This window comes from Phycodurus eques, chromosome 10 (assembly GCF_024500275.1).
Source record: "Phycodurus eques isolate BA_2022a chromosome 10, UOR_Pequ_1.1, whole genome shotgun sequence".
NCBI classification, from domain to species: Eukaryota; Metazoa; Chordata; class Actinopteri; order Syngnathiformes; family Syngnathidae; genus Phycodurus; species Phycodurus eques.
In genome coordinates, this window is record NC_084534.1 from 18,696,169 (window position 1) to 18,766,791 (window position 70,623).

General features: G+C 41.5%; 4 protein-coding genes across 10 annotated transcripts; 2 read left to right on the plus strand and 2 right to left on the minus strand.

Annotated features, from left to right (window-relative positions):
• The first annotated feature begins 2,198 nt into the window (after positions 1–2,198).
• Positions 2,199–28,276, plus strand: mmel1 (membrane metallo-endopeptidase-like 1). 3 transcript variants are annotated; one of them, XM_061688948.1, is made up of 24 exons: positions 2,199–2,255; positions 7,275–7,448; positions 9,193–9,240; positions 10,869–10,928; positions 11,028–11,189; positions 11,977–12,057; positions 12,329–12,424; positions 14,647–14,765; positions 15,789–15,854; positions 16,073–16,207; positions 17,865–17,954; positions 19,162–19,298; positions 19,375–19,468; positions 19,546–19,674; positions 19,931–20,029; positions 22,401–22,484; positions 22,572–22,675; positions 22,771–22,829; positions 22,892–23,011; positions 24,425–24,558; positions 24,633–24,698; positions 24,791–24,886; positions 25,033–25,109; positions 26,637–28,276. In XM_061688948.1, the coding sequence occupies exons 2-24, from the start codon at positions 7,292–7,294 to the stop codon at positions 26,734–26,736; spliced, it is 2,313 nt and encodes a 770-aa protein (XP_061544932.1). In that variant the 5' UTR covers positions 2,199–2,255; positions 7,275–7,291; the 3' UTR covers positions 26,737–28,276. The 3 variants fall into 3 exon arrangements, with proteins under 3 accessions (XP_061544932.1, XP_061544933.1, XP_061544935.1); XM_061688949.1 differs by lacking the exon at positions 15,789–15,854; XM_061688951.1 differs by lacking the exons at positions 24,425–24,558; positions 25,033–25,109; positions 26,637–28,276 and having other exon boundaries at positions 24,791–24,876.
• A 1,491-nt stretch (positions 28,277–29,767) lies between these two features.
• Positions 29,768–44,525, minus strand: prxl2b (peroxiredoxin like 2B). 2 transcript variants are annotated; one of them, XM_061688596.1, is made up of 7 exons: positions 44,397–44,525; positions 40,744–40,948; positions 39,464–39,515; positions 38,235–38,298; positions 38,066–38,141; positions 33,919–34,037; positions 29,768–29,995 (listed from the first exon to the last, which is right to left on the minus strand). In XM_061688596.1, the coding sequence occupies exons 1-7, from the start codon at positions 44,457–44,459 to the stop codon at positions 29,969–29,971; spliced, it is 606 nt and encodes a 201-aa protein (XP_061544580.1). In that variant the 5' UTR covers positions 44,460–44,525; the 3' UTR covers positions 29,768–29,968. The 2 variants fall into 2 exon arrangements, with proteins under 2 accessions (XP_061544580.1, XP_061544581.1); XM_061688597.1 differs by lacking the exon at positions 29,768–29,995 and adding an exon at positions 30,005–32,772.
• A 942-nt stretch (positions 44,526–45,467) lies between these two features.
• On the plus strand, positions 45,468–59,334 carry slc45a1 (solute carrier family 45 member 1). 4 transcript variants are annotated; one of them, XM_061688594.1, is made up of 10 exons: positions 45,468–45,609; positions 47,578–48,021; positions 49,268–49,360; positions 49,590–49,814; positions 51,006–51,841; positions 52,660–52,813; positions 54,213–54,389; positions 54,475–54,680; positions 56,345–56,570; positions 58,992–59,334. In XM_061688594.1, the coding sequence occupies exons 2-10, from the start codon at positions 47,598–47,600 to the stop codon at positions 59,018–59,020; spliced, it is 2,370 nt and encodes a 789-aa protein (XP_061544578.1). In that variant the 5' UTR covers positions 45,468–45,609; positions 47,578–47,597; the 3' UTR covers positions 59,021–59,334. The 4 variants fall into 4 exon arrangements, with proteins under 4 accessions (XP_061544578.1, XP_061544576.1, XP_061544579.1 ...); XM_061688592.1 differs by having other exon boundaries at positions 56,345–59,334; XM_061688593.1 differs by having other exon boundaries at positions 45,599–45,609; positions 47,551–48,021; positions 56,345–59,334.
• Positions 59,335–63,625: 4,291 nt separating this feature from the next.
• si:ch211-222l21.1 (prothymosin alpha-A) lies at positions 63,626–66,878 on the minus strand. Its single transcript, XM_061687842.1, has 5 exons — positions 66,680–66,878; positions 66,045–66,131; positions 65,645–65,711; positions 65,437–65,516; positions 63,626–64,486 (listed from the first exon to the last, which is right to left on the minus strand). Exons 1-5 carry the CDS (start codon positions 66,728–66,730, stop codon positions 64,415–64,417), a joined length of 357 nt encoding a protein of 118 aa, XP_061543826.1. The 5' UTR covers positions 66,731–66,878; the 3' UTR covers positions 63,626–64,414.
• Positions 66,879–70,623: the final 3,745 nt, after the last annotated feature.

Sequence of the window (70,623 nt, forward strand, 5' to 3'; positions counted from 1 at the left end):
CAGTAATGCCATCCATCCATTTTCTTCCACTTATCCGAGGTAGAGTCGCTGGGGCAATAATTAAATAGAATTAAAAAGAAAGAAACAGTTTTTGTCACACTGTCTCCTTCAATTGTGCTGCTCATCCTGGTATGCACGCTCTGCCCACCGGGGGGCAGTATAAAGCAGACACACCGATATACATGTGATACACGTAGACTCAGCTCCTCAATCTGCTTCGCAGTACGGCAGTAATATTGGTCATTCTTTGCAGAGAATAAAGAATATATGCCTGTGAGTGTTGTTATATTATCTGTCTACATGTGTTGTAGTGTTGTTCAGATATCTGTTGATTAAAGGGTAACAACACCGCCACATGCTGATTGTTAGCCTGTGTGCCTTTTGAGTTTCCCGTTGTATGTTAGCATTCAGGTAGCGGAGGCTATGTGGTTGCTTTAAGTACAAAATGTTTTCTTTGTTTTACGTTTAGTTTGACAGTAACATTCAGCTGAGGGCGGCAATAGACAGATTGGAGCCTCTTTTTTGAAGAATATTTACTCATTATATTTACCAAACTGCTGCTTGTTGTGAAATTAGTTGAGTCACCTGCCATCATACAGCGCTTATGTCTCAAGTTTGCACTCACAAGTCAAAGCAAGAAAGAGTTAGGTCACTCGTATCTCATGGAACCACTTTCGTGCTTTAGCTTGACTTCGTTTGCCATTGCACCTGCATGTAAGTATAAGTGAATGTTATTTCTCTTTTTTTTTTTTTTTTTTTTTTTTTTTTACTCAAAATATAAATGTTCTCACATAACTCTTAACATCACATTTTTCTTCATATGCCATACGTCTTATTTTAAAAGCGATAAAAATACAATTTAAAAGATCCAAAAGTACATACACAGTATATTTTTAAACAGTCTATTAGACAGCTTTAATGTGTTGCCTAAGTAATCACAGGGGGAAAAGACAGATCATTTAATTGGTCATTTCACCTCATAATAATTCCAGATAAATGATATATGTACTGTATATATTATTCATGATTGAAAGTGAAAGGCAAACAAAGGGCTGGACACACTGAATATTTGAGGTGAAGCTTTCCCTTTGCTCAATGAAATCTGTTCATCAAATATGAAGTCAATTGCAATTGCTGCAGGCCATCACTCATCATGCAGTCACATCTCACCAATCCATATAATTCCGCATATTAATGTATGATATAAACCCTCTGAAGGTCGTTTCTCATCTGGTCTTGTCCGAGTAAGCGCTTACTCTCGATCATCAGCTCATTAGAGCATTTTATCAGGTCCCATCATGGCAGTCACAGGGGAAGATAAAATGATGACGTGCCAAATTTGAGAAACATCTCTCAGTATGATGCAGTGCAGTTGGACACCACTGCCAACCACCACCACAACTGTCTATTAAAACTAAGCATTATCTTTATAAGGGCAGAGTATTTGATACAACTCTTGTATTGTATCTCATTACACTGTGCCGGTATACAGTCCCTAATGCCGTGACCGGTGTGTAAAAATCAATGTCGAAGGCGAGACAAGGTCAGTTTATTTATAAAGCTTATTTTATAGACACAGAAAGTGTAAATTCTATAAATACAAGAATAAAACACGATTAAAAAAAGTAAACTACTATGAATAGTAAACTACTATGAATACATTAAAAGAAACTACAGTAGTTTAAAAACATTTTTTTTTCTTGTAACGCAGAAAGAATGTGCGATGTAGAAATTCATATTTTCAAAATACTTTTTTTTACATTGTCCGTAAAAAACGTATGTACATTTGAAAATATATTTTGAAATTGTTGACAAAAAGATGACATTTAAAAATAAAAACAATTCAATGTTATGATTCAAATAAATAAACACAAAAAAAATCGCATTTGAAATCACCACGAAACACACACACACACACACACACACACTCATACATTCCCAGCATTCCTCTTATCAGTAACGCACCGTCTTCCCTCCCTCTCTCTTTTTCTCTCTCTCTCTCTGTGTCTGTCGCCTCCCTCGTCCCCCCGAGCGGCATACAGGCTCACAAGTGCATCTTCCCCTCGAACAAACTGCAGCACGGACTCATTTCTCCACGCACCAGCTCTGAGTGAATGCTCACTCAGCAGGGGTGTCTTGAGATATTAGCGCGCTGTGTGTGTGTGTGTGTGTGTGTGTGTGTGTGTGGTGGTGGCGGTGGTGGTGGTGGGGGTAGAGGGGAGCAGCTCACCCACCTCCACCTTTCCCGTTCAAAGGTAAGATGCCGTTCTTCGTTGCCGGGGCGACCTCTAAGAATGATGATGATGATGATGATGGTGGAGGAGTCACTTTAGAGAGGTTGTGAAAAGTATGCATTAAGTGTTAATAGTTGAACACAATTATTTACATTAGTGGAACTTTCTGAGATTTATGACCCCACTGACTAATACCAAGTGGCGGGCTTACTTCATGTGTAGCAGAAGGTGCAACTTTTGGCCTTTAAATGCCTAAATGGTATTAAAAAAATGTCTGTTCTGCTAAGATAACCACTTTGACATAAAAAGGTCCTTGTGCACACTTTTCCTTATTTGGAGTTTACAATAATCCCCAAATTTGAACCTAAAAGTGCATTTATACATGTTGAATGTGTTTATAGCTCAAAATCACACAAGAAAGTGGCAAAAGTTGTATTCAATACATGCATATGCCATTTCTTGAATGTATTTAGAATAATATGTTACCTTATAAGTCACCAGGATGATGAAAAAATATAACAAATGTGTCCATTAACATCAGGGTTAAGAATAATTTTGGAAATGTACGAACAGTATGGAAGTAAATGTAACTAAGTGTATATGTGTATGCATGAATGTAAATATTTTTCATTAACAGTTTTTTATCACTTTCTTGTGTCGGTTCTAGCCATTCAGCTCGTAAAAATGCGCTTTAACTCCAAATCTGAATGATGTACTGTATAAATCAGGTTGTTTTATCGTACAGTGTAACCAAAAAAAAAGAGTAATATTTTGTAATATTTATGTATTGTGTAATAATTGTATTGTGTAAAAATTATGTTGATGATTGAAACAATCGGGCGCAGTGTATATAAAATGGTGCAATACCTAGTCTACATCTGTAATCGATAAAATAGATAACAAAATAACTGAAATTTAAAGCAATTGATCATTTTGTTATAAATGCTTCTTATTTTTTGATACATTTTTTGTCAATAAAAATTATGTCTGACAGCTATTTGAAATTGAGAAAACGAATGAAAAAGGTGAATTATTATATATTCTGGGTATTTGTGAGTTAAATGTTTACGGGCTTTCTATAACAGCTCCTCTTCCACGACGGGTTGGATCAAAGTAAAGCTATTCATGAAAATGTATGTGTTTCAAATTTATAGTATTTCAAAAACACATTTTAAAAATAAAAAATTAGATTCAAAATATGTATGGTATTTTGAAATATTCTTGAAGAGAACAAATTAGTCAAGGTACCACTGCAGTGTTTTGGTCGAAGCGCATGGAATGCCGATAAAAGAATACAAATGTGCTAGTCACAGTTCCTACTGCTTGATCCACGGGGTCCATTTTGAGTTTATGAACAGTGCGCCATGAACTAGTTTGCTGAGAGGCCCAAGAAAACGTTCTCACGTGGCACAAGAAGGCACACTCAATTACTGTTGTACTTACTATTTTTGTTTTATATTGCTGACCTTAAAAGTTTTTATCCATACAAACATTGACTGTATTTATGACTTTATTACTGTGCTAGCGTATGTTCCAATTTGCGTACAAATTTGGGTTACATTGTAATGTAGCTTTGTCATAAATAGAAGACCCCCTATATTGTAATTGGCACTCTTCCATTTGCAGAAGGCCACTTTAACCCCTGGAGCTGTTACTCCCACGATTGCTCAAATACCCATAGTTTGAAAATGTCTCAGCAAAAAGCATATTGTCTTTTCACGCTTCACTTTGCTAGACAAGATGGTTATGTTTTCCAGGAAGAGTCTATGAGCTCTGGAGAAACACAAACATATGATCTTGCTTGTTCACAGCTGAGGACAAGTGCTGCAAGGTTCAATTATCTTCTTCAGGAGGGCTAGCAGTCCTGAACTCAAACCAGTAAAATACAATAGTCCTTAAGAAACCGAGTTAAATAATTCTTTAGAAAGATGTTTACGGATAATTGGAATGATAACAGTTGACAGTTCCGAAGTTTGCTACAAAATAGTTGTTTGACATTGAGTTGTTATTTATAGTACCTGTGTACCTTTACATTTACACAGCACATGTACACCATTTATTTATACAAATATGGTATGATATTTCTAAACACGAACGATGCTTAAACATCGAATATTGTCATCTTTGGTGGATCTGTGGTGATCAAAGTTTCTACAGGGGCATTGTCAGGGTCCCCTTCGCCATTCAGCCAAGCCGGGAGGAAGTGCTTTGAACTGCTTTGCCGAATGCAGAAATAAGTTGTGCGTATACTGGATTAAATTCGTAATATAGGAATAACATAAAATAATAGTAAAAGTGCATGTACATGTACTTTATGATTTCTATGCAGAAGGTGAATTAAAGTCTTTTAAATGAAGGTGCTGGGCACTAAATACATATTACAGTGTTATAATATGTTACACAAGGCCTTGATTTAATGCTTTTATAACAGCAGACAGACACGTCTCTCTAACAAGCTCTATGATTAGATGTTGCGGGGGCTGGGGGGTTTGGGGGGCGGTCTATGGGCCGATGCGATATCCATCCATCCATCCATCCATTTTCTACCGCTTATCCGAGGTCGGGTCACGGGCCAGTAGCTTTAGCAGGGACGCCCAGACTTCCTTCTCCCCAGCCACTTCATCCAGCTCTTCCGGGGGGATCCCGAGGCGTTCCCAAGCCAGCCAAAGGACGTAGTCTCTCCAGCGTGTCCTGGGTCGTGTCCTGGGTCTCCTCCCGGTGGGACGTGCCCGGAACACCTCACCGGGGAGGCGTCCGGGAGGCATCCGAATCAGATGCCCCAGCCACCTCATCTGGCTTCTCTCAATGTGGAGGAGCAGCGGCTCTACTCTGTGATCCTCCCGGATGACCGAGCTTCTCATCCTCTCTCTAAGTGAGAGCCCGGACACCCTGCGCAGGAAACTCATTTCGGCTGCTTCTATCCGGGATCTTGTTCTTTCGGTCACGACCCACAGCTCGTGGTCAATCTCATCCACCCCTGGGGCCTTGCCACCGAGGAGCTTTTTAACCATAGGAGAGCCCGCCTCAGAGAACCCAGACTCTGCTTCCTCATGGGAAGGCGTGTCAGTGGAATTGAGGAGGTCTTCGAAGTATTCTCCCCACCGGCTCACAACGTCCCGAGTTGAGGTCAGCAGCGCCCCATCCCCACTATACACAGTGTTAATGGTGCACTGCTTCCACCTCCCCAGACGCCGGCTGGTGGACCAGAATTTCCTCAAAGCCGTCCGGAAGTCTCCATGGCCTCATCGAACTCCTCCCAATGCCTGAGTTTTTGCTTCCGTGACCACCAAAGCTGCATTCCGCTTGGCCAGCCAGTACCCATCACCTGCCTCAGGAGTCCCACAGGCCCATAAAGGCCCGATAGGACTCCTTCTTCAGCTTGACGGCATCCCTCACCGTTGGTGGGATTGCCGCCACGACAGGCACCAACCACTTTACGGCCACAGCTCCGGTCGGCCGCTTCAGCAATGGAGGCACGGAACAGGGTCCACTCGGACTGCGTTTCCTCCGGAACATGAGCAAAGTTCTGTCGGAGGTGGGAGTTGAAACTCCTTCTGACGCCTTCGAGCCCCACCTCCACGCCTGGCTCCAGAGGGGGGTCCGGTGAGCCGCGTCCGGGAAAGCGAAACCTGAGTCCATTGTGTGTCGTCATCATAAGGGGTCTTTGTGATATGACGCTGTGATTTTCTGTCAGGCTAAATGATAGGGGGACTGTGATGGAGAAACAGGTGGCGCACAATACAACAGAGGCAGCGGCACGCTGCTGATTGGCATTGTCCTTTCGTCCGCCAAAGCCACACACGCTCCCTTGCAATATTGACTTGACGCACATGTAATTATGGTGTATGCAAATGAGCTCTCTTGAAACAGGCTTATGGCTCAAAACGTGTGTGTGTGTGTGTGTGTGTGTGTGTGTGTGTGTAAAAGAGAGTTTTAATGGCAAATTTACCCTTCGCCAAAACATTCAACTCTACGCCCAAACTATTCAAAGCATATGGAGAGCAGCGATAAGCTTGTAATGTTCTACATCGGGAGCATTTTTCTCACTCCAGTGGAAGAGAGGAATTACAACGCATATACTAACTCCCATATGAAATAATATGAGGTGAATTTATTTGTTCTGTTCATCATAATAAGACCTTAATTAACTGACCAGGCAACGCTTTAAGAAGTGAAATTTTAGCTTTCCTAAGTGAAAAAAGAAGTAACCCACAGGCAATAATCAAACTAAAACTGCAAAACTACTCCCCCTTTAAAAGCACCAGGCAGACATGTAATGGGAAAAGGAATGAGAAAGTGTTTGCTGTACAGTAGTGGTCTCCAACCACCGGGCCGTTTGTTCCCCCCCCCCCCCCCCCCCCCCCACCCCCAACCATCATCACAATATTCAAGTTGTGATGATACCTGAAAAGAACTCTTAATATTTCACGACTGTCATAATCCAATGAAGTTATAACAATTTTACAAAGAAAAAAATCTAATCAATCTTACAAAGAGAAACTACAGAGTACTTCAATACAGTCATATAAATAGGACAAAAACTCCTAATTTTCTCATAATCAAGTTAAGAAAATCTGAATGGTTAGAGAAAAACTGGTGTAATAATATGATTAAAATGCATAATCATAATACATGTTACAGTTGTATGGAAATGAACATGTTTAATGAAGTGTAATTAAGCCAAAGGGCTCTCTCTCTCTCTCTCTCTCTCTCTCTCGCTCTCTCTCTTTCTCTCACACACACACACACACTTTAGTACATTGGTGTGCAATCTATCTCTCCGTGTAGCTCACACTACATTCTCTCTCCCCGCTGAGCACAACAGCTGCTGCTGCAGCAGGCGGGCCATCTGTCTTTCTTTAGCGGAACTTACGTTCAGCTTCTTAATAGCACAATCACTTGCAATTTTCACTTTCCGCGTAAATGAAGTATAATTAGTGAACCTCACCAAAACTTGCCCCCAATCTCATATTTTGAAAACTCACAAGTCGGGGCAGTTGTAAATCGAGGTACCACTGTATAGTTTCTTTTTCTCCACAGAGGCTGCAGTCAGGAGAATGGGCAAATCGGAAAGTCAAATGGACATCATGGAGAAATCGAGTAAACCTGGAAAACGTGGTTGGACGGGGGCAGAAATTGGTCTGTCTGTGCTCCTGCTGCTGGTCAGCTGCGCCTTGGCCGGCCTGGTGGTCCTCTACACATCTGCACTGAAAGGTACCAATCATGCGTCATGTCAGTGTACATCGTGAAAACAGTGAATGTGCAGCTCAGCAGCGTTTGCATTTCAAGAAAAAGTCAATGCTACAAAACTGCAGTTCTCGCTCCCACACTTGTTGCTTGGCATAATTTGTGGGCCTCACTCCACCATGGCCCCGCTGGCCAATGGGGAGGGGGGAAAGAATAAACAATAAATGACAAGCATTAGTTGTTTTACGTAATAGCGTGTCACATAGCTCATTACCTCGAAATGCAGTAATATTTCAGTAAACGGCAACCTTAAATCTGGTGACTCTGTGAACTCAGCTAACTGCTGTGTGATTGGTTACATCGATGTCACATGGTTTACAGGCACCATGTTGTTACCCAGCGCCTCCATTTCCCACATAGGCATGAATTAGCTGTGATGGCTTTGCAAAGTTTTGGTCATTTTTTAAAGTAGATTTTTGGCTGTGGGCTGTTCCACTCGTTCCGGACGAGGTGTATGGATGCATCGTTTCCCCCCAAAAAACCCAGAAGGACTAAGTATTTTTTTTTAAAAGAAAAATAAAGTGACTATTTCTTTTTTTTTTTAAATGTGAGGCTACTTATTTCTTTATGGTAAGTAGTAGCTAGTCACGGTCAAATGTTGTGCACATTCAATAGTTTTAGATTGTTTTATTGTGTTAATAATTACTCGTACTGGACGTACTACAGTGTTGGCTGTGATGACGTGTCAATAAAGTTGATTCAAACCAAGTACGGCACACAAAAGTTCCTTGAAGTGTTTGTTGTTTATTAATATTGGTACGGATAATCTGACAGTTTGTGAATGCAATCATAAGGTGTATGCTGGTACTGTACTACTTTCATCTGTCAGATAGACACATGAATGAAAAAAACAATCATTTATACTGTTGAAATTGCAATCGTTTTTTTTATAAGAAATTTCAGATTGCTTATATGATATGCAACAAGATAATAAATGTGAATATTTTCCAAATGTGCCTATAATAATTTGCACCAAAACAATGGGAAACATTTGGAATAGTTATTTATCGCTTATTAAGCCATGAATATACTGGTCCGGCCAGCATATTGAAGTGCAACAGTTTTGCAAAGAGGAATGGTCCAAAATAAATCCATGTTTTGCACGTCTGATGTGCAACTACAAGGAAATGTTTGGCTAAGGTTTTTGCTGCCAAAGGAGAGTCAACTATTATTAAACCCAAGGGTTCACATACTTTTTTCTCCCTGTCCTGTGAATGTTTGTGTGCGCTATAAAAATATGAAACCATAATTGTTTGTGTGGTATTAGTTTAAGCGGACTGTTTGTTGTTGTGATTTACATGAAGATCAGACTACATTTGACGACCGATTTTTGCAGACATTTAAGAAATCCCAAAAGGTTCACATAAGTTTACTGTGTTGAGGTACATTTTTAATTTAACTTTTGAGTGCAATATGTTTTAACTGAATCATTGTTTAAGTACAGTTTTTTATTTTTCTATATTCAAGCACAGTGGTAGTACTGTACATAATGTACATAATAATATCAAATAAACTAATAAACTAGTAATGTATTTTTCGAGCGTATTTTATTGTTGGTCATTATGGTGGTACATGGAGAGCCAATTGGTACTTTGTATAAAAAGTTTGAAAACAACTGGTAGAAAGCTACGATGCCGATTATGTGTACCCTAACTTTGAGAGTTTTATGTGAATTTCTCAAAAATCTATTGTTTATTTTGCCACCTTTCAGGACAATCTCAGCCCTCGACCGTGTCGCTGAGCTCAGCGGACTTGGGAGGTGAGCGACTCTGTCAGCCTAGACAGTGAGCACGGACGGCGCAGTGAGAGGGATAAATGGTGTCACAGGGAAGCGCCGCCTCACTTAATACTCGAAAGTCTCTTTGCTGCCAAGTCAGCAGCATGGCACAAAAGTCAGTGCTGACACACCAGAGTCCACTGTGCGACCAATCCATCCCAAATGCTTTACACAAGCGGTCTACATATTTACTCAGTGTACCTGTTGTCAAACGGCATTAAAAAACGAACTCAAATGCACCACACCAGTCGCCGACTATCCAAATAGAACTACTTTGTTCACAAAACGAGATCAATACTTGCTGAACACTGCATAGAAACCTACAAAAATAAAACCAGTAAAAGGGCATAGCAGTCATCTGTTTGACGACTGGTGATCATCTCAAGACACTGAAACACTGACAGGAAAAGTATTTCTACTTTAAAGGAAACATATTGTGCCGCACCCCACCCCAACCCCTCCACACAGACAGACAGACACACACACACACACACACACACTTCACATGATAGGTGACGATACAGAGCCACTTTCAGGCAAAAACTGTCTGAAAACATGATCATCTAGAGGTACTATTAAGCAGTAACAGTGCCCCTGTCAAAAGTCAAAGCCAAAAAGGTAAGCATAGCTGCAATGAGTTTTGTTGGATGCACAGCTCGTCATTACCGAACAGCTTTAGCTTCCGATAAGAGGCATATACTTGACTGCTTGGTGAAGTTGTCGGCATGGTGGTGGCGGGGGTCGCGGGGGGACGCTGTTCGTGTTTGGTGATGTGTCCACGTGCCGCATACACGCAGTGTACAGTGGTGTGAAAAAGTGTTTGCTCCTCCTCATCTTAGCAGAATTGTTGAAATTCAGCCACATTGGAGGGCTTTCGAGCATGAACTGCATTAAACTACACTTGTCAATTTGTGTGGGGCATCTGCATTTGTGGCACATTCAATTAAATTCAATTGTATTTATATAGCGCCAAACCACAACAGCCAACACATCGCCAAACACAAATAACCCCCACCCCTACTTCGCCAACTTGGTTGAGTTTAAGTATGTGCCAGTGATCAGGAGCCAATTCTAATCCATTCTAGCACTGCAGCTCTGCTTACCTTTTGGCTTTTGACATAAGAGCGCTTCTCTGTACTCCGGTGGCCCAACTCCAGATGTTGCTTGACAATAGTGAGTCATGGTGGCGAAAGTCGGAATTATGTAAATTTTCCCCGCTGTGATGCCACAATTGGGCAAAATTCAGAACAGTTCACGCACAGACATTTTTGGAACCAGGCAGCTTAGAAATACTTGGTTTAATTTCACACTTGATCGGTAGGCAGGCACTCCAGGCCCCAAATAATTGTAAACAAGCCATTAAAAAGTCCATTTTACTTGATCTGCCCCTTTTAAATGAGAATCTTACCACTGTCCTTTCAGAAAAAGTGCTGCAAAAAGCCAAAGAAAAAGCATAACACACACACACACACGCACACATCGATCCTTTGACAACACCTCCAAGTGGAAACTTTTGTTATAAGCCAAAATGGTACAAGGTTTGAGGTGTTTGACCTTCCAAGGTGCCACAGTAGCAAGTGCATTTTATTTTTCATTTTTTTTGTATGTAGGTCAGCTGTTTCGCTCCAACCTCAACAGTGTGTGCACAACTGCAGACTGTGTCACAGCAGGTAAGGCCTTCAAGAATTAAAAAAACGTTGTAAAAATAAGTCTCATTCCGACATTCATTCATTCATTCATTCCCCACCCCGTCATCTCTTCCCCTAAAGCGTCGCGGCTCCTGCAGAACATGGATGCATCCGCGAAGCCCTGTGATAACTTCTACCAGTACGCCTGCGGGGGTTGGCTCGAGCGCCATGTCATCCCTGAGACCAGCTCGCGTCATAGCGTCTTTGACATTCTCAGGGACAAGCTGGAGATTGTGCTCAAAGGTCAGTATGGTTGCCCTTCTGGTTAGAGGAGAGATTGCCAAACTACGGGGTAGCATGATGGTCCCACAGGAGTGAGATTAAAGGAAAAGACGGCTTTTTTAAGAGCTGTGAGGAGAAAGGAAGTGTGTCAACTCATGATAAAATAGGATTAAATGTTTGGGAAAGCCTTTAAACCTGAAAATAAATTAGATAAAAATTTTAGAAATTATCTAATTTAATGTCAGGTATTTAAAACATATCAATCAATAAATATTTGTAAATATGGACACACGTACTGTAGGTAGGCCATTTTCTCTCCAAATGAAGTCAAGCGTGACATTTTTAATAAAAATTAATAACTTTAAAAAATCATATTGAATCACTAGTCTGTATTATATTAAAAATGTCAATTAGATACTTTTTATATTTTAAATGATGTGGGTTTACTCCGGTTTCCTCTCACATTCCAAAAACATGCATGGTAGGTTAATTGAAGAAAAATACTCAATATGGTAAATAGAAAAATGTAAATATTTTTAAATGAAACAAATCACACTGAATCAATGCACTGTATTAAATAAAAACAAATCCTTTACATGAGATTAAATAGAAAACTATTACAAAAAGGTGTTTATTTTTTAAATGAAACAAATCACTGCTTTGTATTAAATATTTGCAGTTATAAAAATGTAACATTTGGATTTTTTGTTACATTAATCTAACAAATTGCTGCTCTGAATTATATATAATGTTTGCCACTTACCACTCATACAAAGCCTGTGGCTATGTGTTTTCTCCTGCTTTTCAGGCGCTCTCGAGACAGAGAGAGAAGAAGACAGAGATGCCATCAAGAAGGCCAAAGTCCTTTACACTTCCTGCTTGAATGAAAGTAAGTTCACCAGTTGGCCACATCTTAAAGTTGACAATTAAAAAAAAAAAGATTTTATTCCACAATGTCGCCAGATGCTAATATGCACTTTCTCAGGTCAAAAACCTCCGTAATATTTGTATCGTTGAACTAATCCCTACTATGATTACTGAACCTTGAACGAGATCTGACTCCTATACGGGTAATGTTTATAAAGAAAAAATGTTGGTTACAGCTCTTGCATTGGAACTGCGCAGATGTTCCTAATTTTGTGAATGCTTTACTTATTTAGGCCTCATCGAGCAGCGTGACTCTCAGCCCCTACTGAGGCTCATCGACATTATCGGCGACTGGCCTGTGGCTTCTGATGACTGGAACGCCACCTCTGGTAAAAATAAATAAATATCCTGCACCCCCAAAAATTCAATTCTTCCACTTTGCGATTAAGAATTAATTTGTTGCAGAGGAAGCGTAATTGAAAAATATTTTTGGGGTGAATAATAATAGAGCACTTTTAAAGGGCATGCAAAGACTTTACAAATAGTAAAATACAGAGATAAAAACAAGACCACAAACATGATCAACTTGCACATAAAAAGCTATTTGGAAAGATGGAGTGATTTGAGCAGACATATAGGGCAGTGGTCGCCAGCCTTTTTTCCCCCGCCACAGACCGGTCCAGGCTAGTAAATATGTTAAAAATTGTCAAAAAATTGTTGAGGGGGGGTGCTAACGGACATTTGCCATTGCGGACCGTTTGTGTGCGTGGGGGGGGAGGTATATTTATGTTTCCGGAGGGGGAGGGGCGGGTACCAAATGGGACCACTGATGTAGGGTTTTTTGGGAGCAAGTTCCAGAGGGAGGAGCAGGTTCAACGCCTTGTGGTGGAGGGGAGGTTGGCATCAGAAGAGCGGTGACTTTGGGAGGGGCTGTGGTGGTGGAAGAAGTCAGAGTGGTAGGATGGGACCTGATTATGGAGAACTTTGTGATTGAGTAGAAGGACTTCGAAAAGTCTGTGTTGTGGAATGGGGAGCCAGTGGAGTTTCCGGAGGACAGGGCAGATGTGGTCACGGGAGCGGGTGCGAGTGAGCAAGTGGGCAGCTGAGTTCTGGATATACGGACGTTCATTGAGAAATTTGGTGGATGAGCCAAAGAGGATGCTGTTAGAGTTGTAGAGTATAGTTGTGATGAAAGCATAGATCAGGGTTTCAGCCGTAGAGAAGGAAAGGCAAGGGCGGAGACGGGCAATGTTCTTGAGGTGAAAGAATGCCGTTTTTGTGATTGTGTTGATGTGACTCTTGAAGGTGAGGTTTGTGTCAAAGATGACTGATCTTAGGGGAGGGAACCAGGGCAGTGTAGCCAATAGCGAGACACATGGGAGTTTGATGAGACATTAGGAACCAGTGATTGACATTAAGAAACTTGGTTTGCATCCAGGATCTGTTGTCAGTGAGGCAGTCGGTTAGAGTGGAGTCAGTAGAGGATGTGATTGATTTGGTGGAGATGTAAATCTGGATGTCATCAGCATAGATAGCGGTGAAAATTGAGGCCATGATGAGGAATGATGGTTTGATCAGGTGCTTTATCAAATAAAATAAAATAGTTTGATGAATTGAAAACATTTCAGATTGAATGATTGCTCAGTCCATCCGTCCATTTTGGGTACCGCTGATCCTCATCAGGGTCGCGGGCGTGCTGGAGCGTATCCCAGCTGTCTTTGGGCGAGAGGCGGGGAACACCCTGCACGGGTTGTCATTCCCACTCACATTCACACCTACGGGCAATTTTGAGTCTTCAATCAACCTACCATGCATGTTTTTGGGATGCGGGAGGAAACCAGAGTACCCAGAGAGAAAGCCACACAGGCACGGGGAGAACATGCAAACTCCACACCCGGGTCCTCAGAACTGTGAGGCAGATGTGCTAACCAGTCCTTCACTGTGCTGCTCTGTATTAAATGTAAATGTAAAGAATGTTTTTTAAACAAATCCCATTGAATTGTAATCAAAATATTAAAAACTATTTTAAAACTTAAAGGTCACATATTTTGGCTATTTAGACCCCCACAGAGTGACTCTCTAACATGGACTTAGTATAAAAGTGTCAATTTCATTTCAATTAACATCTTGGTTTTGTCATACAAGTGTCCAGAAAAGGCCCCTCTGACAGTTACTTCTGTTTGACCCAGTTTTGTATCCGCTTTGACCCAGTTTTGTATCCGCTTTGTCCATATTTGGCTAAGACTGCCCTGCTGTGGTTCGCACCCCTATTCCCCTTGTCCGTTCTGTTCCTCTGTCTGTCCCCTAAAACCCTTTTCTGTCCGGCTGCATTTTCAATAAACATGAGAATAATTTAAAAATCAAAATATAAGCAGAGGGAGCATTTCAAACTCCCCTGTTGCACAGCAAAACAGTTTCAGCGCAAAAGGCATACAGACGCACCATTCTGCATGGCCAAGTAGCTGAATAGGACAGGTTAAAAAAAAAAATGAATAAAAACCTGCTAAATGTTCTTTTTAATTTCTGATGCTTCCACGGTTGAAATCCTCAATATTTAATGAGTGCTACATGGATTATGTTCATATGGAGAACATGTTTTATTTTGCTGCAGAGGAAGAATGGAGTCTCGAGGACACTCTGGCCACAATGACGGCTCGCTTTCACAAGAAGGCTCTCCTGGACATGTACGTGTGGACCGACGACCGGGATTCTAAGCGCCATATTGTTTACGTAAGATCGACATCTCTTAATGATTAACAGACTGTTTACTACACATCCACAGAGGAAACAAATTTGGTCGCTGAATTATTACAATTTCATCACTATACCCACAAATATAACTTGGCCAAAAGTAAACAGATCAACTGTTTAAAGGAGGCATCTTTTTTTTCTTCATAAAACATCTCTGACATTCTGTCAAATATATACAAAGAATAGAGAAAACACTCTGGTGGAAATCAGTCGGTTTTGGGTGTGGTCCTTACTAATGTAAATGCAGTCTTGCTTTTGTTACCGTGGTGATAACAAAATATATGCCTGGTAGTTTAATTTCACACTTGGCGGGTGGGCACTCCTGAGACAAAACTATCTGCATAAAAACAAAAAGTAATTGGCCTTTTTGAGGGACAAGCCACAGAGAGACAGATAGAGCAGTAGCGCCACTCATGAAGAAGTGTTGGTGTTTCGAGGCCTGTCATGTTTTTTTCTTTTTTGCTGTCACTAATTAATTGGTTTAAGTACCAGTCCAAATGTAAATATAAGGAAATAATTTTTTGGGATACATCATTACGATAAAATATTTTTTTTAAATTGAATTAGTAGAGCTGGCACGGTGGAGGACTGGTTAGCACATTTGCTTCACACTTCTGAGGACCTGGGTTCAAATTCGGCCTCGCCTGTGTGGAGTTTGCATGTTCTCCCCTTGCCTGTGTGGGTTTTCTCCGGGGACACCAGTTTCCTCCTATATTCCAAAAATATTCATAGTAGATTTTCTCAAGACTCTAAATTGCCCATAGGTGTGAATGTTTTTTTTTTAATATATGTGCACTGCGATTGCCTGGCGACCAGTTCAGGATGTACCCCGCCTCTCGCCCAAAGATAGCTGGGATTGGCTCCAGCACGGCCGCGACCCTTGCGAGGATAAGCGATACAGAAAATGGATGGATGGATGAATTAGTTGAAAATATGTACATTATCTGTAATAGTATGTTATGATCTTACAGTACCTTATTTATGATCTTGTATATTGTTTAGATTGACCAGCCAGGACTTGGCATGCCATCACGAGATTATTATTTTAACGATGGAAACTACAAAAAGGTGATCAATTTGACAAGTATTTTTTTATTTTTTAAATAAATGTGTAATACTGTATACAATGTATGTAATAATTGCTGTTTCTTGTGTGAAAAACAGATATATAGCTTACTGATAACACTGTACAGTCATTACTGTGAATAAAATAAAACTCAGTTCAACATACGAACACACAGTACTCCATCATCCTTAACGAATATAATGAAGTAATGTCATCATAGGTACGAGAGGCCTACCTCCACTTCATGGTCTCCATCGCCAAGATGACCCGGGAAGACAGGAACTTGACGCAGGACGATGAGTGTGTGTGGCAGGAAATGATGCAAGTGTTGGACCTGGAAACAGACGTCGCCAACGTGAGTGTGACGATAAACGAAAAAAAGGGAGGCACTCTAATAGAGCTAAAAGTGCGAAAGAAATGAATTGAGGCGTGTGTTAATAATACGTCATAGAATTTCCAGATTCCTTGGTTTATGAGGGTCACCACATAAAATATTTCGAGGTTACAAGGTAAGAACAGCTGCTCACGCGGCACAAGAAAATACGCTCTGTTACCTTACTACTTACTGTTTTTCATTTGGTTGTTTTATATTTATCTAAGCAGTTATTTTTCACACAAATATTAACTGTAATTATGACTCCACTAGTGCATTAGTGATAGGCTACAGCACTTTCCCACTTACGTGCAAAATTGTGTTGCGTCGCCACCATAGGAACGGAACCCTTGTCTACCTCCCAGTGGTCAAGAGTATCCCGAAAAATTAGATGATATATTTAGCATTTTATAAAGTATTTCTTAACGCTTTTTTATTAACATTTCTAATTTTGCTTTTCAAAGTCTGTAAAACTCTGTTGCTAGCTCGGTAACCAACATGTTTCTGTTATGCTACAAGTTATTATCTGTGGTATCAGCAAGCTTAGCCAGCTAAGCTAATGAGTTTTATGACTTCTTTTTTTTGTTTTGTTTTCTTTAGTGACAGAGCCTATCTCAGCTATCTTTGGGCAAGAGGCGGCGTACACCCTCAACTGGTCACCAGCCAATCGGCGGGCACATATAAACAAACAATCATTCAGACTCACATTCACGCCTATGGGCAATTTAGTCTTCAAATAATCTACCATGAATGTTTTTGGCATATGGAAGGAAACCGGACTACCCGGAGAAAACCCACGCAGGCACGGGGAGAATATGCAAACTCCACACAGGCGAGACCAGATTTGAGAACTGTGAGGCAGATGTGCTAACCAGTCGGCCACCGTGCCGTTTCTTTTGTAACACAGAAATGTTTTTCGTATAATTTTTTTCTCTCAAAGCATGAACTTCCATGAACTTCCACAGAAATAATAGAAATACATATCCTCTTTTACAGTTCATAAGAAAATATTGCTTTGCTCTTGACAAAAAAAAGTGTGCCTTCAGTCAAAACATGTAAACACGATCCTTAATAAATTAACATTTTAAAAATGATAAACAATTTAACATCATAAAATAAATCATCATAGTGCTTGGCTGAGCTGGACCATATTTCTTTTGTCAAAGAGTAACACACAACCCTATTCAGCTCTCTCATAGTCTTCTCATGTGGAGAGGCAGGTGACCTCGGCAGAATATTTACAGTTTTCAAGCACATATCTGAGGTCAAAGGTTTACGGCATGTGGATAAATGACTGCAACATACTGTAAATGGGCATCATGTCTTTGACAACGTTCAGGACAATTAAGCCAGTGGGTTCCTTTCTTGTCATTCAAAAAACGTTTCTAAAAAAAATAATAATAATAATAATAAAAATAAAAATAAAAAAGCTACTCATTTTGTCCTTTTTCTGAAAAGATTGTTGCGAGTGCCAGAAAAAGTTGCTAAAAATCACAGTGTATCTGCTATTGTTAAGTAGCTCCTCTCTTTTCTTAGTTACAGTATGTTTGTGGAAGCAGACCATGTCTTTGGTGATGCGCTTAGTGCCACTCATCTTGCACTATTTGTACAATGACGCAGATGATTTTCTTCCTTCCAGGCCACATTGCCAGCTGAGGAGCGCCAGGACGTCACCGTACTTTACAACAAGATGACGCTGAACGAGCTGCAGAGCACATTCGGCTTTAACGTGAGTGAGGACTTAGTGTCTGGTTCCAGAGATAACAAACACAATGACAAGAAACAGTTGATTACAATGCACCAGTCAGATAAAAGAAAGTAATTAACACGAATGTGGCAATGGGAATTTACGAGAGTGGCCTGCTATATGAGATTAGATAATAATGTCTTTGTGTTGAGACTTGGTGAAGCAGCCTGTGGCTCATTTTCCAACTATTGTTTTGTAACTTACAAGAATTAGATGTTATGGTCATAAAGCAGTGTGACAGCAGCTGATGTGTTATTCCGACGACCTTATATACAAGATTAATTTCATTTGTTTTTGTTAATTGCTCTATGCAACCCCTCTATTCACAATTTATCATAGCCCATCTGTCTAGGAGACTGTACCTGCTTCAGATTGGGGGTAATTTGGATTTATATCCCTTGTAGGAGTTCATCAAAGTACGAGCTCCAGAATTCGTCCAAAATGGCTGCTTCAAACCAAAAACTGGCCATTTTCTGTTCAATTTCAGGCACGGGTCCTTGAGACTTTTTCGTGCATCATGAAATGAAAGACATGTCCACCTAATTTTGTGTTGATCGGTGAAACAGGTGTCGAGGGCTAGTTTTTCAAAATTTCTAGGGTCCCTTGAACCCTCTTTTTCATGATGAGTCCTCAAAAGGATCATTTGACGCTTGATGTTCTGCCAACTTTACTTGGCGTAGACACAAAGGCTTGGCAATTTGCTGTTGCCCATCTGTCAAGGATACCCGTTTCTTATTGGTGCTCATTCGGGCGAATTCCCTAGGAGGAATTTGTCAAGTACAAACACTGGACCCAGCCAAAATGGCTGCTTCAAACCTCAATGCAAGACATCCTGATCAGTTTTATGTGCATATGATAGACCCTTCCACCAACTTTCATGTCTATTAAGTGTTGGGGCATTTCTTTCTAACTTTCCAACAGACTACTGGGTGAATGTAGGGATTTTGTGATTAGGACGCCTAAAAAAACATACATTTTCACTGGAATATACATGCTGGCAAATATTTGTGAGTTTTTGTGCATGTTCAGGCTGCTAGTAGGCAATATATTCATCAAAATAATACAAAATAAACAACAATTTCAAACCTGGTGGCCTTCAGACACTTAGAAGAAAACTATTTGTGTTTTGCAGCATTTTATAACAGTAATAGAGAATATAAGAAAAAAATGGATAATATTTGTTTTGCAGGGTTTTAATTGGACACGGTTTATCCGAGGTGTGCTATCCAGCGTGTCCCTCGACGTGGAGCTGGAAGAGGAAGTGGTGGTATACGGCTCACCCTACCTGGACAAGATGAACGAAGTCCTCTCCAGACACAGTGTTCGGTCAGCATAAGATACACATGCAAAGAAAAAAGAAATAAAATGAAATGATAGCACAAATATATGGACATATGTGCAGAACAATGCAGAACTACCTCACCTGGCAGCTGGTCATTGAGCGAGTTAACAGCTTGAGTCGTCGTTTCAAAGATGCCCGAGCCCGTTACAGGAAGGTAAACTCCACCGCAACAACAAGGTTGTTTAAGGAATTAAAAGATTCCTACTGGGTTAACGTTCGTGTGCATCTCAGACTCTGTATGGGACCACGGTGGAAGATGCCTGGTGGCGAGAATGTGTTCGTTACGTCCAGAGCAGCATGGAGAATGCTGTCGGTGCGCTGTACGTACGTGAAACTTTTGCTGGAGAAAGCAAACGAATGGTGAGGAACATCTCACTCTCTCGCATGATATCCTATAAAATTTACATTGTAGACAACAGATAGAAACGGTTTGGATAAAAACAGCTGTAGAGGAGTTGCCACGATCCATCAATCCATTTCTATACAGTTTATCCTGTTCAGGGTCACGGGACTTTCCCAGCTGACTTCGGGCAAAAGATGGACAACACCCTGGACTGGTCATCAGTCAATCACAGAGTGTGTTACCATAATCATCCTTGTTTCTTCATGTACACAGGTCAGCGATCTCATCGGGAAGATCCAGACAGCGTTTGTAGAAACACTGGAGGAGCTAAGCTGGATGGATGCACGCTCCAAGGAGAAGGCCAGAGAGAAGGTAGTCTTACATCCATCCATCCATGCATTATCCTGCGCTCAACCGAGTCTTGGTCGTGGGGGGGCAGTCTAAGCAGGGAGGCCTAGTCTACCCTCTATCTTAAGCTTCATTGGGAGGACCTAAAGGCAATCCCAGGCCAGCTGGGAGACAGTCCTTCCAGCATCTTCTACGTCTGCCCTGAGCTGTCCTCCTGGTTGGATATTCCCTGGAAAGCCACCAAGAGTTATCTGTGATAAAAGTCAAAGCTAACTCAGCTGGCTTCTCTCCATATGGAGGAACAGCCTCTGTACTCTGAGTCTATCCCGGATGACCAGGTCATATTCACAACCTTGTGTGTTCAATAAAAAAAAAGCTTGGAATGAAGGGTGGGTGGGAACGTAGAGATTTGCCTCAGGAACAAACAATACCCAAGTAGATGCACCCTGTGCGACAACAGGGAGGTGGGTGGGTGGGGGTTGGTGGAGATTTTGTTTTGTTTCGTGTGCTGCCCCACACAGAATGCCGCCCTGGGCAGCTGCCCATATCGCCCATATGAGAAACCGCCACTGAGTGCAGCAATATAGCCCAACAATGCGCGACTGATATCATCGAAATACAGATTGGTCGCATACACACATCTGCACTCTGCCCTAACACCACAAAACACATTTTGCACATGCAGTTTTTTTCATGTGTCCCATCATTAACGTAGACACATTAGATACTGTATGTGTTACTTGAAATATACAGTGGGTACGGAAAGTATTCAGACACCTTTCAATTTTTCACTCTGTTATATTGCAGCCATTTGCTAAAATCATATACGTTCTTTTCCCCCCCTCATTAATGTACACACAGCACCACATATTGACAGAAAAAAAACAGAATTGTTGAAATTTTGGCAGATTTATTAAAAAAGAAAAACTGAAATATCACACAGCCATAAGTATTCAGACCCTTTGCTCAGTATTTAGTAGAAGCACCCTTTTGAGCTAATACAGCCAAGAGTTTTTTTGGGAATGATGCAATGAGTTTTTCACACCTGGATTATGGGATCCTCTGCCATTCCTCCTTGCAGATCCTCTCCAGTTCCGTCAGGTTGGATGGTGAACGTTGGTGCACAGCCATTTTCAGGTCTCTCCAGAGATCCTCAATTGGGTTTAAGTCCGGTTGAGGCATTCAAGAACAGTCACTGAGTTGTTCTGAAGCCACTCCTTCGTTATTTTAGCTGTGTGCTTTGGGTCATTGTCTTGTTGGAAGGTGAACCTTCGGGCCAGTCTGAGGTCCTGAATACTCTGGAGAAGGTTTTTGTCCAGGATATCCCTGTACTTGGCCACATTCATCTTTCCTTCGATTGCAAGCAGTTGTCCTGTCCCTGCAGCTGAAAAACACCCCCACAGCATGATGCTGCCACCGCCATGCTTCACTGTTGGGACTGTATTGGACAGGTGATGAGCAGTGCCTAGTTTTCTCCACACATACCGCTTAGAATTAAGGCCAAAAAGTTCTATCTTGGTCTCATCAGACCAGAGAATCTTATTTCTCACCATCTTGGAGTCCTTCAGGTATTTTTTTAGCAGACTTCATGCGGGCTTTCATGTGTCTTACACTGAGGAGAGGCTTCCGTCTGGCCACTCTGCCATAAAGCCCCAACTGGTGGAGATCTTCGGGTTCTTCTTTACCTCGCTCAGCAAGGCTCTTCTCCCCCGATTGCTCAGTTTGGCCGCACGGCCAGCTCAAGGAAGGCTTCTGGTCGTCCCAAACGTCTTCCATTTAAGGATTATGGAGGCCGCTGTGCTCTTAGGAGCCTTAAGTGAAGCAGAATGTTTTTTGTAACCTTGGCCAGATCTGTGCCTTGACACAATTCTGTCTCTGAGCTCTTCAGGCAGTTCCTTTGACCTCATGATTCTCATTTGCTCTGACATACACTGTGAGCTGTAAGGTCTTATATCGACAGGTGTGTGGCTTTCCTCATCAAGTCCAACCAGTATAATCAAACACAACTGGACTCCAATAAGGTGTAGAACCATCTCAAGGATGATCAGAAGAAATGAACAGCACTCGAGTTAAATATATGAGTGTCACAGCAAAGGGTCTGAATACTTGATGTGTGTTATTGTTACTGTGTGATATTTCAGTTTTTCTTTTTGAATAAAGCTGCAAACATTTCAACAATTCCGTTTTTTTCTGTCAATATGGGGTGCTGTGTTAATGAGGGAAAAAGGACAATTTTAAGGCGGTCTGAATACTTTTCGGACCCACTGTATATACATGGAAATAGAAAATTGTATTTGAACACTTGCAAGTAGAGTATTTATGATAGTAACTGACTGTCTCCGCATGAATGCAGATGTTCAAAATTGTCACCCTAACTGTGGTGTATCTCCTGCAGGCCATGGCCATCAAAGAGCATATTGGCTATCCAGATCACATTCTGCAGAACAGTAACCAGAAATTGGACCAAGAGTATGCTCATGTAAGAATAAAGATTATTTGTTTTAGTTTAGAGAATTACAAAAAAAAATACACACATCCAGTCATTTGGACTGCTTCGTCCATTCAGTTGAATTTTAGCGAGGAACACTACTTCGAGAACATCCTGGAGAATCTCAAGTTCGAGGCCCACAAGAGTCTGAAGAAGCTCAGAGAGCCAGTGGATCCTAACTTGTAAGTTGATACTCGATGAATGATTAAGGCTCAAGTATTTTGTGCTGAGGAATGCTTGATAACAGAATTATAAACATTCCTGGTTTGCTCCTCAGGTGGATCATTGGTGCTGCTGTGGTGAATGCTTTTTACTCTCCCAACAGAAACCAGATTGGTAAGATCTTTAATGACGATGCCTTAGAATAGCCTCTTCAGTTACTTTTATTGTGTTTCCAGTGTTTCCAGCAGGCATCCTGCAGCCACCTTTCTTCAGTAAACATCAACAGCAGGCTCTGAACTTTGGTGGAATCGGAATGGTCATCGGCCATGAGATCACACATGGATTTGATGACAACGGTAAGAATTAGTAAATGGTGGCTACTTTGAATGTAAATGGTGGCTACTTTGAATGCAGAACTCGTAAGACGAATTGCCACACACAGCCCCTCTGCGTAGCTTGATGCGCTCAAGGCAAAAAATAGTTGCTGCGCGTCGAAAGCCACGGAGATCATCTCTCGTGATTGGTCCATTTTAGTCACATGCTATGATGACGTACTCAGCGTGCCCCTTGGTTCTACATACCATCTACGCCGCAGATCGATTTTGCAGCATAATTAATCGTATCATCTGGTCATCTAGGTCAATTTGTTCTAGCAGACACTGTTCCACGGTCGCCATTGTTGTTGCTTTGTTCCTTGTTACTGAAAGGAAAGTAAAAACGGCTACGGGAAATGCCAAAGAAAATGCAGCGAAAACTCCACCCTGTGGTGTCCTAGCCAATACTCGCCGTAGCGACACCCCCGACTTGGAGGTGAACTGCAGTACATTTTCAAAACTGCACGCGTGGGTTGCGCTCGAGTATAAAGGCAAACTACGCGAGGGACAGCCGCAGTGACGTCAGCGCGGTCGCCGTCCGCGCGAGTATAAAGTAGCCTTAAGAAGACCCCCATTTTGATTCCGTCTTAGACCACTCTGAACCCCACTTTGGGATCTTTTGTGTGGAGGCTGCATGTCATTCCCGTGCCTGCACGTGGAGACTACATTTTTTGCGGGTATTCCAGTTTCCACAGTCTTTTTAGGGTTTCCTTCAGATCCTCGGTTTTCTCCAAGTACTCCAGTTTACTCTGTGTCATGAGGATTTCTTTGGATACTCCAGTTTTCTTTGGATAGTCAGGTTTTCTCCAAATACTCCAAGTTTCTCTGCATACTCCAGGTTTCCTTGGTTACCCCAGCTTCTCCGTGTACTTTAATTTTCTCCAGGCGCTAAAGTTTTCTCTAGGAGCTTCAGTTTTGCCCTGGTACTCCAGCTTTCTTTGAATACTTCGGTTTTCTCTGAATACTCTAGTTTTCTCTGTGGACAACAGGTTTCCTTGGGTAGTCCAGTTCGCTCTCTGTTCTCTCAAATATTTTCCCATGAACTCTAGTTTTCTCCAGCTACTCCAGTTTTCTCTGAATATTCTAGTTTCTCAGTGTACTAAGTGTTTCCTTGGGTACTCCAGTTTTCTCTGTGTAGCCTAAGTTTCCTTGAGTACAGCGGTTTTCCATGGGTATTCAGTTTTTCTCTGGGTACTCCGGTTTTCTCCAAGTACTGTACTTTTGTCTGCGGGCACTACTTGCTTGCGGCCCATTGCTCCTTAGCGATGGATGAAATACAGAGAACACATTTCTGCGTGTATTGTACATGTGACAAACCAAAAGAATCTACATCTGAGAGTAGTACAGCTCAAGATGTACTCGAATTAACGTACCATACATGGTTTTCCATGGCAGGGCGTAATTTTGACAAGGACGGCAACATGCTCAACTGGTGGAGCAATTACTCTGCGGAGCATTTCAAGGAGCAGTCACAGTGCATGGTTCAGCAGTATGGAAAGTTCAACTGGAAGCTGGCGGGTGGACAAAATGTAAGATTTGTTTCTGACTGTAGATCAAATACACCGTGATGTGTTCGTGTTCATTCATGGCCTTGTCATTGTAGGTAAGCGGAATCAGCACTTTAGGGGAGAACATTGCTGACAATGGGGGGGTTCGCCAAGCCTACAAGGTGGGCTGTTAAGATGCTTAAATACTCACATAATTTAAAACTGCACATGACACGTGCGATGTGTTTTGAAGTTGGCTTTCATTTGTTCACAGGCTTACCTGAAGTGGGTGGAGACTGAAGGGGAAGAGTCTCGCCTGCCCGGTCTAGACATGGATCACAAGCAGCTGTTCTTTCTTAACTTTGCCCAAGTAAGCAAAAACAACAACAACAAAACAGGGATAAGTGATAGTTTAAAGGTGAACCAAGAGTCAGAAGCATTTTGCAGTGGATTGGTCCTTTTAAAAAAAAAAAAAGGACAACTCCCCACCCTAAATGATCACTTTGCTTCATCCAGGTTTGGTGTGGTGCTTATCGGCCCGAATATGCCAGCCAGTCCATCAAGACAGACTCTCACAGCCCATTAGAATACAGGTAAGGGACATGAATGCCACCAGGTTAAATAATCTATTGATGGCCACAAACTACAGTAAATAAGCATGAGAAATCAGATAGTTACCAATTGTGTAGATCATCAGGTACATAGCTTTGTGCATGTCAAAATGTCAAGGTCAGAGTCATAGGAAGGTCTCCAGGTGACATGGTGAAAGAGTGGTTATCACTGTTGCTTCACAGCAAGAAGATCCCCAGTTCGATTCTATCTTGAACTTTCTTAGTGGAGTTTACATGTTCTGCCCATGCTTTGGTACAGGTACTCAATTTTTCTCTCGGTACTCCAGTTTTCCCTCGTACTCGGGTTTTCTACAGTGACTCTAGGTTTCTCCAGCGACTTTGTCTTGAGACACTAATTTTCACCGGAGGCTTCACACTCCTTCGGGTACTCCAGGATTCTCCAGGAACTCCAGTTTGCTCTGGGTACTCCAGTTTTTCCTGGGTTCTCTATTTTTTATTGGTGCTCTGGTTTCCCCCACAACCCAAAATGTTATGTTAATTTCCAGTCAGTTGCCTTAAACGAGGTGCCTTTCTGTTTGGAGTTTGTTTTTCTTCCCATGCCTGCATCTGTGTAGTCTGGGTAGTTCAGGTTTTTTTTCAGGTTATACTAAACTCCAGTTTTCTTTGGCGACTCCAGGTTTCTCTGTGGACTCCAGATTTCTCCGGACACTCCAATTTTCTCTGGACACTCCAGGTTTCCTCTGGGGTCTCCAATTTCTTTTGGGAAGGGGGGGGGGGGGGGGGGGGGGGGTAATCCAGTTTGTCCTGTGTACTCTTTTTTTCCAGGTACCCAACTTTAAGCCACATCCTAAAATGTTAGGTTGAGTTCCAGTCAGTTCCCTTGAACAAGGTGCTCACACAAGCAGCACGGTTGTCGCTGACCCAGTGATGGGTTAAGAATCATGTCTCAGAGCAGCCTTTAAAGATGGATATTGCAAACTAATCTTTGTCATGATCTGTGCTTTTGTTGACTTCATTCTGATTAGATTTTGTTTCAAGTTTTGGCAAGTTTTCCTGTCTCATGTTCATGTCTTGACTGCTCATTTGGTTTTTGTCTCTACCTGTTCTTGTCAGCCTTCTAACCTTGTGTCAACCAATGAGCTCCCTCTAGCCACTCGTGTCGTGTCCAGGTGTTCCTCGTTGTCTCGTCGGTTTGCTTGAATTTAGTTCCCTGGTTCCTTTCAGTCCTTGTCGGATCATTGTCGTCACGTCATGGTTCCCGAGTCCCGTCATGCCAGTTTTCCTGTTGATTTTTAGTGGTGGATGTTTAGTTTTCACGTTTATTTGTAACTTTGAACCTAGTTTTTGGGACTTTGTTAATTTAGCGTCGACTTCCACATGCCTTGTTTGCCTTTTTGTTTTTGGAAAATAAAACATCCTTTTGAGTACATGCTACACTCCAGCCTTGCCTCCCTACCTCCCTGCACTTGGGTCCACCTTCTTGCCTCCAACCCAATGAAAATAAAAACCCTGACAATCTTTGTTGTCTTCTTTTCTTTTTGTCCTTAGGGTTCTTGGTTCGCTCCAGAATTTTGAAGCTTTCTCAGAGGCATTCCAGTGCCAAAAAGGCAGTCCGATGAACCCTGAGCAGAAGTGTCGCGTCTGGTAGAAGGTTTTATACACTCCGTTTGTCGTATTTCCTGTGAAAGGAGACAGTGTTTTCATGCTGACTGTCCTGCAAGGACTTCGTTCATTTGGGGTGACACCAATTATTGCAGTCACAGTTGTCGTATTTGGAACTGGTGATATCTTGGGTTAGTTTCATGGCTTGAAAGCCAACTCTCTGGCGGATTCACGAGGCAACACTTAACATTTTGTGTAAAGCATTTGTTTTTGTTTTTCTTTTTGTTTTACAGGGAATGTTCTGTGCAAATCTCTAGAGCAAGTCTTTGTGATTAACTCATGAACATTTTTATTCAACCACCGTGAAGTGTACCACCGTGAGCGCTTGCCAAAGTAATGAAAACATTGGCAGCTACAACAGAATTAGTTCTGACTGTTACATGCAGTAAATTACCTGAGACTTAATACTTCAATCTTTGCAGCTCTAACTTTAAATTAACATTCCGAGGGAGCTGCAGGTTTTAACAATAAGTCAGCAAATATTTCAACTTTGGCTTTCCAGAAGCTTTCTCTGAGTGTCTCTTACTACAGACACGCACACTACTTGTACTTTAGGATACAAATAGTGATTCTTCAGAACGTGAACTCAGTTCAAGGAACCTGTCCAACCCACGATTTGTTTGAATTTTAACTGATGGTTTGAGAAATAAATTCTGTTCAGATGGTTAAACGTTAACCTCATAAAACATTTTCATACAGTACAGGTCCCTGTGTTATGTAGTTAATTGTTGATTGTCATATTAAAAAGTTATGCTAGTAATTGCTTAAAAGTAATGTAGCAAACGTCACAATTGATACGTACCGTTTTGTTTGGTCTTAGTGTCACCGATTACACAACAATTCTAACAAAATGTGAAAAAAAGAACAATAAAATACAACATCAGTGTTAGTTAGCGACAAGGGACATCATGTTCATGTTTTGCTTTTAGTGTCATCATTAGCATTTTACATCTTGTCTTATTCATAACTGATTCAACAAAATATAACAAAAAATATCCCAAAAACAGTTTTTGTTAGGATTGGGATAAGGCATTTCTGGATTCCTTGACTAACTTCGGTTTTTGGGCAAATTTCGAGTCGTCCGATCATGGAACTGTTGAGTTCTAAGAGTCTGTTGTATAAACACGTTTGGTAGCCAATTTATTTTTAAATAGTGAAACAAGCGAAATCCTGATTGTAGCCAAGCTGTTAAAAAAAATTTAAATAAAAAGAGACTTGCGTTTGCTATTGCGAGTACGGCTTTTGACAATAATTCCCTTTTCAGTTTTAGTCTTATAATTAACATTTTACTCATTGACTCATAATTGCTGATTCCAACTCAAAAGTCAACTAAAACTTGCGAAACAAAACATTATTTTGCTTGCCTACTACTTTGAAAATAGCGTAACAAGAGAGACCTAAATTGTAGCCAAGATTTAAAAAACAATTGCCCACTTTTGCCTTAGCGATTGTGAGCAGCCCTTTCACAATACATTCTTTTTTTAGTTTTAGTGTCATCATGCTTTCCTCGCTGGCTTATCATCCCTGACTCCTGGCAAAAATGTCAACGGAAGTATAAAAAAATGAAATTTACTATGACATATGACATGAGTCATGTCTTGTTTCATCGCATTTTTTGTGATGATTTGGATTAGAGGGTTCTGGATTCTTTCTACTTTGTGGGCGTTTTTGCTCAAATTCAGAGTCATCCGAGTGTCCACTAATTTTTTATTTGTTTTTTTTTTTAAAGGCGATTATCGAGATAGCCCGTCGCAGGGTTTTTGTACCACCTTTAACATCTTCTCTCTGCTTCCACAACATAATGTTACATTTATCAGATGACAAGGCGACATTTGTCAAATTAGTACACCAACATGGACCAATGCAGTCCCGTCGTTAATACTGGACTTTTTGCCTTTTGGACACAAGCACTTACACATGAACGGTAAACTGATCAGGCAGCGGCAAGCAGATGAACCTCACATTGATTTAACGGAGATGAAAGGACGGCGAGGCCTTGTGACCGTTAATAAGACCCCGGATGAATGGGGCTGGGACTGTTATTTTCTATCTTTATTACCAAGTAATGGCAGGAGACTCAAAGCGGAGCATAAAAGGAGATGGTGGGAGGGCGTAGAGTGGGGTAATTAATGTTGCTTCTGTGCTGTAGAGAGCTTTAAAAAAAAAAAAAAAAAAAAAAAAAAAGAATACATTCAGGATGCCTTGTGACTGTTTAGTCTGAATGTGCTATATTCTACAATAGTACTAGATATACGTTTGTTAGTGTATTTGTTCGATGTTCTATACAGGATTATTTACATGTAGACACATCAGGTGACATCCACATGGTGAAACTGTGTTGTTATTACCAGCCAAGTACTTATATATATATATATTTGCATACACACACACAGACACACATGGAACTATATAGACAGATAGACAGACAGACAGACACCTGAGAGGAATTTATTTATTTATAAAATTGCATTGTTGCTTTGCCAGATTTCAAATATATCAAAAAATGTTTTATGAATATTTCTGCTGTTAATTTGACCTCTACGACTGCTATTTTTGTGATGCTGATCTGTAAAGATTGCCAATAAAGTGAATGTCCCAACAAGATGAATTACAGTAAACGTATATTTGACTTATTCTTTTCACGTTTCATATTTTAAATGTTTTACTGAATCAAATGTGACACGTGGTTTAAAATACCATGATCTTAACAAGTGTATGCATTGATTTTCAAGTTTTAGAAAAAATGTCGGAGCATCAAAGCCAACAGGTAAGCGAAGATGCAGTGTTAGTACAGATTAGGTAACAGCATGGTCATTATTAACTTCGGTTTAGCGCAGTGCTTCTCAATTGTTTTCTGTTACGACCCCCCCCCCCCCCAGGAAGAAAAAAACAATTGCAACCACCTCTATATAACATTGTATATAAAGGACAATCTAATCTAATACTTATAAACATTAAAGAAAGTACAAAAGAAAGAGATATAGACTGCCATCTACTGCAGTGGATGTGCAATTACACTTTATTCGAGTACGGCAAATCATGTTCGTCAGGGTGAACAATTTTAACAACCACAAACTGAAAGCAAGCGTTTGGGATCAGAAAGTATGGCCTTGATTTTATTAAAACAAGACTGGTAAGAGAATCATTCGTGTACATTCAAATGTTTCCTCTTTCACCCGAGTGGATGAGATTTTAATCAAACTTGATAGGCGACCTCCTCATCGAGTGCAAATGTCATCATTGCACTGCAAGAAAAAGATAAAAGGTTGTCAATTCTCTATTTACACCAAGCGACACAATTAAGATGTTTTGTTTTCTCCGTGCGGCCCATTGGTGGATAAGCGCCATGTGCGGTGGAAGCATGAAATCATAAAATTCGTATTAGCGAGTTGGATGACACGGAATACAGTGGGCATTGCAAAAAAGGAATGACATTAGTGCCAAAAAGTGCACTTTTTTTTTTTGCTCTCGTACCACTGCACTTGTTACCCAAGAATAGAGGTACCTTCATCGGTACACTTTTTCCAGGTGCCACACCACTGCAGCACGTACCAACAACAATGCCTCAATTTACAGAACAGCTCGTTGTTTTTTTTAAGAGCCCCAAAAATGAGGCAATAAGAAGGCAATGGAAGGACTTTTTGAAGACACGCAGATGGCGAGCTGAACCTCAACACCATCGCCTGACTCTGCAGTGGGCATTTTACGACGGATAGTTTTGTAAACTTTCACCAGAATAACCATTCAATTTTGAAGTTGAGCCTCCTGATGTGATTTTACATCGTATAAGCTATCGCCCCCTCAGTATGTTTGATTCCTTTTGGCGCATCCATTCGACACGCCCACAGTTTCTGAGAATGTTATGAATTCAAATTTGACAGGCTTGTTAACATCACTCTTTTCTGTGGTGTGTCAAATTTACGTGCCATTTTTTGGGCCTGCTTAGTTGGCACTTTCTTATTTCACAAACCCAGTAATAAAGGTCAGAGGAAAAATATGTTACTTTTCTTGATAACTCTAAAACCCCTTTATAAAACACATCTGCCATTTCAAAGTGATTATATCACAGATATACAGCAGTTAAATCGATAAATACGATTCAGAACGCGCCTTCCGGTCATCGGCTCTTTCCGGCGCTGTGACGTAACACCATAGCCAAACAGCTTGTTCATTCGGCATTATCTGGTATTGTTCCATGCTGTTGTTCCCGTCCTTGTAGATTTGTTGTCGTATGATTTAGCGATTTCACAATGGCTTATTGTTTAGCATTTGGTTGTACAAATGGTTCAGGAGTGGCAAAAACAAGGAAAGGAAGGAAAAGGAATACGTGACCAGTGGATAGGAAAAGTCAATCGACAGGGGAAGAAACATGGTCAGCTATGGGTGCCGAGCAATCATTCCAAACTCTGTGCTGATCACTTCGAACCAGCGTGTTTTGAGAAAAGACTTAGCAGAAAGCATTGGATACTAGTTAGGCAGAGGACCAAGTGGAGGAGTTCAAGGATCTTGGGGTCTTGTTCACGAGTGAGGGAAGAATGGCGGATCGGCGCAGCGTCTGCAGTGATGCGGACTTTGTATCGGTCCGTTGTGGTAAAGAAGGAGCTAAGCCGAAAGGCGAAGCTCTCGATTTACCGGTCGATCTACGTTCCTACCCTCACCTATGGTCACGAACTGTGGATACAAGCGGCCGAAATGAGTTTCCTCCGCAGGTTGTCCGGGCTTTCCCTTAGAGATAGGGTGAGAAGCTCGGTCATCCGGGAGGATCTCAGAGTAGAGTCGCTGCTCCTCCACATCGAGAGGAGCCAGATGAGGTGGCTGGGGCATCTGATTCGGACGCCTCCCCGGTGAGGTGTTCCGGGCATTTCCCACTGGGAGGAGATCCCGGGGACAACCCCGGACACGCTGGAGAGACTACGCACTTCGGCTGGCCTGGGAACGCCTCGGATCCCCCCAGAAGAGCTGGAGGAAGTGGCTGGGGAGAGGGAAGTCTGGGCGTCCCTGCTAAAGCTACTGCCCCCGCGACCCGACCCGGATAAGCGGTAGAAAATGGATGGACAAATGTGTGAAGTCACTCTTGAGAAAAAGCGCAATTTCTTGGGATCAGCCGCTGACCTCGACACAGTCACAAAGCTTTACTGTATGTACGATGCCCCTCGCAAACAACCGCATGCGCTAGCTTGTGACTAGCTCTCGTCTTCTTTGGAGCGCACGGTGCAACAATGATGTCTTTTGTGTTCGGAGAGGACGTGCGTTGCTCCTCAGACAGGTCACGGGGAGGTCGGCTGTGCTTGGAAGAGGCGAGAGGCGTCACAAGCAACCTGACGGACCTGACAGTCATAGGACAGACTATCGGAGTGTGTCCCAACCTTTATTGAGCCGAGGCTCCAATTAGAATACCACCAAACAAAATTGTCACAAAATGTACAAAGACTGAAATACTGACGATGTCGTTTCAATTTACTCCCACATTTATTTACTCATTCTAAAATCTGGGCCTGTTAATTGAACACAAAGCTGCCATGGCTTGTTCTGTTGTATGAATGACAACATTTGGATACCAAGGTTTATTTTACCTTCTGCCATCTAATGGAAAAAAGCATTTACAGTAATTGTTCTACCCGTCACTATACATTGTTGGCATAGATAGATTTACAAAAACACAAATTATAATTATGAAATAATTTTCAGACCAATTTAGTGAAATTGGATAATTTCCCAGGACACCCTTGATGCTCTCTCATTTTATTCAGTTTATTTGTATAGCCCTTAATCACAAGAGTCTCCATTCCCCTGATCTAAACCCCCTTTTACTCCTGGGTATTTTTAAACCTGTGGGACTGTACTTTTTTTTGTAGATACAGTCAGTTGTTGCTATATTCCAATATTTTCTGATACCCTCTCACCATTACGTGAGTGTGGCCTACTAATTAGCACAAGCCTGCTATTAGCAACAAGACCAGCAATCAAGATGCCTCCCTTTTCCACAGAGGACTATCACGGACCGCTGCAGAGGATGTCAATCCTGGAAACAAAAATCCACAGTCTTGAAGTGTATGCGGATGTAAATGGACAGTCGGGGAATGAAATGTCTCAAAATGGTGAGCAGAAGTGTGCTAACAGACAGCCACTTATCTCAATAAAGAGGACGGACGATGAATCACGATGAATCGGAGGAAAAAACATGAACAAATTGACAGTGCAGAAAATGCACAAATATAAATTGATTATGATTAAAAAAAAATTATAATCGTTCTCCAAAGTAAAAGAAGAGGTTTGCAAATGTCTTATTTTAATTCAACACAAAGATTGTTATTCAATATCCTTGACATCCAGCTGAAGGTGCTTGTACTAGCTTTTGCATAATTGGTCAGACAACTAACTATATGTAACTAAACATAGGCAAAACTGTGCACTAGTTGACAACTGTGTGCTACCAGTATTACTAGTGACATTATAAATTCATACTAGTTAACATCTAGCACTTCACTAGTAGTACTAGTCTTACTTAGGTATGGAGGAATGTCACACAGTAGTGGAAAAACATACTAGTAAGACACTGTCATTCGTCTAGTGCACCCTTGTCCTTCCTGAACTGCGCTGAATTGCGTTACTAGTGATGACAAAAAGTGTACTAGTACATGGACCTTATGCTGCATATCAACCTACTGGTGGTCACAGCAAGAACACTATAGAGTTTGAGCAATAGCCGACACAAAATTACTGTTCAACATTTCAGGCCTCCTTTCTTGTTTTAAAAGCGAGAATACTGCTGATTGGCCACGTACTTGATTCCAGAGTGACATAAGGACGCCGATAACCATCTCAATGCTCTTCCTCAAACCTTAAAGAACTGCTGGAGCATGAATGATTTTGCAAATGTTCTCACTAACTACAGTATCATGGTAATATAACGGTCCAATTCCAGCGAGGTAATGTACAACCCGCAAGGCGGATGGGCCGTGTCAGCTAACGAGCATGATATTGTCCATGGAGAAGCATGTTGGATGCGCGCGATGGTGCTGACGTAAAACCAACAGAGACTGACGTGTGGGTAATGACCAACACATGCTTTTCCTGATGTTCTGTTTAACCCCTCATTGGGAAAGTCTAATCTCGGTTATCTGCAATGACATTGACACTTTTTCGACAATAACACAAGTGTGCTTACCACTGGCCTCTGGCCCTCTTTCGCGTGGGATGAAATTGACAACGCTTTTGCAATGTCCTCCAAAGGTACATAGTCTCCTGGGGAGTCCTGGATGAAGTGCAGTAAGGTCTTTTCTCCCCCTTGGCAATCAGAAATAATACAAAATATATGATCAAATCCCCTGCGATTGGCTGGCGACCGGTTCAGGGTGTACCCCGCCTCCCGCCCGAAGATAATTGGGATAGGCTCCAGCAGCCTGCGACCCTAGTGAGGATAAGCAGTAAAGAAAATGGATGGATTATCAAATCCATGACTATTTTTTTTCTTGTCAATTTTAAGAGTAAAAGCTGAAAAATGACACATGGGTACATGTATGGATGGCTACAGAGCCCTGATATTTAAAGTGGCCCCAGGGCTAGAATTTTTAAAGACTGGCGTATCGATAAGCTCTACCTTTAATGGTTCTTTCTGTTCATGGTCTTGGAAAAATGAGGCACATTTAGTTTAGATTTATTTAGACTATATGAACGTTATTTTGTACCTCTCCAATCTTGTTTCTAACTTGCCGTAAGATTAAAATATTCGTCGACGAAGGACTTTCACAATTGGAGGCAAGCCATCTTGCCCCTCTCAAGCGACGTCTGTGAGAGGGCCGGATGGCTCCTTCCCGTGCCCGTGTTGTGTCGTACAATTATGTTACAATGTGATTTGTACTATTATTGTAAAACGGCCATTGTGCCATATAACCAGATCGTGTTAATATTGTTATTTTAACGTGTGGGTGTTGGCCAGTGTTGGGTTAACATGATTGCTAACATAGCATCCGAGCATTTATTGTGTTTTACTCGCCAGGTATGCCCAATTGATTTACACGCAATCCAACCCTTTCACTCATCTCGAGTTTGGTTATTCTCGGTTTGATTGGTCATGCCTGGAGAGGGATGATGGCATTTTTCTTCTCAGTGTGTGCGGGGCCACGTAGTAAGCAGGGGAGCTGAGAGTTTGTCTCACAGTAACCTGGCATAGATCATTTTACACTTGAGACTATGTGGGTCCCCGATGCACATGTCATGGAAACAGTAAGTCCCAGCCCTGGAACAATGAGTTCCTGTAATTTACCGTCACGGAATACAGTTACAGTAATCCTCCGCTACATCACGGTTCTTGCTTCATAGCCCCGCAGATTTTTATTACAGTTGTTACTCTTTAATCTATAATCTTTTATACTGTTTGTACAATAGTTAGTATTATCCATTGCTCTTGCTCTTTAGGCCTGCCACGATAGCAATTGTTTTTAGAACAATCTATTATCCCCAAAATTTTCAAGATAAACAATACTCTCATTTATGTTTTTTTATGCCACTGATATAATGATATTAGAGCATAATAAAGAATTGTACACATCTTACAAAATCTGGCCTGGTAATCAAAAATATTACCAGAACTGTGAAATGTTCTCTCATTTACTAAATGAAAGTAGGGCTGTATTTCACAATAAGAGCAAGTATATAAAAAGAGAAAGTTATACGTGTTCAAATAAAGTGTTGAACTTAAGAAAAATAAAGCTTGAGTCTCTCCTTTTCTGTTTGGCATCTTGACAAAACAGTGAAGTCTCAAACTATTATACATATTTGAATTGAAAAAATCTTAAATGAGTTGTTTTAGAGGTTTAAAGGTTATGTTTGTTCAAAACCTTTGTTTTGATTCATAATGGAGTTTTACATATTATATGCACTTTTAATAAGAGCTCCCAGTGGGAATGTCCAACTGAGAAGTATAAACAAAAATGACTCTGCCTGTTCTATTTTAAGCGCCATTTGTTCCAAATGTTCTCTTCCTTTGTTGGTCATTTTCTGTTCTTTCTCCGTGTTTAACTCAATCTACATGCTTACTCTCTCTTTCTCTCTCTCTCTTCTTGTCTCTGTCTGGTCTGTGCCGAGTCAGTGATTTTCAGTAATTACCGTCTGCGATGCAGATTAGATTGGCTAAAAGGGTGGCAGAACTTGTATGCAATTATTTCCTTAGTCTCCCTTCACCAAAACCCTCCTCTGTTTGGGTACATGATGATGATCAATTTTACTCTGATTCCTCTCTCGCTACATTTCCCATGTTGTTTACCTAGTTGACTCAAAGTTTTGCCACTTACAGATCATCATCTTAGCGATATGTCACACAGTGACGACACTGATCATAAAGTCAGTGGACGCAGATTCCCCATGCTTTTTGAGTCCCTGGTCATTTTTGTGCACCTAGAACACGGGATGCACATCAAACCAGATCCCTCGCATGTTTCGTTACTCTATCAATAAATGTCAGATAAATAGGCTAATGTTAAAATACTTTATTTCAAGGTCTACGATGCCGCCCAAACAAGGCACGTGTCAGTTAGAGGCAGAGGAAGATGCTAGCAGTAGCAGCTAACTAGCAAAAAAAAAAATGCAACTTCTTGACCTGTTGAAGAAAGGGAGAACGTTTGCACCTGTCGGCAGCCAATATGGCATAAATGAATCTTGGGTCCGGCACATAAAGAAGGGTGAAAATAATATCAAGGTGACAGCTGTATTGCTCTTCCTGGCTGTGGAGTACATTAAAATTCAAATGGTGAGTACTGTACCTTTATTTTATATGATCTTGATATTATGCATGTTTAAGAGTATAAAAAGTGTTTAAGAGCATAGGAAATGTTTATGAGTAAGACAGAGGTTAAGAAGAGTGTGGGAAAGATTAATGTGTGGGAATGCGGAGATTCACACAGTTGTCAAAAATAACCATAAACCAATAAGCAAACACCCACAATAAACGAGGGATTACTGTAGTGGGTTTTTAATTAAGACAGCATTAAGACGTGGTGCTTCCCAAAAAGAGAGAGGAAAGGAAGTTTTGAACTTCCTACAAAGCACTGGCCTGTACTATCCAAGAATATAACCACTATTACCACTCTTTAGTTTGGCTCAGTTTTAGGTACTGATCACTTAACTCGTTGGGGGCAGCAATGCATTTTTATGTGTGTAATGTACATATAACATGAGTGATGTGTGAGCTGAATGGTAGTTAGTGTTGACCTAAAATGTAATTGCTAGCATGCTTATGCTTTCTTGATTGCAACCCGTCTAGCATAGGCTAATTTTGTTGGTGTCTCACATTCTGCACACTGCACTATGCAGTGAAAGGATATATAAATCAATTCCTCATAAATGAAAATAAAATGCATGTCAGTACAAAATAATAATAATACCACTTTTTCCCCTCTATGGCATAACTGGTACCTTGTGTGGTGTCTTCACAATGAAAGGAAAAAGCCAAAGCAAAACAGGCCCAATATGATGAGGAAAAGCCTATAAACTATATGATTGGATGGCTCTCCCCACTCGTCCATATTATATTTTTTTTTTTTCTTGCAGCACAGTAACAGTATGGACTATTTGTTGAGGACCGCCCTCTTGTGGAGGAACTTCAACATACCATATATTTTAACTGCTGCAGCGATGCCTTTATCAGTCCCATACCCCCTCTTTCTAGCATTTTTCTTCCATTTATAGTGCAACCTCAAATGTCAAATGCTTCAAAAGTGGTGCAATACGGAATGTAACGAAAATTTTCTACTAAGTGTGCTTCAAAAGTAGCATGGTGTGGTAGTGGTTAGCATGTCTGCCTCACAGTTCAGAGGTTCCGGGTTTGGACCTCGGCTTCAGACGTCTTGTGTGGAGTTTGCGCGCTCTCCAAGTGCTTGCGTGGGTTTTCTCGGGTACTTCAGCTTCCTCCCACATTCCAAAGATATGCATTTTAGACTAAATTGTAGGCTACATGTGTGTGAATGTGTTCTACTAATTCCATCATGTGTATGCCATGCATCTACAAAACTACTCCCTCCTCTACAAAAGGAGGGAGTAGTTTGATCATACAGTGGTTGACTTATTTTTTACATTGGTATAACAATTAAAACATTGGGAAGACAGTTAAATACTTCATGAGTAATTTAATATGTAATTTTTGTGTTAGGTTACTGTGGTCAAATTATTTTTATACTTGAATAACGTCCCCTGTACAGTTATTAAGGTTTATGGTGGAAGTTTGAGCCAGGAATAAACTAATTCACCTCATAATATTTGCTATTGGAAAACAATTTTTAAGATTAGAATGCTTGTGAACGTTTATCATTATGGTGTACCTTTGGCTACGATGAGCATGCCTCCACTCTGGAGCACGTCGCCAGAAAAGTTGCCCTGGATGCCATCAGCACTGGCCTACGTATGAAGCAGCAGTAATAGAGACAAGCATCAGTATAGGTTCCAGCAACTGCAGGAGAATCACACCAGTGTGCAACAAAGCACAGCTACCTTTGAAGATACTTCTCGGACTTTCTTCCCCAACGCAGCGGGAACCACGCTCAAAGCTGTGTACCTGCAAGTCAATCCAAGTGGAGCATCATTATATTTGTGAAGGAATATCTTTTTATGGTTCAAGTGACATTTATTTTAACTCAAAGGTGAGAGAGAAAAGGGGTGTCACGGCAGTGTAATTACAGGGGGGGGAAAGCATGGAATCGTCCAGCCTCAGAGTGGAACTAGGCCTCTGCCAAATGTAACTAAAGATTTTATACGTATTGGATATGTGCCACAGCAAGAGCAGCATAAATGCACAGATTGAATAAACTACAGAGTGGTTTGCAAGGTTTGGCAGCACTAGTGTTAGTGGTATGCTGACACTGTAAGGACTCTTGTTGTCATCTTTACAGGATGGCCACTCCTTGGGAGGGAAGCAACAGTGCTGATGGTTATCCATTTACAGACAATTTGTCGAACCGTGGACTGATGGACATAAAGAGTTTTAGAGATACTTTTGTACATTTTTACAGCTTTATACAAGTCAACAATCCTTTATCGTAGTTCTTCTGAGAGCGCTTTTGAGTGAGGCATGGTACACATCAGGCTTCTTGACAGGAGACAATTCTAACCTGGTGTGTTTTTTATTGGCGAGAGCAACTTAAAGCCACACCTCCAATTTTGTTTCATTGATTGGACTTCAGGTTGGCTCACACCGACTCTGATTAACTCTTGGAGGTTCACTTTCTTTTTCCTCCTTTTCCTGTGAATGTTAACAAGTTATTTATAATAAAAACACGAACATATAATTGTTTGTGTGGTATTAGTATAAGCATATTTGTTTATTCTTGTGATTTAGAAGATCAGACCACATTTTCTGACCAATTTATGCAGAAATTTAAGAAATTCCAATGAGTTTAAAGTTTAATTTTTCCTACTTTAACTTAAATTCAACATATTTGCATTTAATGACTAAGAACTGTTAGGTTTGATTTTTGTAGGTAAGATTTTTTTGGTTAGCTTTTATCTGCAATTCATTCTAATTGAATCACACATTTACATTATTTTATTAATTTTCTCCATTTTCTTTTAACCACTATTTATTGTGCAGTGCCCTTGGGTTTCTTGAAAGGCGCTTGAAATAAAATGTATTATATTATTATTATTATTATCATTATTACTAATCATTAGTTAAGAGCGAGAGAGTGAGTGCAGTGCGCTCAGTTAACATTGAATCGACTCACCTTTTAAAGCCCAAATCCCTGTAGCATTTCTTTTGCTCGTCAACGTAAATTGCTAAAAAGAAAAGAAACCTTTTGGTTATTAATTTCAGGAAATTCACACAAAACCTTCAAACCTTTTCCATGAGACTTCATCTCACAAGATTAATTCAACAAGAGTGTTTTGCATTTTATGTTTTTTTTTTTCTGTTATGCCACCAAAGAAGCATACAAGTGATGCCTACGAGGAAAACTGTTATGAAACCCACAGGTGGCGGCTGCGTTTAATTTCATCGACAAGAGATTCACCTCCCAGTCTTGCATAAATAAAACACAACGGCTACAGTATTTTTACACTTATATGACTGTTAAGAATAATCAAACGCAGCATCTGAGCAACGAGAAACACCCATCAGTCACATGTTCCAATACTTTTGCTCACTTGAAAAGTGGGTAGCTTCAAACAAAAGGTGCTCTATCCTGAGTTGTTTAACACATCTAGATGTAAATACCATGAAATAAAAGCTGGAATTCTGAACTTTTGTCTCATAGTCATCTTTTGATCTGTAACTCAAATATCTTCAGTATACAACAAAAGAATTGACCTTGCCGTTCCAATACCTTTTTTAAGTAATGATAAATAATTGTAGAGAAAAGCAAAGCATAAAAAAAATGTATTAATGTAGAGAATTTCATATGTAAAAATATGAGTGCAATGTAGCTTACTGTAAAATGAAAAAAATAGTTTCTTCTTACCAAAAATATTCCAGTAAAAGTAAAAAGTATGTTGCATTAAATTACTCTGACAATTAAAATTGATCTGAAAAGCTACTTAAGCAATTGTAATGGAGTAAATGTACCTTGTTACAACCCGCCTCTATAAAGTATTTTTTTTTTTCTTTGACTTTTTTTGTTTACTTGTTTTAAATCACCATAAAAAGAATAGCATGACGATAACCACAAAAGAGGAAATGGATGTCTGAAACAGATACACGTGTCCCTGTCCTGGCTGCTCAGTACAATATGGCTAAACATCCAGTGAATGGTGAGTACACAATGTTGTGTTCCCAATGGGACCGTGCTCTTCCGCGAATAGCAAAAATCTGCGAGTAATTGACGCTACCCCCACAAAGAAATGTCATAATTGCCTGTAGAGGCGACAAGATGGAGGCAAAGCACTACTTTTGTCTAAATAAAGCTCCTTAATTCAACATAGTTAATTGGCACCCTGGTGCCAAAAGATTGTACCAAAGTCATACTTTTAAATGACTGAGTCACGAGTGTGTCATATGAATGCCGCTTACATCCTTTGAAGAATCCCAACTTCTGGAACTCCTTGAGGCCAAATTCCTCGGGCCCGATTCCCACGAGTGTCACGCCGTTGGCACACAGGTCAGGCTCCAGCTTGCTGATCTCAGCTGCCATCCAGCGGCACACTTGGCAGCCGAAGCGGCGCAGGAAGAACATGACCACCGAGCTGTCCTGCCACAAAGACTGCAGCTCCACACACTGTGAAAAAACAAAAGCACAAGGTCGGCTACCACTGTCATCTGTTCCCAGTGTTGGGAAGTACAAATACTTATTTACTGTATGTATACTTCAATAGGTTTTGTAATTGAGTATTTATTTTTATGGTGACTTTTTACTCCCTACATTTTAAAACATATATCTGCATTTTCCTTATTTTGTCATTATTAAGTTGTTACTTTTTTCAAATTCAGTGGAGCAACTGGAAAGAGGTGAAGTCAACTGCGATTGAGATCTTGATTGATTGAGATCTTTTGGGTCCTTTAAGGCGAAAAAAAATACATGACATGGAGTAACGTGAACCAGGATGCATTCAGGACAACAGATTCAGAGAAGCAATATATTATAGATATCAATGGTTTTTATTTAAGAGAATGTTTTGATGTTGTCGGCTACAAGGACAATCCGTGGTGAACAGGGATGGGAATCGAAAACCAGTTCTTCTTGATAATTCACAATAATTCAATTCCTGTTGGTATTTTTCCACTGGATATTTGTGTTTTATTGTATCTTCATTTAGCTTTGATCCATTTATTTGTTTTTCATGATAAAAAGTTTTTCTAAATAAGTGGAGAAAAGTTGAGAGAAAATTGCTACTAATTTCATATACAGTGGGTACGTAAACTATTCAGACCCCCTTAAATGTTTCAGTCTTTATTATATTGCAGACATTTGCTAAAATCATTTAAGTTCATTTTTTTCCTCATTAAATGTACAGACAGCATCCCATATTGACAGGAAAAAACAGAATTGTTAACATTTTTGCAGATTTATTAAAAAAGAAAAACTGAAATATCACACAGCCATAAGTTTTCAGACCCCTTGCTCAGTATTTAGTAGAAGCACCACCCCCTTGAGATAATACCATTTTCACACCTGGATTTGGGGATCCGCTGCCATTCCTCCTTGCAGATCCCCTCCAGTTGTCAGGTTGGATGGTGAACGTTGGTGGACAGCCATTTTCAGCTTTCTCCTGAGATGCTCAATTCGGTTTAAGTCAGGGCTCTGGCTGGGCCATTCAAGAACGGTCCAGTCACGGAGTTGTTCTGAAGCCACTCCTTTGTTATTTTAGTTGTGTGCTTAGGGTCATTGTCTTGTTGGAAGGTGAACCTTCGGAGGTTTTCGTCTAGAATATCCCCGTACTTGGCCACATTCATCTTTCCTTCGATTGCAACCAATCGTCCTGTCTGTGCAGCTGAAAAACACCCCCATGGCATGATGCTGCCATCACCATGCTTCACTGTTGGGACTGTATTAGACAGGTGATGAGCAGTGCCTGGTTTTCTCCACACATACCGCTTAGAATTAAGGCCAAAAAGTTCTATCTTGGTCTCATCAGACCAGAGAATCTTATTTCTCACCATCTTGGAGTCCTTCAGAAACTCCATGCGGGCTTTCATCTGTCTTGCACTGAGGAGAGGCTTCTGTCGGGCCACTCTGCCATAAAACCCCGACTGGTGGAGGGCTGCAGAGATGGGTGACTTTCTAGAATTTTCTCCCATCTCCCGACTGCATTTCTGGAGCTTAGCCACAGTAATGTTTGGTGTCTTCTTTAACTCTCTCACCAAGGCTCTTCTCCCCCGATTGCTCAGTTTGGCCGGACGGCCAACTCTAGGATGGGGTTCTGGTCATCCCAAACGTCTTCCATTTAAGGATTATGGAGGCCACTGTGCTCTTAGGAACCTTAAGTGCAGCAAAAAAAAAAAATGGTAACCTGACATGCACTGTGAGCTGTAAGGTCTTATATAGACAGGTGTGTGGCTTTCCTAATCTATTCCAATCAGTATCATCAAACAAACCTGGACTCCAATGAAGGTGTAGAACCATTTTAAGGATGAGCAGAAGAAATGGACAGCACCCGAGTTAAATATATGAGTGTCACAGCAAAGTATTTTTTCGTTTCTTTTTCTGTCAATATGGGGTGCTCTGTGTACATTAATGAGGAAAGAAAAAATGAACTAAAATGATTTCAGCAAATGGCTGCAATATAAAAAAAAGAGTGAAAAATTTATGGGGGTCTGAATACTTTCCGTACTCACTGTGTGTGTGTGTTATTGATATATATATATATATATATATATATCCCTCCATCCATTCATTTTCTATCGCTTATCCGAGGTCGGGTCGCGGCGGCAATAGCTTTAGCAGGGACGCCCAGACTTCCATCTCCCCAGCCACTTCATCCAGCTCTTCTATAACATATAGATCCCGAGGCGTTCCCAGGCCAGCCGAAAGACGTAGTCGCTCCAGCGTGTCCTGGGTCGTCCCCAGGGTCTCCTCCCGGTGGGACGTGCCCGGAAAACCTCACCGGGAGGCATCCGAATCAGATGCCCCAGCCACCTCATCTGGCTCCTCTGGATGTGGAAGAGCAGCGGCTCTACTCTGAGATCCTCCCGGATGACCGAGCTTCTCACCCTATCTCTAAGGGAGAGCCCGGACACCCTGCGGAGGAAACTTATTTCGGCCGCTTGTATCCGGGATCTTGTTCTTTCGGTCACAACCCACAGCTCGTGACTATATATATAATATATATATATTATATATAAAATTATTTCAACTTTGAATATATATATATATATATATATATATATATATATATAATAGTCAATGATAATGACATCAGTGATATCATATATTTTTAATTTCCTCACCCACTGAGAATTAATAAGAGAATCTATAGGGAATCAGATCGATAAACAGTATTGATAATGGAATCGGCATCACTTGATTCTTATCAATTCCCATCCCGAGTAGTGAATGTGTTATCTTGTGTCACCCTAAAAACCACCAGCTTCTGGCATTTAAAATTTCTGTCTCTAATTTGAAAAAAAAAACACATACAGGTAAGGTATTTATAGTGTTGTTTTACAATTACAATCATTAGCCAGTATGGCGTTTTTCTTATTTCGTTATTAACAGGGCCTGTCATTAGAAGTGCATTGCAAGTCAACAAAAGAGGATAACTAGTTTGTGGGTTGTTGTTTTTTTTTTTTCTTGTTTTTTTTTTTTTTACATTGTGCCAATTTATAAACGCTGGTATTTTATAGAAATTCATTTAAATGTTGTCCTTTTGCATTTCAGAGTTTGTACGTTTATTGCACTTCTACTTTACCAGTTTTTTTGCATTATTATTATTATTACAAAAGTATCTGTACTTCTACACAGTGTGAGTACGTTTGGCACCTCTCGTCTGTTCCTATGCAGTTGAGCATCATTATAAGTCACCCCAGAGACACACTTGACACCCATTAGCAACAGGAAGGAAAATGACAGCAGCTACATGACAGTAGGTCTCGAAGCTTCGAACCAAACGCCACCGAGGGAGTAGCTAGGTGGGTCCAACCGCTTTAATATAGAATGGTAGTAATTGTAATACCACCAGAAACATTTTACTCGATATAGTTGATTCTCTATTACTTTTATATCTTACATCTCCGGTGTCCGCGCTCTTCAACAAATTCTTCCCGACCCGAGCAAGGTCGACGTTGGCCATGTTTTACAAGAAAAATGCAACTCAAAGACGAAGGAACCACCAACTATCAGGCTGGTGTTGCAAAACAATCACTTCCTAGTACGCCCACTGAGTTATGTCGTCCAATCGTATTAGGATAGCGAGGAAGCCTAGCCAATCAAAACCGCAAGAAGTGCACAAAAAGAGGCGGGACATAGGTCAAACTAGTAATGTATGAGCTCGTGTTAGTTGAGCAAAGGTGAAATTTATTACGACATAAAGTTTTTCACTCTTCCAAGGCTTATTCGCACTACTTTATTACCTTTTCCTCCGGCGAGTTTTAAATTAACTGCTCCTTTTTTTTGTACAAAAATATTTATATTCACGTTTTTCAATGGCCAAAATGAAATGTTTTACTTCATTCACTGGAGCATATATTTAAAAACCACTTATACAAAACTGATATTATGTAATCATGTCACTCAATCATTTAAAAAAATATATTTTTTTTATGTTTATGCTGCAATGTGACATTTTGCAATATTTTAATAATGGTTTGAAAACTGATTAACATTTTTCTTTGTGTTTTGTTCTTTACATTTGAGTTTTTGTTTTTCTAATTTATTTTTAAAGGCACGATTTAAAAAAAATATATTTTCCCTAAATTATTAAATGTGTCATAAGTATTGTTTTGACAGGAGTGAACATTTCTAATAAAATAATTTCAACTTTGCATCTATATTATAACATACAGCATTTCTTTTCAATAAAATATATTTTCTTTCAAATAATTTCTTATTTTTCAATCATGTATTGGCACTACTTTTGTATTTTTACGATATACTATACTTTAAAAAAAAAAAAAAAAAAACGTGTGCGTGTGTTTATGCGTGCGTGCGCCCTAAATGACTTCTGGAGAGCAATACCGGTTCATATTTGTGTTGACAATTCATAGACGTTCGGCGGTGCTGATGTTGCAGGGAGGAGCGTGACGTCACGGAAGGGACCGGCAGGAAGAGGATTTTTTTAGGGGTGGGGGGGAGGAAAAACGACACCTCGGAGTGACTGCATCAAAGGAACCTAAACAGCACCTATCATGGCTCCCGTAATCCATTTGACGCCTCTTATTATAAACTTCAATGGTTGCTCTTTACGGATCGCGCGGCTATAAATGACAAGGCAGCCCGACAAGGTAATTATCTATTTTTCATTTGCCTCGTGTGTTTTTCAGTGATCTCGATTGCGTAACTACATCGATGGATTCGTTTGTATTTGAAGGCTAAACATAAGATTGCCTTTTTTTTTTTTATTGGACGCCATTAAATCCCGTTTCTTGCATTAAATATTAAAAAGCATCGCGATGCCGCATACTCACTGGGCGAGCACATGGGCAATGCGCAGCTCCATGCGCATTGGTGTCTGCAGTGTCCTCCCGACCGATACATCCACCCCACCCACCCTAACTTCGCCCCCTGACGACCATGAGCAATGACTTTTGAGGTGGCCCACGCCTGCATGGGGCCCTTAGCGAAATTGGATTTTGTAGCCCTCTATTTCTGCCAATGAGAAAAAGTGACTTTCAATAATATTGTGTGTTGATCATTCATACACCTACTATAAACCTGAGGTGGCAAAATCACTCACACTCTGTACTTGTGTAAAAATAAAGGCCGGTAAAAGTAGAAGTTCAGATTCAAATCCTGTACTTACAACGACTAACAGTGAAAAAGTACTGATTATGAAATGTACTTACATAAAAAAAGTTTCAAAAATATAAATGTTTACTGTCAGTTATGTACAATACATATTTTGATAGCTTGGCACAATGAAAAAAATATTTTTGATGATGAATATGATGATAATGATATAACTGAACAGAAGTAGGCAGCAAGGTGGCCAAGTTTGTATGTTCTCCCCGTGCCTGCGTGGGTTTTCTCCGGGTACTCTGGTTTCCTCCCACATCCCAAAAACATGCAAGGTAGGTTAATTGAAGACTCTAAATTGCCCCTATGTGTGAATGTGACTAAGAATGTTAGTGTGTTTATATGTACGCTACGATTGGCTGGCGACCAGTTCAGGGTGTGCCCCTCCTCTTGCCCGAAGATAGCTGGGATAGGCTCCAGCATGTCCGCGACCCGAGTGAGGATAAGCCGTACAGAAAATGGATGGATGGATAATTATGTATTAAAAGGTATTAAAATTGTGCAAAAGCTAAACAAACAAAAATAAACTACCTTCATCCAAACATTAAATTTATTAATGTTTTACTCTATTCTTCCTCAATACAGTGAATCGCCGCCTAGTCACAGTTTTTTTTCCTGAGGAACCTATATTCAGCTATTTCTTGAAAAATTCACCTGTTCACAGTTTCTGAGCTCTTCCCAAAATCTTCTAAAATGCCACAAGATTGTGCCAAAGCCCTGGCTAGGAGGAAAGTAGTAATTAGTGTCAAGGAAGTATGTAAAAGTGATAAATCTTGACTGAGGGATTAACATTTTTGTATGTCGGGAAGGAGCCAAGTTTAGCCTGGGTTGTTTAATGTAAATTAGAGACTTTGCCACAAAATGTAAAAGTACAAAATTAAATAATCTGTAAACTATTTAGTTTTAAGAGTAAAGTTGTAAAATGAGGGTTTTGGAATCTAGTTTGTGGTATATTTATAATTTAAACGATTATCCATCCATCTATCCATTTTCTGAGCCGCCTATCCTCACAAGGGTAGCGGGCGTGGTGGAGCCAATCCCAGCTATCTTCGGGCAGGAGGCGGGGTACACCCTCAACTGTTTTCCAGCCAATCGCAGGGCACATAGAAACAAACAACCATTCGCACACACATTCACACCTATGGGCAATTTAGAGCTCTTCTATCAACCTACCCTGCACGTTTTTGGGACGTGGGATGAAACCGGAGTGCCCGGAGAAAACCCACGCAGGCACGGGGAGAACATGCAAACTCCGCAAAGGCGGGGCTGGGGATTGAACCCCGAATCTCAGAACTGTGAGGCAGACGCTCTAACCAGTCGCCCACCGTGCCGCCAGTTTAAACAATTACTATAGGCAATTATTTTAAAAAAAATTGCGGAGAATCAAGTATTTGCATTGAAAGCCTTAGTTTTCTTATGTCTTGGGTCAGCTCTAACGTCTACTGACTGTGCTGCAGTGTAAACTGCCTTGAGAGAGATGTCGTCTCCGGGCATGGCCACCCCCAGCGACCCCCTCCTGGCCAGTCCCAGCGTGAGGAGGCTACACTCGGCTCACGACGGACTCTGGAGAAGCTCGCTTCCCAAGACGGCCAGCTTCCCGACGTCCTCCACCCGACTCCTAAGTCACCGTGCCAACAACTTCCAGCGGCAGCCCAAGCGACAAAAGCTGATCCGACCTTCGCCGCCTCCGCCACCCAACACGCCGTGTCCCCTGGACAGGCTAGACCTCAGCGAGCTGCCACCGAGACGCACCTTCCAGGAGTTGCTCTTCAACGGCTCCATCCTGTTCGGGATCGAATTCAGCTACGCCATGGAGACGGCTTATGTAACGCCCGTGCTTCTGCAGATGGGCCTGCCCGATCAGTTCTACAGCTTGGTGTGGTTCATTAGCCCCATACTGGGTAAGTCGGGGCACAGGGGCGAAGACCATGTAGCACGGTTTCACAAATGTGAGCTAGCTGGTGTCTATCCCTGCTAACTTTCAGCGAGAAAAACAGGGATCCACCCTGGACTGGTCGGCAGTCAGTCACAGGGCGCTTATGTACAGACAAACAACCATCCACTCATTTATTTTATATAGCGCTTGTCTTCTTTAAAGCCATGGGTGAGCTGGAGCTGAAAACTGCTGACCATTGGTGAGAGAAGCGTAGGGCCACCCTGGACTGGCTGCCAGCCAATCATAGGGCACATATAGATAATCAACCATTCACTCATCCATTTTCTTTTGTCCTATCCTCACGAGGGTCACGGATGAGCTGGAGCTGGACCTGCTGACTTTTGGGGAGAGAAGTCTGTTGATTACAATAATTAGACACGTGGCGATGTCAGCGGAAAGGGGCATGGGCTGTGAGTATGAGGAGTTAAATATCATACTCATTCCACCTCTGTTACGCCTCTGTTACTATGTTAGAACTTCAACCCGCCATCCTGCGTCAGTACCTTACACAGTGGACTGTGAGAAGGTAAAAAGGTGGCTTATATAGTGTGTAAGGGGCTTTCCAGAAATGTGGCTTCTTCCTACTTGTGACCCATCCTTTCATCGATTTTCTACTGTGCTTGTCAAAATTAGGGTCATGGAGGAGCTATCCGCAGTTGACTTTTGGCGATAGAAGCGGGGCACAATCTGGACTGGTTGTCAGTCAATCACAGGCACATGCAGACAAACAATCATCCATCCATTTTTGTTAGCGCTTATCCTCAGTAGGGTCGCAGGTGAGCTGGACCCTATCCAGCGCTATATATGTGCCCTGTGATTGTCTGGCAAGCAGTCCATTTGTTGTCTAAATGTGCCCTGCCACTGATCGGTGATCAGTCCATCGCCTTGGGTGCTTTGAAAGGCAGTATATAAATCTAAATTGTTCTCCCAGCTGACATTTGGTGAGAGAAGCGGGGTACACCCTGGTCCGGTCCAGCTAACCAGAGGGCACATCCAGACAAACAGTCATTCACACTCACATTCACACCTATGGGCAATTTTGAGTCTTCAATTAACCTAAAATGCATGTTTTTAGACTGTTGGAGAAGGCTGGAATACCCAGGGAAAACCCACGCAAGGACGAGCAGAACATGCAAACTTGACACTAAATCTGGGGAATCTGTGTGCCGAGCTTTGTATGCCTAACGTTGTGGCCTGTGCTTGTCTTCAAGGATTCCTGGTACAGCCTCTCATTGGAGCTTGGAGTGACCGTTGCACATCCCGGTTTGGACGCAGGAGACCATTTATTTTTGTATTGGCCATAGGTAAGACACACAAGTGCCTCAGTGAGTTACCTGTGCATTGTTGAGTAGGGACTTGCAAGAGATATAAGAGTAGGCGGTTTGTTGCTTTTTTTTAATCCCTCGTGGATTAAGAAAATATCATCTATGAAAAGTACACAAAAATCATCCACTATTACAGCTTCCTGTCGCATAAAAGTACAGGTTTTGTGGATTTTTGTACCCCCAAACTAGTAATGGTACTTACCTCCAGGGGCGTTGGTCGGTTTGACTCTGGTGTTGAACGGACGGGACATTGGAGGAGCGCTAGCGGATACGGCGTCTAATCATAAGTGGGGCATACTCCTGACGGTGTGTGGCGTGGTCCTGATGGACTTCAGCGCAGATTCAGCAGACAACCCGAGTCACGCCTACATGATGGATGTGTGCAGCCCAGAGGACCAGGACCGGGGGTTGAACATCCATGCTCTGCTGGCAGGTGGGCTACGGGTGACTCATACTAGTCACCTAACCTGGCACAAGAGCTAAAACAGGGTACACAGATAGCGTCATCTTAACTGATGTTTAACATCTTAACGGAGTTTTAAAATGAGAGACACATGACCAGGAAGCAATCGGAAATTGTGTTCTAAATGAGTGTGGCACAATGTGTGGTGTACTCGAGATGACTGATACAGCACACCACATTCATAATGATACCGCCGCAGAAAATTACAGGATTTGCCATCGTAAATATTAAACATCGTAAATATTGAAGTTGAAGTTTGTCCCCGACCGCTTTCCAAGCAGACCGGTGAGGGAAAGAAAAGGAAAAAAATCACATTCAACACACCCCACAACACAGGATAATGTCAAGATAATCTTTCAGAGACATCTGGCAATCAGGCCTTTACTGACTTTGATCGGAAGGAAAAAATATCCGATTTGGCCTCATTATCGGAACGTGTTTTGCCTGATTTAGGTTAATCTTAGGTTGGATTCACACTGCAGGTCTTGAGTCTCCCCTTGGGTTTTCTCAGAGTGGTCTTCCTTCCTCCCACCCTGAACAGGATACACAATATAAAATGGATGGATGAAGTCACCAAATAACACACCCACAGTAAATCCAAACTACAGAAAAAAAACTTAGAGACGAACGACCACTAAATCAGGAAAATGATAGCAAACCTAAGGCCTGAGGTGACCTGCCTTTTGGACCTCTAAAGGAAGAGTCAATTTGACCTAAACTATGTCATTACCATCACAAACTATCCATTTTCTATAGCGCTTGTCCTCATTAGGGTTGCGATGAGCTGGAACCTATCCTAGCTGAGTTTTGGAAAGAGAAGCGGGGGACTAATCGCCAGCCAAACCCAGGACCCATATATACAAACAACCATTCACACTCACGTTCACACCTATGGACAATTTAGTCTTTAATGAACCTAGCATGCATATTTTTAGAATGTGGAAGAAAGCTGGAGTACCGCTACCTGGAGAAAACCTATGCTAAAATGGGGAGAACAGGAGTTGAAATTAAAACCCAATCTCCAGAAATGTGAGACAGGTGTGTTAACCACAAGGACACCATGCTACTCTATGTAGTACCAATCCAGCCTTAATCAACATCTGTTTGCAAGGACATCAGACAAATCGGTGCCTTACTTTATTTCTCCATCATTTGTCGCAGGACTTGGGGGCGGCTTTGGGTACATCGTGGGCGGCATCAACTGGGACAAAACCCACTTCGGAAAATCAATGGGAGGTCAGCTGCGGGTCATCTATATGTTCACCAGCATCACCCTGGTGATCGCCACAGCCATGACTCTTACGAGTATCCCCGAGCGACCTCTGCCAAAGAGCCAGCCCTTTGGCAAAAACCACCTGAAGAGCCCCAAACTTCTTCTTCCTCCATCACCGCCCGCCCCACCAGGATCTGCGCTGGCAGTGGATGAAGAGGACGAGGAAGGTCAATACGGCTGTCACTTGTCAAAGTCGAGCCACCCCGACTCTTTGGCACATTCCTGCAGTGCCAACGCCCGCCTCTGTGCTGGCCTCACTAGCCCCATATCGCCCATGAGCCCCCTTACGCCAAAATATGGCAGCTTTATAAGTCGGGACAATTCGCTCACCGGCATCAATGAATTCGCCTCCTCATTGGGGACTTCCTACATAGACAGTGTTCTCATAGACTGTTACACTGGGCAACAGACACCACAGGGCCTCCTGCCCCCCAACTCTGTTTCAATGCCTCCGGGTGACTCCCCTGCCCCTGCCCCAGAAGGGTCCACCAAGGCAGAGAGGCATCCTGATGCGGTCTGTCATCCAGACACAGAGGGTGCCTCACAATCCCAACCAGCATCTCAGGTCACATCGGGGGCGCAGCCTGGTCCAGAACCACGTCGGGGCTCCGCTGCCGGAATCCTGAAGCGACCTCAGAGTCTGGCTCTCATGGAGGACCCCATGGCGACCCAGATAGTCGGGATGGAGAACGGACGCAGGAGAACTGTGACGTTTAGCCAGCAGGTAAGACTCGAAATTTTTGGCGGGCCATGCAATTGGTACCTGGGCCTTCAGTGGGGACAGACCTGACTTAATCCCCCTCTCAATACCACCACTATAACGTCCCAATGATAGAAACAATCAATACTACACAAAAACGCAATACATTATAACAGCACGTAACGGTGATCATTGGTCATCTGGAGCAGTTCAGAATCAATATTTATCTAATAAGATGACAGAAACCATAAAATGAAAATAAAATACATCATATTCACCAAAAATGATTCTTATTAAATGTGTTCATGTATTCAAATCACTACAGAAGTGTGTGGCAAGTAAAACATGGTTGTTACTAGCTCTGACCAACCAACCAAAGGAGGGAAAAATGCTGATCTCACCAAGAGCCAGTTTTAATATTAAATCTGATTGGTGAAAGAAAGAATCATATAGCTAATACTGTTACAGTATTAGCTATATACATTAGCTAGCAGTGTAGATTCTGAAGACTCTGGGCAGATTAGATTGACAAAGCAGCATGTAGAGACTGATACATGATTGGACAAAAAAAAAGAAAGAAATACAACTCCCACATTCAGGTACTAGAAGCAACAGAGCAAAGAGAAACTATGAAAAAAAGAGAATAAACTGTTAGGAATAAATTATTGTAGTTCCATGGAACAGCTATGAGAATTTACGTCACCAATGTAGGTGAGTGTTTCTGATCGTGTTTAGGGCAGCAGACAAAGCCTTGCTGGTGATGATGGCCCACCAATGCATTTTAGCAATTGACACATTTTCCAAACTCATGCTAATTTTGTGTGTGTGTGTGTGTGATGAAGGTTGCAAACATTTTGCTGAACGGTGTGCGCTACGAGAGCGACATAAGCGAGAATGCTGAGACAGGAGAATCCCAAATGTCAATGAAACTCTTGTGTATAGCCATCTACCGGATGCCTCCCTCTCTGCGCAGCTTATGCACTAACCATTTTTTGGGTGAGTAAATGACATAATCCAAAAAGAAAATGCTGTTTTGAGAATACAGTGGACCCTCGGAACTTGGACTCAGATAGCTAACTAAATTCCATGCATTTTCTGTAGTGCTTGTCCTTATAAGGGTTTCAAGCTGAAGAGGCTTCAAGCTGTTTAATGCCACTCCCACTTAAAATTGACGGTCAAGTTAAACATCAAGCAAAAAGAATTCCACCTTGTGTTTTTAAGACAAGAGTGTAACAGTTCAATGAGTAGTTGGGATCATTTCTGCACTTGAATTCGCAGTTTGAAGGGCCACACAAATTGCGTAACTCACACGATTTTTATGAAGCTGTTTATGTCTTTACTGTTATGCACTTTTGTCTTTATAAAAAGACGTGTATTTAGGACAAGCGGTATGGAAAATGGATGGATGGATATATATATATATATATATATATATATATATATATATATATATATATATATATAAGTTGAGGGTGTACCCCGCCTCCTGCCCGAAGATAGCTGGGATAGGCTCCAGCACGCCTGCGACCCTTGTGAGGATAAGCGGCTTGAAAAATGCATGGATGGATGGATGGATGGATGGATATATACTGCAATTGGCTGGCGACCGAGTTCAGGGTGTGCCCCGCCTCCCGCCCAAAGATACCTGGGATAGGCTCCAGCAGCCCGCAACCCTCGTGAGGATAACCGGTAAAAAAAAAATGGATATATATATATATATATATATATATATATATATATATATATATATATAATTATTATTATTTTAATTTTTTTATTTCCCCCCCCAAGTATTTACCATTATTGATCAAATTTTATGAAAATGACCCATATACTTTGTCCTCTATGAAGAATGAGTAATATTACTGCAGCCTGCTGAAGACTGTCTCCATGTACAGTATATCCATGTCTGTATTATACTGTTGCAGGTGGCCAAGGCGCGCACACCTAAAGGAGCAGTACAATGACAATTGAAATGAAGCAAAAATGTGGCGTTTTTACTGTACATTACTGTATTTTTTTTTAATAAAGTACAACATTACAGAGGGCTATTTTTCTTATTTAAAAACACAATACTAGTATATATATTTTTTTTTTGAGGGGCTTGAATGGATTATTGGGATTTCCATTCCTTTCAATGGGAGAAAATGATTTAAGATACAAGAGTTCTGAGTTATAAGCGTGGTCACAGAACGAATTAAACTCGTATGTCAAGGCACCGCTGTATATACCCTGTGAATGATGACGGCAATATAACTAAAAAGGTATCTTAATCAGCGGTGGTCTACAACCAGGCATTTGTCATTCCATTCGGATTGCATTGGAGTTTCGAGGGTCCACTGTGACATCCAGCCAGAAGTCCTGCATATATTATGTCGCCTGTGTGTTCTTGCAGGCTGGCTGTCCTTCGAAGGCATGCTGCTCTTCTACACAGACTTCATGGGGGAGGTTGTATTCGAAGGAGACCCCAAAGCGCCCCATGACTCTGAGGCCTACCAGCGCTACAACGCTGGGGTCAGCATGGGCTGCTGGGGCATGTGCATCTATGCATTCAGTGCTGCTTTCTATTCAGGTAAGTCCCCACCCTCCCCTCCTACAGCCTTATCATATCAGATTTTTTCCTATCCTAGTCTGCCTTCTTTATCATTTGTTTCCAGCCATATTGGAGAAACTGGAGGAGCGCTTCTCTCTGCGCACACTCTACTTTTTCGCCTACCTGGCATTCGGCCTGGGCACCGGTCTGGCCACGCTGTCCACCAACCTCTACGTGGTGTTGTCTCTGTGCGTCACCTATGGGGTGCTCTTCTCCTCCCTATGCACGCTGCCTTACTCTCTGCTCTGTGAATACTACCAAAGCCCCCAGGTCAGTCCTCAGATTGCACGCATGTTCATCTTTAAGAGGTTCTGGTTTCGTATCTCAACTCAGGCCTTCCTGTGTGGAGTGTGCATGTTTTCCCCATACTTTATTGGGTTTTCTCCATGTACTGCGTCTTCTTCCCACATTCCCAAAACATGCATGTTAGGTTAATTTAAGACTCTAAACTGTCCTATTGTGTGCTCAGACGTTTGTAAACATTAGATTTGGCCAATACAGATTGTTGCCAAATCCAATTCACACACACACTGGAACCTCCAGTTTTTTAAATTTGAACCCAATCCAGGCTTATCAACAACTGTACAGGCATTGGTTAGGTAATCTTGTCATATGAGTGAAAAATAATTTAACTCAAATAAAAAATAAAGTACTCACCGTTTGAAGACACCCGACAGACATGCAATGGAGAGGAAGGTATTTCCAGCTTCAAAATCAGGATAAATCAAGTCATTGTCTCCGCTCTCAAAATGTGTGGGTGTGTCCACAGAACGTGTGAAACAACAACCCGCTGAAAATTGGATGCTACTTCGTCACATCGCTACATGTTTAAGTCACAGAAATATTTTAAAAAATCAATTTAAAGACTCAGAATATATCCTACCGGGTCGTGAGGCTTTCTGCCCCTCGATGAGAGGCGCTAGCCACCAGCTACCTTGCGAGCAAACAAGCTTCCGGGGCTCCTCACTGCAATTTAAATACCGGTAATGACACTGCGCTGTTCTGTAAATTGTGGCATCCAGGAAAGGTACATTTTCAAAGTGTAGCCATAGCTAGCTAGCTAACTGCACGCTGTACAGTAGTAGTCGAAATGGGCCAACCAATTATAACTAAGTAAGTTCTTGTAAGTGGGGGAGGGGGGACTCGTGCCACAGCCACTTGGCCCTATTTTAGCCCTGCTCCCCAAAAAATAAAAAGTAAAAAAATAAAATGAGGAAAACTGAAAGTGGAAAAACAGTTTAACACTATACTTACTATATGTTATTGTTTAACTCCACAATTCAGTACGACATAGTTCTCACTCTTTGCATGTTTTCAGCATTTATCTTCAAACATGTACCTGTATAATGTATTTGGAAACAAATCTTGGAATTCACCGACAGGGTATAGTTGTTATGCTATTTCTATGTGCATTATTCCAATTGGCCAACAGGCGGTGCTATAATTCAACCTAAGACGGACTTTATTGTGGCAACTTGGGGGGAATTACGGCCCCACTTAGAGTGAAAATAGACCTCAAGGGGAAAACTAAGTAGCATATCTCTTTATTTATTAATGAAATGATAGAATCGGAAGGGTTCATCTTAACATTTTGGACAATTGCCTGTCTCTAACTTAGTGGAAACAGTTTAGACACTGACGCCACCACAGACGATTACCAGTGGAGGAAAATTCTGACAATAACCACAGAAAGTCTCCGGCTGCTCAGCACAATATGGGCAAAACAACCAATCAGACAAAGGTATTGGGACACCTGGTCAAGCAGCACGCGTGATTGTCTTTTTCTATGGCTTGTTTTGTGTGATGCCACCATACAGGCAGGGGCGTCGAACAGAGGGGGGGAAAGGGACAACATTAGGGGGCCATGGGCGCCGCTAATAGGCCAAAGCCAGATGATGACATTGTTTCGTGTTCTCTGTGCCCCCGCCTTTCAGTTCTGCGGCTCATCAGAGGAGGGCACTCGGCGTGGGATGGGGGTGGACATCTCACTGCTCAGCTGCCAGTACTTCCTGGCGCAGATCCTAGTCTCGGTGGCTATGGGACCCCTGACGTCGCTGGTGGGCGGCGCCCAGGGGGTGATGTACTTTGCCAGCCTGATGTCATTCGTGGGCTGCGTGTATTCGTCCCTCTGCGTTGTATACCAGCTGCCCGCCGCGGAGGGTGAGCCCGCCGAAAGTGAGATGCGGCCGCTGCTGGCGCACATTTAGCTCCGTCGAGATAAGACACATCCTGCCGCGCACTGTACACCACAAGCAGACAATATTTCACAGCACTCATACACAGACGGGCAGACAGTGTGTTCATACAGTGTGTGCGCCCATACGTCATGCATTTGCATTCACTTTTGCATTTTGTATAGTATCTCCCTTTGGATAGAAATCACCGTTTTACAGCAAGGGTGGGGAATCTATTGGTAGAAAAGAAGGAGCATGTAGTTGGCCTAGCCTAGCTGGCTAAGCACGCTAACGAGGCCTCATGGTAGTTACCTAACCCTACAGCTGGGGTAGGAAAACTTTTGTACTCAACGGCCACATTTGAGTTTTAAAACAGACAGATGGGTCAGTTTATTTGTAGATGAGGTTAATTTAAAAAATTATCTAAAATGTAGATGTAAAATATCTTTAGCTGAATAGCGTACAGTGCCGTGAAAAAGTATTTGCCCCCTACTTAAATAATTTATTTTTGCACAGTTTCTCTAGCTTTAATGTTTAGGATCATCAAACAAATCTAAATAAAGATAAAGATAAACCAAGTAAACATAAAATGCAGTTTTTAAATGTTGATTTTATTTATTGAAGAAAAAAAACCTATTCAAAGTTATCTCGCCGTGTAAAACAAAAAAAAGTAATTGCCCCATAACCCTAATAACTGGTTATGCCCCCCTCACCAGCAGTCACTGAAATCAAGTGGTTTCTATAACTGGCAATGAGTATGTTACATCTCTGTGGAGATATTTTAGCCCACTCTCCCTCTCTTCTTTTCAGAATTGTGCTAATTCAGCAAAACTGGAGAGTTTTTATCCCGCAACCCTTGTGAGGATAAGTGGCTCAGATAATGGATGGATGGAGAGTTTTCAAGCATGAACGGTCTTTTCACTATGCCATGGATGTCGTTTTTGCCCAGTCTCTTCCTTACTGTTGAGTCATGAACACTGACCTTAACTGAGGCAAGGGAGGTCTTAGGTTCTTCAGGTGTTGTCCTGGGTTTCTTTGTGATACCCTGGATGAGTCGTCCCTGTAATCTTACACTCGCCTGACTTTGGTGCGGGTAGCGTTGGTTCAGTTCTCACTCAGTGACAGTGTGAATGTAAGTGCGAATGGATGTCCGTGTCTATATGTGTCCTGTGACTGACTGGCGACCAGTTCAGGGTGTAGTCCGCCTTTTGCCTGAAGTCAGCTGGGATAGGCTCCAGCACCCCGCAACCCTAACCAGGATAAGCGGTGTTGAAAATGGAAGGATGGATGGATTTGTGACTGACATTTGTTTGTTAATCTTCAACATGAAGTGGGGAAACTCTGTAAAAAAAAAAAAAAAAAAAAAAAAGAACTTGAGAAGGAGCCAAATATTTTTTTCACGGTACTGTAATTACCCAAGATCTTTTTTTGCGTTTTTGGAAAACAAGGGGGGGAGGGGGGAACAGGAATTCAACACACGCAAGAAGAGTCCTGTTGCCTGGATTTAACCTTTGTGGATTACCATCACCTGGATATCTACAAAGACAAAGAAAAAAACAATTTCTTAGCAAGCACGTTGGTATTTTCTATTGACATCGTGACAGTAAGTCAAAAATGATTTAGGCACTTATACTAGTCGACAAAAGATATTTATGATAAATCCTTAATTTTATTATTGATAGTGGGAACTGTATATGTAAAAATGTTTATAGGACTGTTTTTTATTTCATTGTTTATAATAGTTTAAAATAAATCAAAACTATTATCAAACTAAAATTCACCAATTAATTAGATTTATAGATACAAAATTATACATTTTAATTAACCAATTTTTATTTTAAAAAATGGCTAAATTAATGCAACAAATATTACAGGACTCGTGATAATGTAAATGCTCAGTGGTCGAATTAAAGACCAAAGCAGGATGCATGTGGCTGCGGGCCAAACTTTGCCCACCCAGTGCTAGAATGCTGGTTAACGGGCGAATAACAGCATACCATTATTTTGCAGAAAAGAAATGACAAAAAGTATGCATGTTGTAATCCGTATGGATTTGAATGACATAGCTTTACCCAAAGCCTGCATTTATCTAGGTCAGTTCCCTTTCATCCATCCAACCATTTACTAGAGCCCGTGTCCTCATTAGGGTCACGGGTGAGCTGCTCATCCCCCACCCCGGACTTACAGTCTTCACGCAGCATTTGCTTTCCTATTTATTAGTTATGTTGCATGAGCTTCCATGTGTTTGAGTTAGCATTAGCATAGCAACACACAAACACACTTGGATGTGTGTGTCCGGGACCCCCGTCCGCCCAAGTTTCTGTCAATCCTTAAAACCACGGTCATGCTGTGACCCTCCCTCCTGGCCGGCCAGTGTAATAATGACAGTCATTCTTGTCATTATCAGGAAGAGGAGAAGTTGAAACGGGGGTGTGAACATCAACATTGGGAAGAACACAAAGAGATCTCGTCCTCCTCTGAAGGTGGACAACACTGAACGCCAAAAAGACTCTTTTGGGTGTATTAAAGCCAGCAGAGCTGCAGCAAATATCACATTGAATTCCATTAGGAAGGTATTCCCCCCTCCAAACACCGGCAAACGTCCTTATTAAACAATTAGTAGAAACTGCCTCGGCAGAATGTCAATATTTGACATCATGTACACAAGCAGCTTCCTTTTTAAAACATTGTTGCAATAGTTTCTCCTTTTGTTCAGTATGTAAAAAAAATAATAATTTTCAAATTAAAATGGCTAAGTTTTTTGGACTCCTGTGTCAATTCTTTCATTACCCATTTTGATTTGAACTATTCATGCCATACGGGGAAGCCTGAGGACAAGCATTTGGAATCATTCTCTCATTCCCTACCTCCTAAACCCTAAATGGATTTTTATATAGTGGAGTGTATAGTTCACCCATCAGTCAAATGAAAAATAGTTTTCGAACACTACTTGGGCATGTCGTTAACTACACTAACGCTGTCGTGTAATTACAACATACCAGAGCAATGCTAGCTGGTTTACCTTCTGTCACAAATATTGAACATCCATCCATCCATTTTCTGAGTCGCTGACCAGCGGCACACGCACTCTCTAAGACAGTGGCTCTAAAAGCTTTTTACACTAAGTAGGCTACTATCTAAAAAAATACCTACAGTAGCTCTCCAAGTACCACCATAATGACCAAAATTAAGATACAGTTGTGAAGTAGGCCTAAGTGCTCATCCAAAATAAGATTTATCCCTAAAAATCGTAAACCACTGAAACATTATGGGGTTTGCAGCACTTAAACATACATTCATACATTTCCTGCACCGCCTATCCCCAACAAGCGTCACGGGTGAGCTGGAGCCGATCCAGTAAAATAAAACAACTACTTTTTTCAGGAGTTGGTTGACATGATGATTAGGAGAAAGGTTGATATATTGTGTGTCCAGGAGACCAGGTGGAAAGGCAGTAAGGCTAGAAGTTTAGGGTCAGGGTTTAAATTATTTTACCATGGTGTAGATGGGAGGAGAAATGGAGTCGGGGAGTGGAGTGGAGGTAGAAGCACGCAGGTGGAAAACATCTTGTGCAGACGATGTAATCTGAAGGAGGTTACCGACTGTAAGGTAGTGGTAGGGGAGAGTGTGGCTCGACAGCATACGATGGTGGTGTGTAAGATGACTCTGGTAGTGGGGAGGAAGATTAGGAAGACAAAGGCAGAGCAGAGAACCATGTGGTGGAAGCTGAGACAGGACGAGTGTTGTGCAGCTTTTCGGGAAGAGGTGACACAGGCTTTCGGTGGACAGGAGGAGCATCCAGAAGACTGGACCACTGGAGCCAAGGTGATTCAGAGAGGCAGGCAGGAGAGTACTTGGTGTATCTTCTGGCAAGAAAGGAGAGAAGGAGACTTGGTGGTGGAACCTCTCAGTACAGGAAATCATACAAGGAAAAAGGTTAGCTAAGAAGAAGTGGGACACTGAGAGGACCGAGGAGAGGCGAACGGAATACATTGAGATGCGACATAGGGCAAAGGTAGAGGTGGCAAAGGCCAAACAAGAGGCATATGATGACATGTATGCCAGGTTGGACACTAAAGAAGGAGAAAATGATCTATACAGGTTGGCCAAACAGAGGGATAGAGATGGGAAGGATGTGCAGCAGGTTGGGGTGATTAAGAATAGAAATGGAAATATGTTGACTGATGCCAGCAGTGTGCTAGATGGATGGAAAGAATACTTCGAGGAGTTGATGAATGAGGAAAATGAGAGAGAAGGGAGAGTAGAAGAGGCAAGTGTGGTTGACCAGGAAGTGGCAATGATTAGTAAGGGGGGAGTTAGAAGGGCATTAAAGAGGATGAAAAATTGAAAGGCAGTTGGTCATGATGACATTCCTGTGGAGGTATGGAAGCATCTAGGAGAGATGGCTGTTTTTGACCAGCTTGTTCAATAGAATTCTAGCGCGTGAGAAGATGCCTGAGGAATGGAGGAAAAGTGTGCTGGTGTCCATTTTAAGAACAAAGGTGATGTGCAGAGCTGTGGGAACTATAAAGTAATAAAATTGATGAGCCACACAATAAAGTTATGGGAAAGAGTTCTGGAGGCTAGACACAGGACAGAAGTGAGTATTTGCGAGCAACAGTATGGTTTCATGCCTAGAAAGAGTACCACAGATGCATTATTTGCCTTGAGGATGTTGATGGAAAAGTACAGAGAAGGCCAGAAGGCGCTACATTGTGTCTTTGTAGAGCTAGAGAAAGCCTATGACAGAGTACGCAGAGAGGAACTGTGGTACTGCATGCGGAAGTCTGGAGTGGCAGAGAAGTATGTTAGAATAATACAGGACATGTACGAGGGCAGCAGAACAGTGGTGAGGTATGCTCTAGGTGTGACAGAGGAATTTAAGGTGGAGGTGGGACTGCATCAGGGATCAGCCCTGAGCCCCTTCCTGTTTGCAGTGATGATGGACAGGCTGACAGATGAGGTTAGACTGGAATCCTCGTGGACTATGATGTTTGCAGATGACATTGTGATCTGCAGTGAAAGCAGGGAGTTAGAAAGATGGAGGCATGCACTGGAAAGCATAGGAATGAAGATTAGCCGAAGTAAGATAGAATATATGTGCATGAATGAGAGGGGTGGTGGGGGAAGAGTGAGGCTACAGGGAGAAGAGATAGCAGGGGGTGGAGGACTTTAAATACTTGGGGTCAACCGTCCAGAGCTGAGTGTGGTCAGGAAGTGAAGAAAGGGGTCCGAGCAGGTTTGTTACGGGTGGAGGAAGGTGTCAGGTGTGTTATGTGACAGAAGAGTCTCTGCTAGGATGAAGGGCAAAGTTTATAAAACAGTAGTGAGGCCAGCCATGATGTATGGATTAGAGACAGTGGCACTGAAGCGACAACAGGAAGCAGAGCTGGAGGTGGTGGAAATTTAGATGTTGAGGTTTGCTCTGTGAGTGACCAGGTTGGATAAAATTAGAAAAGAGCTCATCAGAGGGACAGCCAAGGTTCGATGTTTTGGAGACTAGCTGTGGCGACCCCTAAAGGGACAAGCCGAAAAGAACAGTTTTCATGTGCTTGACTAACTCAACATTAGCCGTTAGCTTGAAGAAACGGCTGCTAATGAAAGCTAACCCCGCGAGTACGTCAGGACATGCGGTTAAAATCACTCATGAGTACGTTCACTGCGTAGTCCAACGAAGACGTACCACGAACGAATCACTCGAGTCTAACGGATCGCGAACGATAAGTTCCACGAACGAATAACTCTTCGGTTCCTCAGTACACCAGTTCACTGAACGAATCACTCAATTCACTTAAGTCCCTCCCCCACTTGCACGGCGCTCCCTGACGCTGGCTGCTCATTGGTCCTTCGCCGAAGTGAGTGACAACGCTGGCGAATCGCAAATCACATAACAGTACGTTGAATGAAGTCCCGTCCCCGCCTTCACGCTGGCTCCTCATTGGTCATTCTCCCAAGCTCAGAAGTGAGTGACAGAACGCTTCGGCAGTTCCGTTTCCGCTCCCAGCCGAGTCGCTTACCTGACGGCGGCGGCCAAGATAAAAGAACGAATCATTTTATAAACTGATTCGGTTCAGTTCATTCACTAAAAAGATTCGTTCTTCTGAACGAAACAACACTAGTAGAGTCGGTTCAAATCAGCAATTTAAGCCTCTCCTGCTCACTCACTCTTTTCCTTGTGTTCCACAATCAGGCCACAGTAGTTGGTGGTAGTAACTTTGTCCAGTGTAATAGTTCCATGGGAAAACAGGCTAGTATTAATACAGTTCAAATACAAGAGCAGACAAAGAGTCTGTAGACTTCATAAGAATACATTAAACTTATATAGTGATTTTCAATGCACTCAGACGCTTTACACAAATCAGATGACAATGACAGACAAGGCTCGCTGGCCGGCGGGAGCCTGTGTGGGATGAGAGGGGACGCGGAAGGAAATGTGAGGTAGCTGAGGTCGCCGCACGCGTTCACGAGTCACAACCGAAGCAGAGTGTTCAATAGCTTGCTGAGCGAAAGATAGGTAGGTGATAACTTCACTTGTTTTTTTGTTTGTTTTGTTTTTAACTTCCCTAGTTTACAATACCTGACAACAATGCATAGTCATTAGCTGAACGTGTTGAGTGAACGTGAACCTCAGGGATGAATCATTAACTGAATGAGGAAGCACTTGAATGATTCTGTGAAAAAGAACTGAATGAATTGAATTTTGAACAAATCTTTTAACAAGCTGACTCTAGTGATTAAGTACACTAAAAAGAACTGCCGTGCCAATCACTAATGCAAGCAGAAGAACACTGGCAGAGTGAGTGAGCAGGAGAGGCTTTAATAGTGGAAGATTGTTGATTTGAAGCACCTATGCACCCAGGTGAGTGTGTGGCTAATTAGGTGGGCGTGGCAGACAGGAGTAGCGAACGGAGAAAAATAGAGCACACGGGTAAAACAATTGAGACAAACTGTGACACAGGGATCTCGTGAACCACTAGTGGTACTCATACCACACTGCTGTAGAAGAGATGCATGCACACACAGACAAAGAGAGTAGAAAAATAAGTAAAAAGACATTTTATTTGTTGAGAATATACAAAGCAGTGGCTGAAGTAACCAGATGTCATAGCTGGTTGTTAAAGAGAGGCAGTCTTGGACACAAAAGCAGGTTACCCAGCCATAAATGTAAACTCTGTAAGAAAATAACCCAAAACAAAAAAAAAAACGTGTAAATGGTACAAACCTGCGTGGAATGCATACAGAACAAATGAGACCAAAGCACTAAGATTTAAGAGGGGTTAATTAACATTGCCAATACAACAGGAAGCCCACCTCCACCAAAATGGCAGTGGGGTGGAGGCCCTTCATATCATGAGCACCATCTGTTAGGCTAACAGGGCAGCCGAGGATTAACTAGCAGCTTAAACACCAACAAAAGATTACGCTTCAACTAATAACATCCTTTATTATTATTATTATTAGCCCCTGCTTAAAACTTATCTTTGGTCCTTGAAGTGAACATGAGCAGCTGCCTGAACTTTTGAGCAATCGGCTGGTCAGAGGTGACTTGATAGAGGTTGTGCTTACAAACAGAAGCAAGGAAATGGAAAACAACTCATCTCACAGCATGGCCCCGTTTTGCACACACATACAAAAAAGCTCATTTTAAAGACCAATAAATAACATATTGTGTAAAAAAAAAAAAAAAAAAAAAAAAAGAGGAAAAAAGGGCCACAATGTTTCACAACTCCAGTGCAATGTGAGAACATGGGAGCAAAAAGAAAAGGGGGGCACAAGCTCTACAACACCATGTTGACCAGTAAGACTGAGCTGCATACAAAACAGACAATTTTAAGCCTCCACTTCTGCCTCTTTTGAGTCTCCATTCTCCTCAGTCTTCTGTTTTTTGGTGTCTGCTTTCTCCTACGGAAAACATCGAAGAGCAAAAAAAGATTAACTGAAAAGCTGTAAAATTGTAATGTAGAATGTGAAAATTTGAAAACTTAATTATGATTGATAGAGGTAAATTAAATCTAATAAATTGTCTATTTGTAAAATTTATGTTGACTTGGGAATTTTGTCATGATAAATATGGATTTTTTTAAGTGAAAAACATTTTGAAACATTTTAAAGTCAGAATGATTGAATATTTTTTTCTAAATTCCGCCATTACTTTGGGAATTTGTGCAAAATGTAGCACTTTAAAAATCAAGGATTTGATGAAAAAAAAGGTCAAATTGGTGGGATGCAGTTTAGATTTCTCCATTAATTTGGAAACTCTCTAAATGATTTTTTTTGTAGTTACAATGATTTGAAGCAGTTGAAAAATTATGAATTTTAGGTAATTTAAAAAATAAAAAAAATCCTTAATATGAATACATTTAAGTTTAATATCCTAAGTAAACTTTATAATGGTAAAAAAATATATATTTTTGCAGAATAACACCATGTCAGAAAAGTATGATAGAATTTTCTCCATTTGGTTTGAGTTGGTTAAGAAATTGTGAATTTGCTGAACTTTGTTAATTTTGTAAAACATTTTTTTAAAGCAATATTTTTGTGGGTAGGGGTTCAAAGTTGTTTCAAATGGTTGCAAAACAATTTTTCCAACATTTCGGGAATGGACCGATGGAGAATGTGGAATCATTTATTCAAAAGTAAGATTTTTTTCCGTGTGGAAGTTACTGGCTTGCATTGGTTAAGTAATGAAGTTTTTGAATTTCGCAATTTATTTGGAACTTTCAGATTTTTTTTTTTTTTTTTAAGTAGGCTTTTGAGTGCGGAAGTTAGTGGTTTGAATTGGTTGAGAAATTGGATTGTTTTTTTTCTCTCCATGAAATATGGTGATGGCGAAGACAGCACACGTGACCCACCTCCTCCTCTTCATCGGCAGCACGCTTCACAGGCTGCGCGTCCGTCTCCTCAGCAGGGGGCGCCTCTTCCTCTGCTTTCCCTGCAAAAAAGGGCAGCTTCTCTTTTAGTGTCATTCAAACACAAACGGGAATGTCAATTCAGCTGAAGGAGGAGACCATGACAGGAAATGTATTTAAAAATAGGGGTGGGAGGAAAAATAAAAGGTACCATCTCCATTCTTGTGCTCTTCTTCCTCTGCGGCATCCTCAACTTTGCCACTGTGGTTAGCACCATTCTGAGGGAGTAAAATGTCAAATTTAGAGTCCCGGTAGTTGGAATAATCCTCCATGGACACACTAGGGAAAAGGGAGGGGGGGGGGGGGGGGTGTGTGTGGTGGGGGGGCTTTTTTTTTTTTGCTCACCAGAGGATTAACCACCCCTAGCAGGCTCTCTGGGAAGACACCCCCAATGGAGGCGGCTCACTTGCCAACATCTGTGCCATTTTCCACAAGGCACACAAAGAGCACACGGCCCAGGCAGAATGGCGACACCTGCACTACGAGGGGGCTTTTCGCCGTAAAACAAAACCCCCCCCGCCTCTCCCTCGTAAAGCAGCCAGCAAACTCACAGTGCCATTAGCAGGTGCGTCCCCGTTGTCAGTCTTCTCCTCCTCTTCCTTTTTCTCCACTTCAACTTCTTTCTTCTCTTTCAGCTCCTAAAAAAAAAGCAAGCAATGACGAAATTATCACAGTTTTCTTTTCCGAAGCTGAAGTGTTGGCTTTACCTCAACCGTGCTTTTAGGCCTGTGACATTTTTAATGGACTCATTTATGATATAAATGGAGTTTGTGCACATTTGCCCTCTTTCCTCCCGGCGCACGCGCGTTAGACGTGAAAACTGAGAGAAGGCTCCTCGCGCTTTTCCCGCCCACAGCAAAAGGCAGCACCGGCTGCTTTCTCCTCCTCCTCGCTTTTGTCCAAGTTCTCCACCGCAAAAGACACCTTGAACGTGATTAAACGCTTGCTTCTGAACTAAAAATGACACATGAAGCTTCCAAAATACAAAAAAACGACCCCTACTCGACGGAGGCGTCGAATTTCATTTTTTAATCGCCATTTTAAACGAGCTAGACTTGCCAAACCGCCATTTTAGCCACAAAACAGAAAAAGTTCAAGCGACCTATAGCGAAAATTAGCAACTTAATCAACTTTGTAGGCTTTATGGGCAACGAGTCGGCGTGAGTATAAAATTAATGAAACACACCTTGGCTGTAACCTCTGCAGTCGTGGTGGTGTCAACAGCGGCGTCGGCCATGTCTACTTTGACAGTGTGTTGAGTTAATTTGACTGTTTAATTCCTGTTTTTTGTCTTTTTGTCGTCGTCGTCGTCTCGGATACTAGTCCAGTAACGCCGAGAGAGAAATGATGTCTGCCCGTCTAGTCTTTTTTTTCTGTGGGAGCCGCTTGAAAAGCACTGTACTTGGAGGCAGAAGCTTAACTCGGCGCACGATTGGACCGTAGCGACGCGTCTGGAGTCTGATTGGAGGACCGTCACGTCAGTTTCCGCATTAGGACCCGCCTTCCGCGTCTTCTCGTCGTTGATTGGTCAGTGGTTTTAAAGCGCCGCTTTGCAACGACAGTTTTTGTTTGGTTCTTGTGGTTTTAATGCAAACAATGGATACAAGTTGTTCAAGTTGCCATCGATTATACGAACCGTTCGATATGATATTTCATATTAAACGTTTTTAACAAGGCAAGATAAAGAAAAGGTGAAACACGTGGCCACGTTGACCTTTTTGTCTTTCTTTTAAATTTGCACTCCTCTGTGGAGATTGGTGTCAAATTACACAAGACGTGACTAGGTAAAGTAATATAGTGAGAATGGTTTGAATTGACTGAGAAATTATGAATTCATCCATTAAAGTGAGAATTTTACCACTGTATATGTGGAATTCCTTAAATTGGATATTTCTGGATTTTTAAAAAAACGTTATGATGGCTTGAATTGGTTGAAGTTATTTTACAAAAAAAACAACAATAAAAGATCTCCATTGATTTGAGTTTGATTAAAAGTATGGATACATGTTAAACTTAAAGATACAGTTTTAATAAGGCAGAATAGGGAAAAATTTATCACACTGAATTTTTTAATGTTAGCAATTGTTCTCTGTGGAGATTGGTGTCAAATTACACCTTGGCAGGAACTATGTATAAAGTAGAATACTTAGACTAGTTTGAATTAGTTGAGAAATGGTGCATTTCTCCATTAAAATGGGAATTTTCTCATGGACAATTTAAAATTCTTCCAAAAGCAGGATATTTCTGGAATTATTATTATTATTATTATTATTTTAGGTTAGAATGGTATGAAGCATTTTATTGTCACTCGTCAATCTATGTGGAACGTCCAGTGGGCCAAAATGACTTTTTCCCTGAGGTCACTGTCACAAAAACATTGTATTGTTTAAACCCCCCCGAAGATAAACCACAAAAACATCCTTTCATACATGCTCTTTGTTGTATGAAGCAGTTATAGATGATAGAGGAGGTTTGGAGTCTCCCTTAACCATTAATTTAAGTTTGATTCAATCAAATGGATGTAAGTTGTTAACATTTAAGAATTTTATCAATGGATTGTACGAACTTCTAAGTAATGTTTAGTGGTCCCATGTCATCAAAAAAAAAAAAAAAAAAATTCTACTGTTTTATGCATACCAGTGGTTAATATGAATATGTGACATGGTTTATGTTTGCCATCTACAGGTATGCGGTTTGTCGATTGAATGCAAAAGAAAATAAATATCATAAGGCTTGCAAAACGACCGGATCAAATTTCCATGTGTTTGTGACATAAATAGTTGCTAATTATTCAAGTACTTGGCTACATTGTGATTGGTACCCTTCCACTCAACTCAACATGGCATTTCCACGTTTTAACCGAGGGGGTCTCGCCGCTGCCAAGTCATGCAAATGCAGTATACATACATACATACATACTGTATGTTGTGTTTTACAATGATACTTAACTACATTTATAATTTATAATGTAACTGTGGATGAAATAGCGAAGCTTGTGGTCGTTATACATTAATAATGTGTGCGAGTGATGAACACTATGTTTAAGTGAATGGTAGCAGAGGACAAGACTAACCTCAAAATATCCCCCTACCTTTTTATTTTCACCCACATCCCCTTTCAGCTCACATTCCCTATTAGTAGGCCAACAATCCAATGCTTGGTGAATTCTGCTTCACAATGACAGTAAGACCCAATCGATCCATTCCATTCATTTACGCCGAATTGAAAGAATGGATGCAAGTTGTTGAAGTGATCATATGTCAACAGACAATAATAATTTCACAATGTTTAAAAGACAGAAAAGGTCAAAATTTGTGAAATGCAATTTTTTTTCAAGTTTTGTTTTAATGTTAGCACTCTTTCTCTTTGGAGATTGGTGTCAAATTACACTTTAAGGAGGGATGATGTCAAGATGTGAACGGCATGCCCATGCTGTCTGGCTAGTTACCCCTTTCTAAATATATCTCCCCTCATACAACCTGTCTACACAATCACCGCTAAAAGCTGCGCAATGATGAAAAAAATCGCAAAAAAACCCCCAAAAGTGTTAATTTGCACGACTTACATTTATTTCTTGTCAGCCATCTGTAACATTTCCATCTTAATTTCAGACTATTTTGCCAAATCATATGTATCACTCACCAACCATTATTGAGATGTGCATTACACGTGTTGATTTTGCATTTTGAGTCTGTTATTTCTTGCAAGGGGGCAGATGAAAATGCAATTTTGAATCAAGTTGCACTGCTGTATTAAATACTCATGCAAAAATAATGGTTTTAAAAAGTCTAGGTCTAACCTCTGTTTTCAGCAATTTACCGTCAGTCGAAACATTATAAAACAAACGGTCTTCTTCCTGTTAATGACTAAGCCTTATAACCCGACCGGCCAGTTTTTTTTTTTTCACCTTCCGTCCTTCTTCAACTGGCTCATTCGACTGTTAAACCAAAGGAAGTGACAACAGGCGCCCGTGTGGCCTCGCGCTCCTGTCACTTCAAATGAGGCTTGTGCGCCAAAGGCTTTTCGCTTAGTTTTGCTCGTCACCAAGTGGAACAAATAGTTTTCATGGCAAATACGAATTTGTAAATTTTAATGCCGTTGTGACCTTCAGTTCATTTCCGTACGTAAAAGAAATAAACATTTACCATTATTTGCCAGGTGTTATTCAACTGAGACCGCCCTCACACTTCCAGTAAAATGTGTCCTTTTCTGCCTTTTCTGTGTGGCAGTTCTCTAGAAACAGAACAATACAGAAATAAAGTCAATTTGGGGGTAGTATCAGAAGCCTCTTTTACACAGACATCCAGCAAAATTGTCATAAGAGCAATTATCCACCTTTGGCTTTCAAAACTACCCCAAACAAAAAGCACTAAATACCTTGATTGCATTTCTAATATCCCATCTTTGTGAAGCAAAATTCTCTGCAATGACAACAACCAAAACCAAATGACGTTGTAGACTGGCCATAAGTAATGGACTTTGGGTGTCATTGTCTCCCATCACCCCAAGATGGGAACGGCTCGTTGAAGAGAAACGAGCGCAGGCCTCCCAATAATTACAACAACTACACTGTTGTTTTATTTTAATATATTGATTTACCCGTCTGTGGTGCAAAACTAACCGCTTGCAGAATTCCGTTTCGCACAGCCGACATCCCGCTTCTGATACCACCCCAAAAGTCGGACACTCCACGGGTCAACTTCAACACACCATTAAGTGTTGGTGCCACGTACCTGCAGGGTAGATCACAGACACGGGAAGAAAAATCCGGCTTCGACGGGCAATGCAAAAAGAAAGAGCTTTAACAGGAGACCCGGCCTTTGCCTTTTACACAGAGCGCAGCAAAGCAGAATATTGACCCAATTTTCCGACCTTTCACACAGTGGCACGGCATCCTGCAATTAGATAATCAGGTGTATAATGCCTAATAAAATTGTTGTTGTTGGATATCAGCAATTGCTTTCAACAACAAAAGGCATGAAGAAATGAGTGTGGGGTGTTAAACTTCACACCTATGTCCAAACATTGCAGAATTCTCTTACGCGTATAGGAATCGTCAGCCTCTGAAAGGAAACCATCTCAAAAGGCAGAAAATTGCCAAATTGTTTTCGCCCCGACTTTATCAGCCAG

Bases quoted from the DNA above. Each gene is read 5' to 3' on its own strand.
- si:ch211-222l21.1 (XM_061687842.1), bottom strand. From the start codon at position 66,730: ATGGCCGACGCCGCTGTTGACACCACCACGACTGCAGAGGTTACAGCC. The intron at 66,132-66,679 runs GTGTGTTTCATT...CTTTTTTTTTAG, and splicing joins CTGCAGAGGTTACAGCCAAG to GAGCTGAAAGAGAAGAAAGA. The intron at 65,712-66,044 runs GTGAGTTTGCTG...TTACTCCCTCAG, and splicing joins ACGCACCTGCTAATGGCACT to AATGGTGCTAACCACAGTGG.
- prxl2b (XM_061688596.1), bottom strand. From the start codon at position 44,459: ATGGCCAACGTCGACCTTGCTCGGGTCGGGAAGAATTTGTTGAAGAGC. The intron at 39,516-40,743 runs GTAAGCGGCATT...TTTTCTTTTTAG, and splicing joins GTTGGGATTCTTCAAAGGAT to CAATTTACGTTGACGAGCAA. The intron at 38,142-38,234 runs GTAGCTGTGCTT...CTTCATACGTAG, and splicing joins TCCGAGAAGTATCTTCAAAG to GCCAGTGCTGATGGCATCCA.
- slc45a1 (XM_061688592.1), top strand. From the start codon at position 47,598: ATGTCGTCTCCGGGCATGGCCACCCCCAGCGACCCCCTCCTGGCCAGT. The intron at 48,022-49,267 runs GTAAGTCGGGGC...CTTGTCTTCAAG, and splicing joins GTTCATTAGCCCCATACTGG to GATTCCTGGTACAGCCTCTC. The intron at 52,814-54,212 runs GTGAGTAAATGA...GTGTTCTTGCAG, and splicing joins ATGCACTAACCATTTTTTGG to GCTGGCTGTCCTTCGAAGGC.
- mmel1 (XM_061688948.1), top strand. From the start codon at position 7,292: ATGGGCAAATCGGAAAGTCAAATGGACATCATGGAGAAATCGAGTAAA. The intron at 22,830-22,891 runs GTAAGATCTTTA...TTGTGTTTCCAG, and splicing joins TCCCAACAGAAACCAGATTG to TGTTTCCAGCAGGCATCCTG. The intron at 24,699-24,790 runs GTGGGCTGTTAA...ATTTGTTCACAG, and splicing joins GGGTTCGCCAAGCCTACAAG to GCTTACCTGAAGTGGGTGGA.